This window comes from Dreissena polymorpha, unplaced genomic scaffold (genome assembly GCF_020536995.1).
Source record: "Dreissena polymorpha isolate Duluth1 unplaced genomic scaffold, UMN_Dpol_1.0 chrUn002, whole genome shotgun sequence".
NCBI classification, from domain to species: domain Eukaryota; kingdom Metazoa; phylum Mollusca; class Bivalvia; order Myida; family Dreissenidae; genus Dreissena; species Dreissena polymorpha.
The window spans coordinates 1,251,090-1,323,178 of NW_026273316.1; the positions used below are offsets into that span (position 1 = coordinate 1,251,090).

The 72,089-nt window shown below is 34.7% G+C and overlaps 2 protein-coding genes, 1 long non-coding RNA gene and 1 other non-coding gene across 6 annotated transcripts in view; 1 reads left to right on the forward strand and 3 right to left on the reverse strand.

Annotated features, from left to right (window-relative positions):
- Positions 1 to 17,672: 17,672 nt before the first annotated feature.
- Positions 17,673 to 17,754, forward strand: Trnaf-aaa (transfer RNA phenylalanine (anticodon AAA)). The gene has a single exon. It is a non-coding gene; the product is annotated as a tRNA-Phe (tRNA).
- A 2,115-nt stretch (positions 17,755 to 19,869) lies between these two features.
- On the reverse strand, positions 19,870 to 41,595 carry LOC127863222 (ankyrin repeat domain-containing protein 42-like). Its single transcript, XM_052402604.1, has 13 exons — positions 41,431 to 41,595; positions 40,227 to 40,334; positions 39,291 to 39,410; positions 36,254 to 36,389; positions 34,509 to 34,709; positions 33,556 to 33,681; positions 32,497 to 32,676; positions 31,396 to 31,521; positions 30,344 to 30,493; positions 30,010 to 30,120; positions 25,764 to 25,890; positions 23,384 to 23,522; positions 19,870 to 21,341 (listed from the first exon to the last, which is right to left on the reverse strand). The coding sequence occupies exons 1-13, from the start codon at positions 41,593 to 41,595 to the stop codon at positions 21,174 to 21,176; spliced, it is 1,857 nt and encodes a 618-aa protein (XP_052258564.1). The 3' UTR covers positions 19,870 to 21,173.
- LOC127863198 (uncharacterized) lies at positions 27,257 to 29,218 on the reverse strand. Its single transcript, XR_008040986.1, has 5 exons — positions 28,945 to 29,218; positions 28,660 to 28,773; positions 28,261 to 28,488; positions 27,919 to 28,089; positions 27,257 to 27,443 (listed from the first exon to the last, which is right to left on the reverse strand). It is a non-coding gene; the product is annotated as an uncharacterized LOC127863198 (long non-coding RNA).
- Positions 41,596 to 67,849: 26,254 nt separating the features above from the next.
- LOC127863181 (uncharacterized) overlaps positions 67,850 to 72,089 on the reverse strand; it is a 397,789-nt gene continuing 393,549 nt past the window's right edge. For all 3 annotated transcript variants that reach the window (XR_008040959.1, XR_008040957.1, XR_008040960.1), the window contains 2 exons: positions 71,865 to 71,991; positions 67,850 to 71,329 (listed from right to left, as the gene is read on the reverse strand). The gene's annotated coding sequence lies outside the window, so the exon portion shown is untranslated. The remainder of the gene's footprint in view (positions 71,330 to 71,864; positions 71,992 to 72,089) is intronic.

Consider the following 72,089-nt stretch of genomic DNA (forward strand, 5'->3'; position numbering starts at 1 on the left):
TGACCCAAATACAATCCCAAACTGGATTTCATCAAGATAAACATTTTGACCAAATTTCATCAAGATTGGATGCAAACTGTGACCTCTACTGTCTACACAAACAAATTGTTGACGGACGGACGCACGGACACACGCAGGCACGCACAACGGACGCCGGACATCACACAATCACATAAGCTCACCGTGTCACTTCATGACAGGTGACCTAAAAATATGTGTCGGAGATAAACATGAACAGTTGTGGTTAAAATCCCATAGAAACAAGGGCTGTTTGTAAAACATGCATGCCCCCCTATATGGGCTATAAGTTGTAGTAGCAGCCATTGTGTGAATACGTTTTTTGTCACTGTGGATGGTGGTGGTGGTGGTGTAGTAGTAGTAGTAGTAGTAGTAGTAGTAGTAGTAGTAGTAGTAGTAGTAGTAGTAGTAGTAATAGTAGTTGTAGTAGTAGTAGTAGTATTAGTAGTAGTAGTATAAGTAGTAGTAGTTGTAGTAGTAGAAGTAGTAGTAGTAGTAGTAGTTGTAGTACTAGTAGTAGTAGTACTAGTAGTAGTAGTAGAAGTAGTAGTAGTAGTAGTAGTGGTAGTAGTAGTAGTAGTAGTAGTAGTAGTAGTAGTAGTAGTAGTAGTAGTAGTAGTAGTAGTAGTAGTAGTAGAAGTAGTAATAGTAGTAGTAGTAGTAGTAGTAGTAGTAGTAGTAGTAGTAGTAGTAGCAGTAGCAGTAGCAGAAGCAGTAGCAGCATTACAAGACCAATACTTAAGAATGATCAAATGGGAAAAGGTAACCTAGCACTGGCAGTAAATATGGGGCTCATTTACAGGTCAGATTTGGAATCTCTGCTGTAAAATGAGATTTTGAATGAATTAAAGGGAGGCAAATCTGTAATAAAAAGAACATGCATAAACCGTAGTTGTTTCCCTTGTTTGAACCATGCTAAATCCTTACAAGTTTGGAAAGAATTGGATGAAAAATTTGGACTTAATTGCATAAACACCATTTTCTCAATTCAAGGGGAGGTAATTCTGTACTTCATGGACCAATAATGCTCATTTTTTGTAGGGTTCGTGTCCTCATTGATATAAAGACACTGTGCAAATTTGGAAAGGATCGGACAAAAAATGTGGAAGATTTTTGAAAGTTTTCACAAAATAGGCAAAAACGAATAAACATGCAAAGTTCAACGAGCTCCTGCGGCCATGTTTTTTGAGGAATCAAATTTCTTTGAACAACTTTTTCAGGGGAGCCTTCAAAGGTCATCCCTGTGAAATTTTTTGAAAATCTGATGAGCGGTTTCTGACAAGAAGATTTTTTAAGGTTTTTACCATATATGGTCATGGCGGCCATCTTGGTTATGTGATCAAATTTTTTTTAACAATTCTTTTGTCCCATGACCTAGGGATGCTCCACATGAAATTTAGTTGAAATTGGCTCAATGGTTTAGTAGAAGAAGATGTTTACAAATTGTTTACAGACGGACGGCCGGACGCTGAGTGATCACAATAGTGCACCCCGAGCTATCGCTCAGGTGAGCTAAAAATAGACATTTGTCCGAAATGGTTTAACAGGAACTATAAAGTGTATTTATATTAGCCAGTTTAATCACAACAATAAAGTGTTTAAAACGATAAATTAAAAATATTGTACACATGTACTGCTACACAATAACGTATTTAACGGGTACCTGCAAATGTAAACTCCGCTATAACGTGTAAAGATCGTGCGTTACTGCAGTGTTCGAAACATCATCATGGAAAAAAAGAAATCACGTTTGATCATTTAGGGATATAAAGACCTTGCATAAAATAAATTAAATGTATAGATTTATGGTATCATTAAATGCTAGATTTGTATCGCTCATTATCACTAGTAAAGACTTTTACATGTACATGCGAAGACAGTTCAATTAGCAAAATATGCAGGTGTTTTTTTTCCATCTGAATGCTAAAATTTATTAATATTTTCATTCAATGTAAACGAAACCAAATTTCATTCAATGTAAAAGAAAATTAAAACTACATTTAAAAATTGAAATGTATTGCGCTGTACTAGGGCTTTGTTTTATAAGGCCTAAATTAAAATTGAGTTTGTTTGCCCTTTACCGACCGACCCACTTTTTACCCCCCGACCCAAAAATTTTTATTGCGATTTCTGAAAACTTATTTTTTTTATTTTCGTTTTTTTCGACAATGACAAAAGAGCCGAAAGCAATATTTATTCATGCGCGTATTTATATCCCTGTCTATTATTATCGCCCCTGACCGATCTAGGTCGCTCCGATGGTTGGAATTTCATACGCCCCAGAATAGACAGTAATGCAAGCGTCTATAACCAGCATCGCGATCGGCGGTGTTAGTTACAATACACTTAATGATCGCTTCATGTAGGGCTGTACTCTCTAAAAAAATATCATAGTTGACAGGAAGGCATGTTTTACACTTTTTACCATTATTCGGGTGTTATCTTGCGGAGATAATGGTAGGGCATGAATAGGTGTTCACTACTGAATCCCTGAAATATGTTACACTTGAAGACTATAGTAAACCGTTGCACTAGAAAAGGTTACATTCCACTAAGAAACGGCCGAAAAAAAAGTTGCAAAAACAGTCGATTTTGATTTGTGTCAAGTTCTTTCTTGCTTTGTACATGACATATCTTTTTTATTGCATAAATCGATTCCGCTTAGAATGGCCTTTAAGAAAAAGTATGGTTATGGGGGTCTCTATGTGCAAAATGTTGCATTTATTTTCGCTCAAAGTTGTCGCTTTTACATTGAATTATATAGGGAAACTATTTAGTGTATTATGACCTAAACGCAAAACCAGGCCTAGTCACAAAGGAGCTGTATTTACAGAAAATTATCATTTTTTTAGTGGGATATGACGCGTTTTGGCAAATTTCACGGAATAATGCGTTTGTTTCACGAATTTAAGGAGCATCGTGAGTTTTTAAGAAAAAAATACGTTTTCAGAGGAAAATAAGAAAAAAAACGTACAAAAACTCGTCTTGAGCATCTCAATTCGCAACAATTTGTGCTGAAAGAGCTCATGAACACGTTTTAATAGTTGTTTACTTCTTTTTCTACATAGCTTGTAACAATATTCCAGTATTTTGACCGATTGTAATTATTTAGGGTAATCGTTTTACGCCTGAACGCCCGTTATAAATCAAAGCTCCGAACGCGAAAGTCACATGGCTTATCAGGCGTTATAATAAAATGCATTTTCAAGCATTTCTACGTGAAAGATCGGTCTGAAAATTGGCATGCACATAGAAAATAGGTTTATAAGTATCGAGAAGTGCTTATTTTTCGCGATGTTAACAGTAAACGTTGTCTTATACAGTACAGCCAAAGCGGCACAAACATAATCCGCGGCTACGCCACGGCCAGATTATTAGTCCGCGGCGGCCGAATTGTGTGTTCACGCGGCGTATCGCCGTGGCACTCGGCATCGATCCGCGCAACGACGCCGAGTCTGTATTAACCACGCGTACTTTCGCGGAGTAAATCCGCCGCATACGTACGCGGCGGATCGAGTGAAAAGATATCCACCTACATGTACATACATGTATGTGTAGCGTAGAATTAATTACGCGCAACTGTTTATGTTTCGTTCCATTATCATTATTAAATTTGTAATCCGAAACACACTTCCGAATTTTAATGCTAACGCGTCCTTTGACAAATTCTAGCGTCAAATAAACAGTGCTAAAATATCCTTTGTTTCATAAAAAGCGCGCGAAAATTATGCAGACATGTAGAACGTCGTTTGGAAAGTTTGGGTGTATTTTGTGTTGTATAAATACATGAACATCACGTCAGGCGTAAATCGCGTGTTCAGTGGAGAAAAAAAACGCCCCGATTAGACGTTATTTCATCATCTCTATAAATAGTAACAAATGCCAAAATGTATTTGATACTTAAGGAAATATCGAGAATGTTTGTGTATCGTAAATATTAACCAGCATTTGCTTTAAAACTGGAATATACGGGATTATCGGGTAATTAGTAGCGATATTAACTGTATAATATGAACAAAATAAAACTTGTTTATATACGCATATTCAAACAATAGTTATAATAAGCTGATAATTAACAAAACTACAAATACGTCGTCACCGTCTTGATTATTGATGTGGCTTCAAACTGCTAATTTTCTCAGCTTAAATATAATAGCGGAATCAACATGCAATTAATTTATAAATCCACCATATGCTGGAGCCTTGACCACTTGTATGTGCGAAAACATAATTACGTGACCTTGTTTATGTGTGAAATACATACGCTACGGGCGGGAAACAAACTTAATAATTGGCCAGACACATTAACCATGCTTACATGTATATGCTAATACAATCCGCGCACAATAAATTTATTATGATTTTAATTATTATTATAATTGTTCTTTCAAAATTTGTTAACTACATGTAACTAATAATTTAAAAAAAATAATATTTCATGATCGCATCGACTCGGCATCATGTCGCGGACCGCGGCATGCCTCGGCGGACAGATGCGAAGTTTCGCGGCGAAATGCGACTTGCCGCCGCATACTGACGCGGCTTCAACGACTGACGCGGCATCGACTCGTTTCGCCTTGCCGCCGCGGAAAGCGAAATACGTTTGTTCCGCTTTGGCTGTACTGTAGGTTACAATACACTAAATGATCGCTTCATGTAGGGCTGTACTCTCTAAAAAAATATCATAGTTGACAGGAAGGCATGTTTTACACTTTTTACCATTATTCGGGTGTTATCTTGCGGAGATAATGGTAGGGCATGAATAGGTGTTCACTACTGAATCCCTGAAATATGATACACTTGAAGACTATAGTAAACCGTTGCACTAGAAAAGGTTACATTCCACTAAGAAACGGCCGAAAAAAAAGTTGCAAAAACAGTCGATTTTGATTTGTGTCAAGTTCTTTCTTGCTTTGTACATGACATATCTTTTTTATTGCATAAATCGATTCCGCTTAGAATGGCCTTTAAGAAAAGGTATGGTTATGGGGGTCTCTATGTGCAAAATGTTGCATTTATTTTCGCTCAAAGTTGTCGCTTTTACATTGAATTATATAGGGAAACTTTTTAGTGTATTATGACCTGTTCCGTGAAAATGACCGAACGACATCATACTTTACCATTGGTTCGCGAAAGTAGTCGGACATATACGAGTTTACGTTCGTTGTACACATGTTGTTAACGTGATCCAAGATGGCCGACAATTAAAAGAAATAACGATGCTCAGCGAGAACAAATAACTATCGAATTTACGACGGACATCATATAATTAGTATCGATTAATGAAAAGAGCGTGTCATTCTACGATTGAGCATAAGTTTTAGATACAAATAAAACTCTCTTTTTTTTGCAAATGTATGAACTGAATGTCACAGAACAAGTGATAAAGTGTTTGAAAATTGGAATGCAGTCTACTCGCAAAGAAAAATACATCTTACAGTTACAGGATTTTTTTTGTCGAAAATGCAAAATAAAAGACAAACATGATTTGATTTATATGCAAGTGGATCTGTGTTTAATCAGATTCATGTGCATATTCTGCTTTATTATGTTTGCCACACTGAACAGTTTACTGTAATGGCATGTTAGTGAAATGGATATGTAAAGGTAAACTTATTTAATTTATTATTAATGTCTCTTAGCTAAATACATCGACAACACTCAAGTATATATGTTTAAAGCGTTAGTATATCCACAAACTGAAACTAACACCCACTGTCCTACAGTGGGACTAACCACCCTCTCCCCCGTTGCGCCTACACCGAAAGGTCCTGAAACGTACCTATCCAGATCCAGAATTTATTTCCCCAAATCAAGTTTTCATGCTTATGTTAGTTGCAATAATACAACTCCCAGCTATTGACCCTCTGAGCTGTACGTATGTACTCATAAAAGCTCAGAGCATTCAAGAAGAAATAATGCTTTATAATAATGTTCAGTTTGCACTTTTATGAATTTACTTTTCCATGCTGAGACTATGCACTAACCGGTCAAACACTTAAAATTGAGGCCTGTAAAAACTTCAACAGGCCTGTGAATTGTTTCTCCTGGTAGGCAAGTCTGGCCTGTAAAATGTGATGGTCTTTCGCCACGTCTGAATTTTTCCATTAAAGGCTTTGGGCTGTCTTTCTAAACTCCTTCAATGCTTGTTGCATGCTAATTAAGCCCAATTTAAGGGAAAGGTTTAAGTTAAAAATAAAAGCTGTCTGGCTGTTAAATAATTACAAATGCATTTGAGCAATTAAAATCATATAATGAACAAATATTTGATGTAATAACACACAAGCATGCATTTGATATTAATATATGCAAGAAACAGCAAACAAGATAATGTTAAGCTACATAGGGCTTCGTACACTGCAACAGTGCTTTAATAAAAGTGTTTTAAATATTCATAGACTATTAGTGTATTAAAAACATAATTTCTCAAATAAAATAAAATAATTTTCCTACCTACCTACCAACCTGTAAAATTTAGGGTCGGTAAAGGGCAAACCAACAATATTTTAATTGTGGCCTAACTGATTCAATGCATCTCTTACACTAAATTTTGATCGCTGATGAAAAATAACACTATCGCATCCACACCACTTATAATTATATTCAAATTATTATATGTTTTATTATTTTTGAAATATCATTTATTAAAGTCTAACTTTAAGAAAGAATACGGATATTTATAGTTTTGTTTTGTGAAATATTCAGTTTTTTGTCTTCCGATGACCTTAACTCTGATACAATGTAAATGGCCACAATCGAGAATGTGACGGCCAATCTATTTTTTAGTAACGGAAAACTCCTCTTGTGACGTCACGCCAAAACCTACTATAGTCTCGCCAGTATTTTTGACAAAACATTTATCCGATTTTAATGCAGTTTTTGTTGTTATGTCCAAGAATACACATAAAACTATAGATTGACGTATGAAACATATATGTTTTTCAATCTTGTCACTGACAGTCTTCACACTAAATATTTAAGCCAAATAGCCCTTCGGGCTAATAAGATGGAATTTTGAATAGCCCGAAGACATGTTCAATAGCCCAAAGAGGTCAATATAAATTAAATGACTTTATTGGCCAGGAACACCAAAATAGTTATTAACAATCAGAAAATCTACTTCCATTAGTAAAAACAGATGCATGTGATTACAGTAATAAAGGGTATTCTGTTTCCTTTTGAAATGCACCAGGTAATTATGCTGCTTATTGTTACTTTATAATTACACATGTTCTCATTCAATGATTCCATTAGTCAGTTTGAACGGTGTTTGGTTTTATTTTAAAGCAAATTCAATTATTATCATGTTTAAAAAATATCCGAAGAACTTGAAAAATACATCAACCTATTAAAATAACAGATTATTATCTTATTATTACAATGACAATCACCTGTGAATTTCTGAATTGTCGGCATGTGGCTTAAGAACAAAAGGCCACTGGGTGTGTTAATTGCCCAATCTACCAAGTGACAATGTCTGCTTCTTTAATTTACTCCCGATGTTTTGATAAGCATGTGTCAACCGTGAAAAGTATTGTACATTCGTAAACAGATTATAAGTAGCAAAGTAGGTCAGGTAGCAAAACAAGCTTACAGAATAAGCGAAAGTACTACAATTATTAATAATAAGTTGAAAAAAACGTCTTCTAATACGCAAGAATAATTGATTAAAGCACATGGAAATCTAACTGTAATAAGGATCAATTTGTTTTTAACCAAATGCGTACAATATCCCTTTACAGACTCTGTTATTTTTTTATTGAAAAATTACTTCGTCCATATTTCATGAATTATAAATACATTTTCGGAAAACGCTTCTAAAATTAAATACGCTTCTAGATTGGTCATTATTTTAAAACATTACGAAGTGTCTATGCGCGAACATCCCAGAACATGATCTACGCATGCTCACTTTGAATAACCCCATCTCAATTGGGCGTCAATTGCATCATTACTTTAAATAGCAACATACTTGGATGTTTACACGACATTTTAGAAAATGTTGGCCGCATGTGTTCATGCAATTCTTTAACACGTATAACGTCATTTTAGGCATTGAATTAGCGAATTTAATCGTGCCTCTTATAAAGGCGTATAAATCAGGTTATTGATATGATAGTAGTTTCAATTTTTCAGTTTGTTTACAATTTTACGCTCAAATATTTAATCGACCGGTCGGGCTATTCTATAAGCATTAAGGATCGACCGACCGGCCCAATAATCGACTCGGGCTTATCACTGCACTGATGTTTTCATTAACCCATTTATGCCCAGTGGACTCTCCCATCCTTGTAAATTGGATCAATTTATTTCCAAAATTAGGCATGTCTAGTATATTTATTTCTATATTTAGAATATTACTTACTACAATTCCTTTAAGCAAACAGCGTAGACCCAGATGAGACGCCACATGATGCGGCGTCTCATCTGGGTCTACGCTGTTTGCAATGTCCTTTTTTCAGGACGCCAGGCATAAATGGGTTAAGAGGGCCAATACTACGAAGACGCATGCTTCATGCCCATGTTTTGCTTTACAAATATCAAATAATAATTACCTAATAAGTATCTTAATAAAAATGTAACTGTCGTCAATAGTCGTTGTTTTTCAATTTAGTAAACATCGATCTACAAAGTGCGTTAATGATGTAATAATCTAATCCGTTTTGACCTTGTTATTCGATAATTACTTTCTAAGTATTTTTACTTGCCATATCTTCCCGCCATTTTGATTGTTGTTGTACGTGGGACGATACGGACAACGTTCCACACGGACCTGACGAAACGGTCCACATTTATGTCAGTATCGAAAACATATCATACGGATCATCATTGAATAATGTAAATTTAATGTTCATTCAATATTGTGTTAATATATATTTTTTAATCAATTTCCTGTAAAAATACAGCATATTTTTATGTTAATACATAGTTTAACCGCACAAATATGGATTACTCCGTGTTTGTAAGTTTCTGAATTGTTTGTATAATCGTATTATACGCCATTATGCTAAATAACTAAAGGCAATTCTTAGGCTTTTCGGACAAACGCTGGAGGCCGTTAACTTCCCGTGTATTTTGACAGACAACAAGACAAGACAACTCACCTGGAAACATAAGACAGAGAAAGTCGAAGGTAGAGCCAAAGCTGTGGTTAGCGCTCATGTTGAGAGATAATCGGCACAACGTGGTGGGGCGGGGTGCAGAGTCAGCAAGGTGCAGAACGATGCGACCGGAACAATCACTGGTGCCATGGGATCAAGCCATATTCAAGAGCTGAAAACCATCACTGGCCTTGAAAGACACAAGAGAAACAAACCTCCTTTCTAAGGCAGCAAGGTCCAAAAGGACTGTCAAATAATCATTCGAAAGACAGACTATTCCAACCAACTAAGAAAGAACGAAGAGAGAAAGCTGCATCAACCGGGCAAGGGTTTGAAAAGGACATTCCAAGATATCATGGATCATGTCCAAAAAAAATAATTTGTAAACAAAAAACAGGCTAGAGAAAGGCAGAAAGATTCCAGATACACAGCAGTATTCCTGGCATTGACAAGAAAGACTCGCATAGCGATGCTGAATATTAAGTTTGTTCTGTTGTACTTTGCATATGAGCGCTGTTATACAAAAATTGTCCAATTTCATATACTGCGAGCGTAGCTCAAGACCACCCTGGACATTCGTACAGTCTTGTCAAGAGCAACCCACTTACTAAAGACACACAATGTTCGTTATCTCAGAGCGAGATGATGCAGAGGAGTGTAAATAAATTAATGACCTAACATACACAAATAGAGAAATCTATATGAATATCTAAGAGAACCAAATTAAAGAAGTTAACGTTATCGTGAGAGCACTATTATGCTGGGGGACACTACTGTGCTATGTTTAAAAGTCAATCTAGCAGCTGTGCTCTCCCTTTAATTCTTAAAAAGAAGCGAACTGACCATTCTCATAAAATGATTCCAAAAACAGAAAACACTCATTACTAAGAATATTGCGATTATAAAGCGGGACACTGTTTATCTAATCTATAAATGTTCAGCAGATAACCTGTCGTGTTTTTATCATACCTGCATGCCCCCATTCTCGCTCAAATACTAAATTATAATCGAGTTTTCACTGAAAAGCATTTTTAACAGGAATGCATATGTTTATGACATTTGCCAAACAGATTATGTTTTGCAATTTTGCTGCTTTTTATTAAAATGTATATCAGCTTGCTATGAATTGGTTGTTTATTGTGTTGCATCTTGTCTTGCATACTGATTGTTAATATGATAATGATCAATCATATTAAGTTTGAACGTTGCATACTGTATGGTATATTTTCAGTTGGTACCTATTGGTAGACAGTAAGTGAGACGTTCATAATTGTATCATGTAAATTATAAATACCATAAAATATGAAAAGGTAGAACATACTTCACAATCACACACACCATATGGTAATGAGGTATGTTCACATTGTCTTTTCAATAGCCTTGGCAGCGACATACCTGGATTTTTGTCATTTTGTTATTTTGCCATGTTATGTTGCCAGCTTTCCTATGTTATTTTGTTCTCTGTTGCTCTAGTTTATAGTTCATAGATAGCTTAGCAAAGTCTAGAACGATTAGTTCATGCTTATAATAGCTTTATTAGTCTGCAATGCTTTAAATGCTTTACATGTGCTTGATTATATGTGCTAAATACTAGTCTTAATCATATGCGCTTAGTCATACTTGTACTAGCCTATGTCTATTTTGAATGTCCGGTTTTAACAATGTGCTATCCTTGCTTAAAGTGCATAAATTTAATTATATGTATACTCTGTCTTGTGAGTTACCTGCTGCTTAGTTCCTTACAAATCTAATTTGAGGGGATAGTCGATCTTTTACTAGATTTTTTACTTGTCGCACTGTTGTGTCCATATTCGTCCTTCAGTGTTTTTATTCTCTTTCTTTTATGGCGGTTTTAAGACATTTTTAGTCAAGATCAGCAGCTACATAACAAGTTTTTACTCTGTAATACCTGTATAGTGTTTGTAGGTCAGGTTTTATATGTTTAATGTATCTATATCCTACCTAGTACCTTACTCAGATGTACTACAATAGCATTATACTAACATATAGAAAAGTGAATGTGATAATACATGCATTATTTAGTTTGTTTGTCTTAACATTATCTAAACATTGATCTTAACATGCTTTATGTGTATGAATTTACATGTACCCGTAAGTCGGTTTAAAAAGCTCATTAGAGCTTATGTTACCTGTTTGTGTGTCCGACTTTGTAAATAAAATTTACTTGACTTGTCTTCACATATTAATTCAGACCTTGATGATTTTATTGCCATTTTATCACATCACATTTATAAAAGCTACACAATATCCAAAGTTACTAAACAGGTTTGCCTTGAAATCTTGACAGCTTACAATCTCGTTTGGCTTATCTGCAGACTTTCACGGAGAGATGATTTTGTAATAAATTCTTAACTTCTAGCTATGTTTGTAAAATAAATGATATGGCAACTTGAGCAAATAGTACAAATTTAAAATCATATATATCCAGAATTTATAGAAAAGTAATGGCATAGTTGAAACACAATTGTTAAGGCACAATATTATCTTTTGATGATTCCATCTTTTATTTGTTAAAATACAAGTAAACAAGCATTTTTTTCGTCATATTGTTATTCTTGTTTTCCCAAAACAATATATCAACACCAAATGCAAATTCAAAATGCAAGCTAAAAAACTAAACAATTATATATTAATTAGAAATGTTATTGCCTTATACTTATGCTATTTTTAACAATTTCATATAAAATAAATTTACATGTATGTATGTGTATTCTTTAGAGCATTTAAGATATTTAATGAATTTTGATTGAATTAAAAATACACAACTTGATATAACATTGAACATATTAAATAACAAATAATGGTCTCTGTTAATATATTTGTATTACTAGTCAAGTATAACCAACTTTATTTTATATGTTAAGTGACTTTTATGTACGGAATTTATTGTATACTCGTACGTCTTCCATAGGAATGTGCCCCATCGTTTTGTAGGCCAGGAATAAAATAACATCAAGACTTTCTGAGCAATTATATATTTATTCGTGCTGAACCTTATATATTTAAAATGTTAAGCATTCACCTGTCGTGTTTTCATCATACCTGCATTCCCCCATTCTCGCTCAAATACTAAATTATAATGCAGTTATCACTGAAACGCATTTTTAACAGGAATGCATATGTGTATGAAATTTGCCATGTAAATCATGAGCACTTTCACTTTATATATAAAAATATGGTGTTTTGCAGTTGTGTTGCTTTTTATTAAACTTATTTCAGCTTGCTATAAATTTGTCGTTTATTGTGTTGCATCTTCATGCTTTCCAGCAGCACCTTTGAAAAATCTAGGAGAAAACTAGGAACATTATTTACCAAAAAAAAACTAGGAAAAAACTAGGAAAATGTAGGAAAATTGAAACAAAAACTAGGAGTTACAACTAAGAAATTTATTACCTTTTCGACTTTTCCCTACCTGATTACCAAAGTAACTGTACACATTTCATACAACAGGACGGTTAAGCTGACTAATGGCTATATTCAAGAACGTCACTCAACCTCAACCTTGACTCGACCTTAACTAAGAAAAACATACAGATTTATACAAGTCTTATTGTAAGTTTATGAACTTGGTTCAAAAAGAGGTGAAAAGAGCTTAATCTGAATATATCACTAATCAAATTGAATAGAATAAAAACGACTCAAAATCGCTATGGAAACATTTAAAAGATCTAGGCTATAGCTCCAAATCTCAGTCTTCTGCAAAAGTTGTTTTAAACATAGATGATAAAATCTGTTTTGATGACAAAAAGATTACAAATTATTTTAATGACTTCTTTACCAATGTAGCATCAATGCCTACATTTGGACTCAAATCGTACATCAAATCATTTCTGTCTTCAGTTGTCAAAACACCTATATACTGTTTGATTCCAATAATGTCGCTTTAATGGAATTACCATTTTTATTCATTTGCTTCTTAATAGTAAATCACCTAAACTTGTTTTATTAGTAGCACAGCCCCATTAATATTTTTATTTAGTACTTCCCCTTGAATTTGTTCACGTCATTATGTCATTATGGATTTTTGTGACGTCATACGACCGACTTTCCCAGTTGTAATCTACATGCATAGGTCATTGGGTTTATAACGTTCCATTTTATTTATATTTTCTCTCTGATAGGCGTTTCTTGTTTGATTTAATTATTTTTTTTTTTTTTTAGCAGTCACATAAACAACCAAGCTATGTAATATGGAATTTTTACACCCATTATTGCTGCTTCTTCCTGTATTTGCGCGATGATTATCTGAGATATTAACTCCATGATATTATATTCTCAAATCTTTTATATAAAGAAGGAATGTAGTTGACAATTGTTAATAGTTTTATTTGATCGTTCGTCAAAAAGTTGTAACTCTGTTACTCTTGTATCTTCAATGCAATTGAGTAATTAAATAGTAATTAAATTGAATGCGTTTTAATTCCCTTTTATTATTGTTTAATTTGAGTTACAATGCTATGACGTTAAATTTTATTTACACTTAAATGTATTATGAATATTGCTGGGCCAAGTGTGAGGTTGAGCGCTCTATAAGCAGGTTTAAACCCCCAATGCTTTGCATTGACCGTTCCAAGGCGGTGACCCCAGCTTTATTCATATTTTGTGTCTATGTTGGTTTGTATTGTGCTGTATTGTGCTGTTTTGTACTGTTTGGGCAATCGGTCACTGGCCTTAAATAAAGGACCAACTAATTGTTTTTAATGAAAATTCAATACTGCTCCAGCAGCTGGAGTTTCACTTCTTTATATTGTTAGCAAACTACCGGCATTCCCAAATATATTTAAAACCTCATCTAGTATCTTTTATTTTGTACTATAGTAACAAAGTTCCATCAGAGAAAAAATTCTATATTAAAACAGTCAGTGAAGAGTATGTTTATAAAGAACTATGTTCATTAAACCCTATGAAAAGTACTGGGTTAGACAACATTCCAGAACGGTTTATTAAGGATGGGGCAAATTTTTCTAAAAATACCTATTACCTTTATTATAAATAAATCAATAGTTGATAAAGAAGTTCCAACAGAGCTAAAAGCTGCTAGAGTAAAACCTCTTTTTAAGAAAAATATCCAAACTGATGTAGGTAACTATAGACCTGTCAGTATTTTATGTATTGTTAGTAAGGTACTAGAAAGGTGTGTATATAACCAACTTGAATCTTTTTTAGCGAAAAATAATATAATTTATCAGTTTCAATCAGGTTTTAGAACAAATTTCTCAACTGAATCATGTTTGGTACATTTAACAGATTTCGTCAAATCACAAACTGCTAAATGGTTATACACAGGCATGATCATGCTCGATTTACAAAAAGCATTCGACACAGTAGATCACACTATACTGTGTGAAAAACTTAAGACCATGTGGGTTCAATCTGTAAAATGGTTTCACTCATACTTAACGGGGAGAAAGCAAACAATGCATGTAAATGATACTTTTTCAGACTCGGAAACAGTACCATGTGGTGTCCCTCAGGGTAGTATTTTAGGACCTCTTCTTTGTCTATGCTATGTAAATGATATGGAAATAAGTATAAGCAAAGATTGCAAACTACTGTTATATGCTGATGATAGCGCCATAATTTTCTCACATCAAGATCCAAATGTCATAAGTAAAAAAATAGGATGTGAATTAGCAAACTGCAATAACTGGCTAGTTGACAACAAGTTGTCTCTTCATATAGGTAAAACAGAATGTATACTTTTGGGAAATAAGCGGAAAATTAAAAAGATAAAAAATTTCTCAGTAATATGTAATAATCAAACTATAAAGTCTCAAAAATCGGTGAAATATTTAGGTCATGTTCTAGATAACACCCTGTCAGGTAATAAATGTGCAAAAGACATCATCAGTAAGGTCAACTCGAGACTTAAGTTCATGTATAGACACAACAGTGTACTGGATTTTAACACTAGGAAAACCCTCTGTAATTCACTAATTCAATGCTTATTTGACTACGCTTGTTCCGCCTGGTATAATAACTTGGGCAAAACTCTTAAGTCTAAATTACAAATTACACAAAACAAGGTTGTGCGATTCATTTTAAATGTTCCACCAAGAACCACACTGACCTGCTCAGATTTTCACAAACTAGGAATATTAAAACTTAATGATAGAGTGAAACAACTGAGTCTAAATCATGTACATAATTTTTTTTATGACAAATGTCCAGTGTATATGAAAGAAAACTTTATTAAGAAATCTGATGTTCATAGCTACTGCACACGAAACAGCAAATGTAATTTCTTTGTTCCTGTCATAAAATCAGCGACAGCTTCAACTTTTTATTATAATGGTGTGTTAACCTGGAATGCTCTTCCAGAATCTATTCAATGTATAAATAGTCACTTCAAATTAAAAAAAGAAGTCAAAAAACATTTTCTTAACAAGTACCTTTAGGGATTGAGCATAGCAGACGGTGTTGTTTATTTTAAGTATCTAGATATCCCATGTCTTTGTTAAGTAACGAGTTTATATAATCATGTGCTCGCTCAAATTGTTGAACGCATATATACATTTTGTAAATTTTAGATATGCTAACTAAAGTACAAAATAATTCAATAACCATTTAACATAGTATGACTATAGCTAGTTGCTATATAGTTTATGTGCTGTATGAAGCAGTAATGTAAAGGACCCCTTTAGAAATAGGTCGAAAGACTTTCAAGGGCTTTCCTGGCAGTACATGTCCTTATATCAGACTAAAATAAACTATAAGTAAACAGTCTAATGTAAATGTACCTATAATTGTATACCATATGAAGTCAATTTAATCTGTGATATTTTTGTGTTCAATGTATTTGATTGTCTTAAGCTGAATTTGGTTTAAACTTCTTTGTGAAAATTGTAAATTTTATTAAGGTATGTAAATGTATCTCAAATGTTTACCTCATTGAGTCAATTTTAATTCTGTGATGCTAAATATATGTGTTTGTTCTAATCTAACTATCTATCCATCCATCCATCCATCCATCCATCCATCCATCCATCCATCCATCCATCCATCCATCCATCCATCCATCCATCCATCCATCCATCCATCCATCCATCCATCCATCCATCTATCTATCTAACTAACTAAAGAAGGCTCGAGGGCGCCTTTGGTTACTTTGAGTCAAGGAAGAGACTGGTATTGACAGTGTTTACTTAGTCGAGGAGAGCTGGAGGAGTCGACAGAGTGTGAATGTGTGTGAATATGTATTGTTGGGCACCTATTGTATACAATCGGTTCAATAGCAAAACGTCAAAATAATTGGTTTATTACAATATAAATGTGTAATTTACATATTCATATGTGTGAAAAAATGTGCATTTTTTATAACCCGAGCAACCCTATCTTTTTGTTGCGACCCTTAAATTTGTTTTGCTATTTCGAATCAAATTTGTAGCAGAAGATTGTTTGGGGGCATTTTCTTATGTCCAACTTTACATACTTTGAAAGGATGTTGCATAGACATCATGATTATTTCTGTCTATGGATATTGTTGGTGCATTATGAAGTAGCTTGTTTTTAAGTAAAAAGGTTCCATGAAAAACAAACGCTTATCTATACCTACCCTTATTTTTTTTTGGCGAATTTAGTGGAAACAATCACCTTTTTATCATATACTAGATATATATTACAATCAAATATTGCTATATGAACACAATTTCATTAATGGTTTTGTTCAATATGGTATGTGACGAGTGTTAATGCTATGTTATAATAACACTGCTTGTTTTGTGACTGCTCGCGCTGACAAAAAAACTTTGTATATTTCAGTGATTCTATATGTATTTTTTTATTCTGTACATATACAACTTGATAAAAAAAATCAAAAGGCAAATGCGTACGAATATAACAAGGGAATGGGTAGCATATTCGAAGCGCGACTTTATCAGAAACATTATTACTAGTAGTATCATCATTATTTGTTTTGTAGATTCAAAGTCTTTAGTGTGTTGCCTCAGTATGTAGGCACAATATCTGCACGGTCTGTAATACAATTAAACTATGGTATGCTATTAATACTTGCAATCTTAAATATAAGCATTCTATCTTCTATGTGGCAAATAATAAATTTTCTAAACACTTACGAAACCACATCAAAAACTAAAAAGCCATAGATGCGAACTTACATCACACCATAAGCATATACAAAATATCCTTTTCAAATGTAAATATGTGATGTGATGTGATTTAACTATCAGACTAACAAATGTATATTTATTACAGGTTAGAGGTTATGTGCAGCTGTTGGCTATATAACATTGATTAAGGTAGCGCACCTCTAATGACTCCTGCGATTTATTTAATGATCATTGCCGATCTTAAATGATTGGTTATTTCCGAGAGATGCATTATATTTTTTTCAAACTTCGAATTTTGAAATGTGTTTACCTAATTTATTTAGAATACATTATTTTCGCTATAAATATTGACTTTGATCCAATTATCATCTGAAAAATACGATTTCGCGATTTCTTCAAAGATCGTCGAGCCTTTTTACCTGTTTACTTATGGATATCTAATTTAAGGCTGCGCTGATGTGAAGTTGTCGTGGCCGAGTGGTTAAGGCGACGGACTAAAATTCATTTGTGATCTTCCTGCGCAGGTTCGAATCCTGCCGACATCGCATACTTTTTGCGACGCGTTTTATTTCTTTTCTAACGTAATTTGGTTTACTATAGCATATAAGCTATGTTTATTGTCAAATATGTTGAAAATTGTAAGAACATCCTTCAATTTTTTAAAATTAAAACAACGTTATGACTAAATTGATTAATTTACTGCTGAAAATACGAATGATGCATGTTGCATTTTTATTTTTATTTCAAAAAGTAAACGGTCCTAATAACCGATCATTAAAGATCGGCAATGATCGTAAAATAAATCGCGGGAAATCATTAGGGGTGCGCTACCTTAACTGTGAACGTTGTCGAATACATGGCCATTGTTGTAAATATGCATCATTATACTATCATAAGTAAATGAAGGCTATATAACATTAAATGCAATTAATTTTAAACGACACTAATTGATAGGCAACAATCCTCGCATTAAAATATTATCATTCGAAACACTAATTAAAAATCTCACCTGAAAAAATGTCACAAAAAGCGATTTTTAGTACTGACATAAAAGGGTTTCCTCAAATTAAATGTTGTTTACTATCTTATACTTAATGCGCACAAGATTAAAGTGGTATATAAACTCTAAAAAAGAGCCATCACCAAAATGCTCCAGAGTAAATATTATATCCATTAATACAAGATTTTGTGGTTCCAAATCCACGATAAAGTGTATTTTTCAGATTACCCACACGTTGAAATAACAAAAACTAACAAAATTAACATAAAGTTGTACGAGCTGCTGTTTCGGTATTCATAAAAAAAACACTTTGAGTGAGGCTCAAAGAACAACTTCGCTACCTCACCATATCCTCCCTCAGGCGAGGAACCTCGAGCTGTCCTAACGTTTGTGAATACCAATGTGAGTGAAAGAGAGGAACGTGAGATAAAATCATGTGCGTAGTTATACTGATTGGATTTAACTGAGGTTGGGTTGAGTGGAGGAACGTTTCAGAATATAGCCATAAGTTTTCATGTGTAGTCATCACAGAGCTCAGTCCAACTTTCAGGTATCACCTGTGAAGGGTAGACTATGTAATCAGTGACACCAGACCCCACAAAGACTACCAAATATTGTCAGCTCAATAACCTGAAGGTCCTATTTTGAAACAAAATCTCTAAAACACATTAAAAGACAGTTTTATCTTATCCAAAGAAGTGCCAAATAAATGAAAAACTAGGAATACAAGGAGGTTTTTGACAAAACTAAAAAAAACTAGGAGCATATTTTTTTTTAAACTAGAAAATACTAGGAACGCTGGAAAGCCTGCATCTTGATTTGTTTTCACCGACAAAGGTGACTATAGTTGGTTCAGAATAATAAGATGAACCACTTATCATTGACTGTTATAAACGCCTGTTAAACAGATATAATCTACATATCAGACACATTTGTAGCAGGTCGATATCAACGTAGAGGTTAAATTAATGGGAAATTATTAAAAATTAAATTATTAAAATTTTAATATTTAATAAGTGCGTATTCTGCAATAATGTTTTATACCAAGAAAGAAATAACTTGCTACTACTTGCTTTCATGAATCAAACAATAAACACAGGTTAATATTTATTACTACATTATGATAATTTATATGCTAAGGATCAATGACAATACAAGCAAGTTTGCGCGTTGAATACTGTATGATATATTTTTAGTTGGTGTCCATTGGAAAAAATCAGTGAGACGTACATAATTGTATCATGTAAATAATACCATAAAATATGAAAAGGTTGAATATAATTCACAATCACATACACCATATGGTTATAAGGTGTGTTCATATATTACCGTAATTCAGACCTTGGGGATTTTATTGACATATTATCACATCACATCAAAGCTACAAAATATCCAAAGTTACTTAATAGCATTGCCTTGAAATTGTGACAGCTTACAATCTCGTTTGGCTTATCTGCTGACTGTCACGGAGAAATGGTTTTGTAATAAAAATTCACTTTTATGTTTGTAAAAAAATGCTATGGCAGCTTAAGCAAATGGTACACATTTACAAGAGATGTGTTTGTCAGAAACACAATGCCCCCTACTGCGCCGCTTTGATTTATTTTATTTTTTTGATTATACCCCTTTTATAAATATAACTTCCCTTGTGAAAATGATCTGAACCTGCCAAATGATAAATATAAATGATCTCCCTTTAAAGCTCGTTACTTCCCTTGGATTTGTTTTTTTTACCTTTGACCTTGAAGGAAGGCCTTGACCTTGACCTTTCATCACTCAAAAGGTGCAGCTCCATGAGATACACATGCATGCCAAATATCAAGTTGCTATATTCAATATTGCAAAAGTTATGGCCAATGTTAAAGTTTTCGGACGGACAGACAGACGGACGGACAGACAGACGGACTGACGAACAGTTCAACTGCTATATGCGCCCCTACCGGGGGCTAAAAAATCATAAATGTCCAGAATTGATAGAAAACTAATGCCATATTTGGAACATAATTATTTGGGAACAATATTATCTTTTGACGATTACCTCTTATATTTGATGAAATTTAAGTAAACAAGCATTTTTTCCATCATAATATTATTCTTGTTTTCCCAAAAAACACATCAACACCAAATGTAGATTCAAAATGCAAGCTTAAAAAAACAACAATTAGATATTAATTTGCAATGTTATTGCCTAATACGAATTGATATTTTTACCCATTTTCATATAAAATAAATGCATGTTTGTGTTTTCTTTGAAGCATTTAAGATATTTTATACATTATGAATTAATTAAAAATACACACCTTGATACGATATTGAAAACAAATTTAAACATACATTTAAAACACCAAAAAACTGCAAATAATGGTTTCTGGCAGTATGAGTAACCAACGCATACAATGCAAAATGTTTTTTAATATGTATTAACACATAAATACTGAAGCAATATATTCACCATATAGGTAGAAAAAGATATAAAATATAAATAGAGTATCTTGAATAAATCGTTTCAGAAAATGAAAACAACATTAAAATGCACTACATTAACATTAACAAAAATACAGCTATGTATACCTTCTTCATCAAATGAGACTGAGTGTTACGCGAAAGCAAAAGAAACAACCTGGCAGACTATGATGTTACCTAAGTTTAACCCTTTCCCACTCAGAAGCAAAGTGAAAATTGCTATATGCAAACAGTATAAAACCAGAACAACCTGCGAGTAACTCACAGTCTGTTCAGGCTTTATGCTGTTTGCTGCTCATCAGTATCTTATGGTTGGAAATGAAGCCTGTAAAACTTGAAGAAAGTAAGAAAGGTCTTTAATTAAATTTAGCCTTCTCAGGGACTACGAATGAGTCAAAATATGTATTAGAGTGGTAAAGGGTTAAGCAAACAGACTTAAAACTTCAACAGCTTTACCCAGATCTTAAAAAATGTCCCGCCTATAAAAAAAACATTTATCTCTCATACAACTTTCTGATATCTTGCCCCTCGTTTCTCTTTGGACACATTTCTTTTGATGAACACTCCTCCCTCGTCTTGTGATCTCTTCTTCAAGCCAGAGCGCTTCTTCACAACTCGTTGTTTTGAAGACTGTCTTGATTGGTGCCCGTATCCAGCATCAGATTCCGACTAAAAATGAATCAATCACAAGGCCCAATTAAAGGGAGGACATTTTATATGATTGCCATGAATTTAAATAGGATAGGATATTGTCAATGATCATAAAAGTGACATAAAAACAATATTATATGTGTTGTCAATAATCGAAAATCTAAAAACAGCTTTTAATAATGTGTCATACCCAGAAAGATATTTATACAAATAAAGAATAATTTATGTGGCGTCAGAAAAATATTGCATTTTTTGCTTAGGAATAACGATAATTAATATGTTAACATGCATAAACAGTAAACAGGAAAATAAATTGTCAGAACACAATATCCTATCGACATAAAGGCACATAAAAGTATTCTAATTGAACTAGTGTTCTGATATTGTCTAGATACAATTCTAATTTACAAATGACTTCTACTTTGCTTTATGCATATAGTTTTTTATGGACGACATGGACGGGGTATTTTGTCTTCAAAAATATTTAACATCACAAACAATATTTTGAGTATACTTGTGTGGTTGAATAAATTGTTGAACATTTCAACGTTTGATCTGTGAACTGTGTTACTAATTTTTAGACTGTTTAAGTGCGTTTCAAAAGAGTTTGCTGATGACCAGTGTTGGATAGAATATAGAAACAAGGGCTGTTTGTAAAACATGCATGCCCCCCAAATGTGCTGTCAGTTGTATTGGCAGCCATAGTGTGAATACGTTTTTTGTCACTGTGACCTTGACCTTTGACCTAGTGACCTGAAAATCCATAGGGGTCATCTGCCAGTCATGATCAATGTACCTATGAAGTTTCATGATCCTAGGCCTAAGCATTCTTGACTTATCATGCGAAAACCATTTAACTGTTTCGAGTCACTGTGACCATGACCTTTGACCTAGTGACCTGAAAATCAATAGGTGTCATCTGCCAGTCATTTTCAATGTACCTATGAAGTTTCATGATCCTAAGCCTAAGCATTCTTGAGCTATCATTCGGAAACTATTTTACTGTTTCGAGTCACTGTGATCTTGACCTTTGGCCTAGTGACCTGAAATCAATAGGGGTCATCTGCAAGTCATGATCAATGTACCTATGAAGTTTCATGATCCTAGGCATATGCATTATTGAGTTATCATCCGGAAACCATTCTACTGTTTCGAGTCACTGTGACCTTGACCTTAGACCTAGTGACCTGAAAATCAATAGGGGTCATCTGCGAGTCATGATCAATGTACCTATGAAGTTTCATGATCCTAGGCCTAAGCATTCTGAGTTTTCATCCGGAAACCATTTTACTGTTTCGAGTCACTGTGACCTTGACCTTTGACCAAGTGACCTGAAAATCAATAAGGGTCATCTGCTAGTCATGATCAATGTACCTATGAAGTTTCATGATCCTAGGCGTATGCATTCTTGAGTTATCATCCGGAAATCATTATACTGTTTCGAGTCACTGTGACCTTGACTTTTGCCCTAGTGACCTGAAAATCAATAGGGGTCATCTGCCAGTCATGATCAATGTACCTATGAAGTTTCATGATCCTAGGCCTAAGCGTTCTTGAGTTATCATCCGGAAACTATTTGGTGGACGGACCGACAGACCGACAAACAGACGGACCTACATGTGCAAAACAATATACCCCCTCTTCTTCCAAGGGGGGCATAATAACACAGACCATAATTTTATTATTCTATGAAATGTGTTCCAAAGGGAAAAGCAAGTTTTGCACCACAATTGCATACATATTTGGATAGAATCATGTTTGTTAAACCCTAGTTTAATATTTTAGCATTTATAAAAACTGAAGTATATAATGATTCTATGCTGGTATTTTTCTAATGATTTTGTATAATCTCTGATTAATATTTGAACATTTTAAATTTTAAATACGAAGTAAATTGATACATTTTCTGAGTGTATGATGTAAAACATTGATGGTGCATTTTAACACATAATATCGAGTACGCTTAATTTTGTAAGTATATTGATTATTTATCCCTGGCACACCAAAATGTGCATATTTACAAACGTAAAAGACATGATTCCACGTATAGTTCCACGTACATCACTGTCATCCCCTAGTTTTGCCTGCAGACGGTAGCTCAAGTCAGCCATGTCTCGTCTGTACTGGTCGAGCTGGGCCTCCAGTTTCTCACGACGTAATCGCTCGTAGTCCAGCTGAGCTTCTAGTTCATTGATTGTTCTATAAAAAGACAGGTGCATGGTTTATTTCCGTGACAGTTATTTAGTTACTTAACACATAAGAGCTTGTAGTCGAGCTGAGCTTCTAGTTCATTGATAATTTTATAAATATATAGCTGCCAGTTTTATATGTGTGAGAATTACTTAGTTTCTAACGATGTAATATCTTGCAGTCAAGTTGTGTCTCTTATTCATAGATTTGTCAATCAGAAGACATCGGCATAGATACTATTGATTAGAATTACTTAGCTACTCAAGAGATTCACACTCAAAACAAGTATACAAGTGCCTCCATGTCGTTCCTAGTTTTATAATGAAACAGATTGAAGATTGATCTTGCAAACATTGTATCTTTTGTGCCAAGTCAAATAACACTTCCTAGCTAAAACCTCAAGGTACATGTTATATTTCGATTAGAATAACTCAATGCTTTGGTAATGTTACTTGAAAAAAGTAATAATGCTGAAATCTTTTAAAGAAATTTCCTCTGCATTACAGGCCTTTTCCGCCCTATGCCACAGGTCCAAATATCTGCCCCATTCCCAATGCAAATCTGGTTGTTTTTTTCCCAAATAAAAAAAACAAAAACAATTCAAACAAAGAATTTTTTTTTTGTTTTTTGTTTTTTAAACCTTTAAATATATAAGTTAACCTAATCCAGTGTAGAAAATATAAAAATATTGCATAACTAAATTATCTGTTGCCTTGAATTTGTTTTAAACAAGAATATCAGTGAAACTGATGGATGCTCCCCGATGATGCGCTTTGTCAATGTATGTGTTAATTAACACCTAAAAAATCTATAATAAGCCTCGGTGACCTTGACCCAGTGACCTCAAACCTCATCAAAAGGTAGAGGTCCATGCAAGGTACCTACATGCCAAATATGAAAGCGATTGGTATCGTTTTGAAGGCGCTATGAGAAACGGTAGCAAAAGTGTGACAGAAGGAAGTCTATTATTAGCCTTGGTGACCTTGACCCAGTGACCTCAAATCTCATCAAAAGGTAGAGGTCCATGCAAGGTACCTACATGCCAAATATGAAAGCGATTGGTAAAGTATTGAAGGCGCTATGAGAAACGGTCACAAAAGTGTGACGAAAGGAAGTCTATTATTAGCCTCGGTGACCTTGACCTTGACCCCAGTGACCTCAAACCTCATCAAAAGGTAGAGGTACATGCAAGGTACCTACATGCCAAGTATGAAAGCGATTGGTAAAGTATTGAAGGCTCTATGAGAAACGGTAGCAAAAGTGTGACGGAAGGAAGTCTATTATTAGCATCGGTGACCTTGACCTTGACCCCAGTGACCTCAAACCTCATCAAAAGGTAGAGATCCATGTAAGGTACCTACATGCCAAATATGAAAGCGATTGGTTAAGTATTGAAGGCGCTATGAGAAACGGTGGCAAAAGTGTGACGGAAGTAAGGAAGTAAGTAAGTAAGTAAGGAAGGAAGGACAAACTGGCAACTATATGCTCCGCCAAAATTTATTTCGGGGAGCATAAAAGTAAAATATGTTAAATTGATTATTTAAGACTTTCCTTATTTTCCCCAAAATCCGGCGTTTCACGCGATTTTTTCCCCTAAAAAAAGGCTAGGCTCTTTCCCCAAAATCAGATAAAAAACCCTGCACGTATCACACATGTTCATAATATTTTGTAAAATTTTAATAATATGTTATCAAAATAGTCGTTATTTACCAGTTAACGGCTTCTTTGAAATATAAGAAACACTATTTACATGCGATTATTTTTCCCACTTGAGCCACTTTTGCAATTATTTTTTTTCCCAAAATGGGGATTTTCATGACGCGAAATTCCCAAAATTCCAGTGTGTCGTTTTCCCAAAATGGAGCGGAAAAGGCCTGCATTATTTACAAGTTTTGGATTAAGCCATTTTCTTTTTATTGCCAATACAAATATCAACACACAACTGGTGAAACAAAGGATTCATTGACAGATATTCACTGCACATTTCCTGCAGGTTTGAACATGGTCACGAATTCAAATTTACGACTTCAATCACAAAGGCAAAGTTACAACTGCATTCACAAAGGCAAAGTTACGACTGTATTCACAAAGGCAAAGTTACGACTGCATTCACAAAGGTTAAGTTATGACTGCATTTACAAAGGTAAAGCTACGACTGCATTCACAAAGGCTAAGTTACGATTGCATTCACAAAGGCAAAGTTACGACTGCATTCACAAATGCAAGTCTATGACAGCATTCATCACTCACTTGTCCTTGTCTTTGATGGTCTGTAGCCTCTTGCGATCCTCTGGCAGTGACCCGCCAAGCTGGGTGTAATTCTTCTTGGCAATCTCCAGCAGTCGCTCCAAGTCCTCGACTTTACGTCGGGCCCGACCTGATAATTGATTGGATACTGTGAAACCATTATTAATCGTCAGGCATTAATTTTCATAAATTTCGTCAGTCGACCGATCGGCGAATTTAAGATCCTTACGAACAATCATGCTCTATGTTTGAACAAAAACAAACACTAAGTTGAACAATATTTTAAAACTTTACCGTAGACATGAGGCATTAAATTCCAACATAATCCATGCACACATTCACTGCTGTTTCGTAATCAAGATTAATCCGGTTTTAACACAAAGTGATGTAGATTACACAAGGTACTTAACTGACACGTAACACTTCTTTAAAACGCGTGTGCAGTACAGCTGTATCGAATGCGTTGACTTCGTTTATGTAGAATAGTTATGAATTAGCGCTAATTGTTTATAACTTTTATTACCCATTAGGTGCATTGTGTTTTTCAGAGGTGTTTCATATTAGCCATCACGCAGCGAATGCCGATAAAAGACAATAAACCAAATGAAAAGATGACGGTGTGTTATCAACATGCGTATTTATCACAAATTAATAAAGAATATTTTAATTGCTGTTTGTTGTTTGATTGTTTGCGTTTAACCACACTTATTACTATTTTATATGTATCAATTTATTTATTTTTAAATTATTGACATTATTGATTTATATACCGGTAGTTTACTTTTTAAGAACAAACACACACATAGAGTTTATCATTTTAATGTTGATATCAGAATAAAAAAGCATTTTATTTGAAATAAAAAAGCATTTTATTTGAAAAAAAACACTTAACAATCTGGAACCTCTTTCGTATAACACAAACAGTTTTAAAACGGTATTGACAGCATTTTAATAAAAATCATACCAACTAGAACACATACCCAAGAAAATAAACAAATTGGCAATTGGCTTCGTTGTTACAAACACTCGTTAACGGTTATTTGATCCTACTTGTCCGCTAATCATAACAATGAACGTGTGAATGGCATACATTAAGAGGGTCCATTACTGTCACTTGATAACAAAAGACTAGTTAATTGGCATTCGACAAACAGGCCCACCTCCTGCAGTGATTCTCAAGTGTGTTTCCGCATTCGTACCACGATTTTTCGCAACTGCGATTGATCGCGAATATGTATTACACACAAATCGGATATTGACTGACGCATTTTTTAAAAATTCAAAATCAGAAATCGGCGAATTTAAGTGCTGACGAAATCGTCATTTTTATAAAAATGACGAAATTTTGTGCTGTCGAAAATAAATGGTTTCACAGTATGTGGAATACAGTGTCAATGTTTGTTATTCTAGTAAATAGACTATGTAAAAGGTATTATCGTCGAGCAATTGACGATAAGCTGATTATGATTTATAGCCATTTATAAGTATAGGCTGTATCTTGTTGCATGTGTTATTCAATCAAACGGAATGTCACAGGAGAAAAAAGACAAGGTTTGCAGTGGACACTGACCCCAGTCTGAAAAAACTGGACTACTCAGATGACATTGATCTCCTTGCTACACTGACCTCAGTCTAAGAGAAGCTGGACTACTCAGATGACATTGATCTCCTTGCTACACTGACCTCAGTCTAAGAGAAGCTGGACTACTTAGATGACATTGATCTCCTTGATGGCATTGATCTCCTTGTTACACTGACCTCAGTCTAAGAGAAGCTGGACTACTCAGATGGCATTGATCTCCTCGCTACACTGACCTCAGTCTAAGAGAAGCTGGACTTCTCAGATGACATTGATCTCCTTGCTACAATGACCTCAGTCTAAGAGAAGCTGGACTACTCAGATGACATTGATCTCCTTGCTACAATGACCTCAGTCTAAGAGAAGCTGGACTACTCAGATGACATTGATCTCCTTGTTACACTGACCTCAGTCTAAGAGAAGCTGGACTACTCAGATGACATTGATCTCCTTGCTACACTCACCTCAGTCTAAGAGAAAACTGGACTACTCAGATGACATTGATCTCCTTGTTACACTGACCTCAGTCTAAGAGAAGCTGGACTACTCAGATGACATTGATCTCCTTGCTACACTCACCTCAGTCTAAGAGAAGCTGGACTACTCAGATGACATTGATCTCCTTGCTACACTGACCTCAGTCTAAGAGAAGCTGGACTACTCAGATGACATTGATCTCCTTGCTACACTGACCTCAGTCTAAGAGAAGCTGGACTACTCAGATGACATTGATCTCCTTGCTACACTGACCTCAGTCTAAGAGAAGCTGGACTACTTAGATGACATTGATTTCATTGCTACACTGACCTCAGTCTAAGAGAAGCTGGACTACTCAGATGACATTGATCCCCTTGCTACACTGACCTCAGTTTAAGAGAAGCTGGACTACTCAGATGACATTCATCTCCTGGCTACACTGACCTCAGTCTAAGAGAAGCTGGACTACTCAGATGACATTCATCTCCTTGCTACACTGACCTCAGTCTAAGAGAAGCTGGACTACTCAGATGACATTCATCTCCTTGCTACACTGACCTCAGTCTAAGAGAAGCTGGACTACTCAGATGACATTGATCTCCTTGCTACACTGACCTCAGTCTAAGAGAAGCTGGACTACTCAGATGACATTGATCTCCTTGCTACACTGACCTCAGTCTAAGAGAAGCTGGACTACTTAGATGACATTGATTTCCTTGCTACACTGACCTCAGTCTAAGAGAAGCTGGACTACTCAGATGACATTGATCCCCTTGCTACACTGACCTCAGTTTAAGAGAAGCTGGACTACTCAGATGACATTCATCTCCTGGCTACACTGACCTCAGTCTAAGAGAAGCTGGACTACTCAGATGACATTCATCTCCTTGCTACACTGACCTCAGTCTAAGAGAAGCTGGACTACTCAGATGACATTCATCTCCTTGCTACACTGACCTCAGTCTAAGAGAAGCTGGACTACTCAGATGACATTGATCTCCTTGCTACACTGACCTCAGTCTAAGAGAAGCTGGACTACTCAGATGACATTCATCTCCTTGCTTCACTGACCTCAGTCTAAGAGAAGCTGGACTACTCAGATTACATTCATCTCCTTGCTACACTGACCTCAGTCTAAGAGAAGCTGGACTACTCAGATGAGATTGATCTCCTTGCTACACTTACCTCAGTCTAAGAGAAGCTGGACTACTCAGATGGCATTGATCTCCTTGCTACACTGACCTCAGTCTAAGAGAAGCTGGACTACTCAGATGACATTGATCTCCTTGCTACACTGACCTCAGTCTAAGAGAAGCTGGACTACTCAGATGACATTGATCTCCTTGCTACACTGACCTCAGTCTAAGAGAAGCTGGACTACTCAGATGACATTGATCTCCTTGCTAACAGGTACCAAGACATCAAAAAACTTAAATGCCTCTACACTAAAGCAATGAGGATTTGACTGATGATCAACCCCCAGCAGATGTAGGTCTTGAGAATAAATGCCAATGAAAATAAAAACCCAATGCTGAGCATGGTTAACCATTAAAAAGGCCCATTTCGCACTTTGTAATAAAGGCCCTTTTGGAGATCCACAGAATTATGCACTCATATGACGATCGGGATTTTCATCAGTAATGTTCTACAATATTGATTCCGAAGCTGAATGACCTCTTTTATTATTTAGAAGCAATAAGAAGTCTTCCAGAATAAATGTCTCTAACAGACTTTCCAGATTGTCAGTGCAAACGCCATCTGAAATTGAAGACCTACACACAAGAATAGGATATCAACTATAGCTGAAACATTCCATACAAGAAAATGGAATGACCAATATCCTGCCCACTACTCCCAATTGCTTTATGATGTACACCACACTAGAAATAAAACCCAGGACAATGGCAGGAGAAAAGACATTTAGGCTAAATATTCAGAAGGACTTAACGAGTCTTAATATTTTAATAGAGTTGACTCATCACAAATGCCTCAAGCCCCAGACTATACTAGAAGACATGACTGAGTGAGTGAGTTTATTGCTCAATAGAGTCAGGTTGCAAAAAGATAGGCTGATAAGTACTAAACTTAGTGTGTGAATTTTAGAGTTTATTTAAAGGTCAGATGTGTCTTTGCCACTACATGGGCAGACCTGATTAAACCTGAAAAGAACAAATTAGACAGATTTTCCCTTACCTCGGGATTCTTTCTTCTGTTTATCGCTGACAGAGATGGAGGCCCCGTCTGTGTTTCCCTCTGTCCCTCCTGCTTCCTCATCCGACCACTCCTCCAGGTGTTGTAAATCATCTGTAAAGGGTTAGAAGATCTGAGACGCGTAACTCAAACTCGCCGCATTAATAATGGACAATATTATCTAAATGCCCCAAACCTATTACCGTATATTCCACAACACATGCAACAGAACATTGAAGAACAAAATATATAATTTAAAGATTCTCACAGAACAAAAATGACAAAGCAAAGTCTAATAATTTACTAAAACTGACCCATTTCATTCACATATTGTTACCTGGGTTTCCGCCAAGAATTTTCACACATGTTTTGTTGCCATATCTGCGTGCCACATCTAGCGGTGTACGACCCTGAGTGTTGCGTAGCGACATGTCCGCATTCTTTTCTAGCAGCCATTTTAGAATGTGGGCATGACCTTGGGCTGCAGCTGTAACATATATATAATATACATATTTGCTAATACAAAACTTGAAACACTTTAAGATAATGTTAACTGTATTTTAATATGTTCTTGTTATGTTTGTTCATATTTGGGTCCGCAATTCTGCTCGATTTTTCCATCTCACATTGTATTAATTTTTCCAAATGATTGCCAAAAATTCCCAATTGAAGATTTCCAAAAATAAATTTAATTCTTCCACGGCATGTGACTTGTTATCTATATACAAAGAAAAAAAACTACTGTTGGTTATTACCCCGATATACCAACGGTTGTTTAAAGTGAGGTCACTTTGATTGTCCGCGCACATTTTATGAATGAAGACGACCTCATTTGATTGTACTTGTTGTGGTGACGTCACGTTTTCGCGGAAAAGTGGAGGACGTTCGGTTATTATAATTCTCATTTATAACCTTTAAATCGCGGATAACTTATTAATGAAATCGTGTTAGAATCGAAATAATCCACGGGTAACCGTTGGTTATTGCGGTAATAACCAAGGTATGTTGTTCCGATGCTTGTTATCAAACCACTCGGGCTACGCCCTCGTGGTTAAATTCCTACGCATCAAAACTCCATACCGTTGGTTATTACCGCAATAACCAACGGTTACCCGTTGATTATTTCTTAAATATATTTCAACCATTATATCCCTATCAGGTCTCTAAGATGAACCTTAGTAAATATAATATTGAAAACTCTTTTATTCTCAATTTTAAAGTAATTGTTAGAAGAAAAAGCAACATCTACTTCCGAATTTTAGTCGAAACGACGCATTTTTTCCCAATCAAAAGTGCATCAGCTCCATTCCCAAAATTGTAAAAACACTATTCATGCATCAATTTCAACTCATGTTTAATAACAATTATACGCTATTGTGGCCTTCTTACCTTTATGTGCAGCAGTAGACCCTTTCTCATCCTGCTCGTTGATATTACTGACGCCTTTCTCTATAAGGGATGCCAGGTGTTCCAGGTCTCCAGAAAATGCTGCAAGGTGTGCGGGATATCCAAGATCTGCAAATGAAATCAGGACCAATAAGGAAGAAAAATCTTGATAAGTATTTTAGTCCTGATCTTAAACATTTGTCCCATCCTAAATACATACTTTATGTGTGAGGCATGATGATCTTTCACTTCATAAAGCTTCACAACATAATAAGTGAACAAAAGCTGAGTATATGATCCCTGAAAAAAAGGTATCAGGACCCAAGAGACAATATAAATGTCCATATTTAACTAACCTGATACATTCAGCTGACGCAACAACGACAGTGCATATAACATTATGACTTAGGTCAAGTGATCTAGACCGTAAAATTATGCTGTAGTAAGTTTAAGCCAATACTGTCAAGCAGTCAAAGAGGTTCTGCTAAACAAGATACAGTACAAATTAATGTATTTTTGATTGTCTAAACATTAAAAACATATATTGATTCATGCTGAAAGCCAGTTTTAGTTTACAACTATCCTGCTAAAATATTGGTCATATTAAAACCAATTTAACCTTTTCTCACTCAGAGGCGAAGTGGAAATGGTTTATGCAACCAGCATAGAATCAGAAATGCCTGTGAGTTAATTGCAGTCTCTTCAGGTTTTATGCTGTTTGTGGCTCATCAGTATCGAATGGTTGGAAAAGAAGAATCTATTTATGAAGGTCTTTAATTTAATTTGATTTTCTAAGGGTCTTCAGACACGTCAAAATGCATATCTGAGTAATAAATGGTTAAGCAACATTACCTACTGTTACAAACAATCTACTTTAAATAAAGCAACCTTAACTATTTTTACAAAGCAACTGCTTCCTCTAAGTAGTGGATCACTACCTACCAGCTTGACACATGCAAGTTTGTTAGTCTAAAATATCTTGTTCATTATAATATTTTGTGGACTGGAAAGCGTCGTGTTTAATAGCTAAATTGATCTCTATGATATGTTACTTAAGTTGTGTGTTATTATTCCATCAAATTATTCGACAGTACTGTTACAAACCTTCGGCCTCCTCTTGTTCCCCCCTGAGTAGTGGATCTCGACCAAGCAGCTTGACACACGCCAGTTTGGAGAATCTCCGGGCCACGTCACGCGGGGTCTCGCCTGATTGGTTTGTAATTGACAGGTTTGCGCCCATCTCTATAAGCCACTGTAGCACGTGCACATGGCCCTGCCCAGCAGCTGAGAAAACAATGTATGTTCAAATAATTGATCATTTTGACTCTGTCATTGTTCTGGGTCAATATCTCTTATTTATTGTGCAATTTTCACCGATCATGAATATTGGGAGTTGAAAAATGGAAAATTATGCAAACACGTTTTTTAAAGTTACCCCTGTTATTAACAACAATTAGTCTATCTATAAGTCATCATTCCAATATTCATGACATGGATACTGCAAGTTTTGAGTCAATATCTCATAGTTATTGTTACATTTTACAGAACTCGAATATTGTCAATAATGCATACACAACTGTGGACTGAGTTACCCTATGTTGTCAACAACAATTCTTGATTTTTCGCTTCAGGTCAAGTTTATACCATATGGATAATTGAAACATGATGCCATTTTACCCATTATGAAATCCATTAAAAATATTGACTGCAATACAATTTGACAGCACAGTTATATTTCCTAAGTCAACACCAACTTTTTTAATTACCTCCATAAAAACATTTATTTGTTCAACTATGCTTTAGTCACTTGACCAACCTTAGCATGATTGATGAGTAAAGTATTGGTGATATTTCCAAGGACGCATGGATTATTTAATCATTGAAAAAATACATTTTTTATACGAAATAATATTAAGGAGCTGTCTGTGCTGATCACATCTGGAGTATTTTGTTTCCTATACAAGGCATATTAAATGTGAGTTTTACGTACATTTATTTGTATTGATAAAACATAGATTATTTACTGTGAAAAGAAACTTTAGGCAGCACAAATTTTCTTTGTATATAATATTGTAATGGTAGAACAAACCATTTGTTCACTGTATATAATGTTGTTATGGTAGAACAAACTGCTGCCTTCTAAGAGCCTAACAGATATCGCACCTTTATGCGCGGGTGTTGAGCCCTTGTCATCACGTTCATTGATGTTCACTACTCCATTCTCCACCAGCATTCTCAGGTGGTCAAGGTCACCGTTGAATGCAGCCACATGGGCAGGGAATGCCAGATCTGAAAAATTATCACAAAAAATGCAGTCATTCTTTAGTAATAAACAATCATCTTTCCAGATATGTTACGAAAACAACATTCACTATTGCAAAAAGATTTCAATTAACATTTTTACACATGATCAGTCATGTAATGATAAAGTCTTTAACATACAAAAGTACTGAATAAAAGAAACAATTACTTCAAATCACCATGAAGTCATAAACAGCATCTACTACACTTCACTAAAATCCCTGTCAGATAAAGAAAATTCCAGCAATGAAACGTGCACTTTCACACTCACAAGAAAAGTAAAAATGGCTATATGCAACCTGAACCAGCATAACACCAGAACAGCATTCACAGGCTAATCAGGTACGACACTTTTATGGTATTTTTCATTTGAAGGAAGTCTCTTTACACCAAAAACCAGATCAGGTGGGAAGTGTTGTTTAGGGTTAAACGAATACAACCATAACGTAATAGACTCAAATTTAATTACTTTTTCTAAGGGAATACAAAAAGGTTAAAATGCATCTGAATGGTGGTGGGTTAAACAAATACAACAATAAAGTCATAGGTTTGTATTCACCAAAAGAATTTTCTTTAAATTGGAATATTTTCAATAATTGCTTCAATTCTGGGTAAAACTTGCAATATATGGTTAGTAGAAGACTTATCCTCCTTAAACTACACCATTCTTCATAAAAACAACAATAGTTTCTTCATGACATAGTCACAAGGGGTAGCATGTATATATTCAAACCCTGCATGTACTTTTCTGGGTTGTAAGTCTATTCTTAATTCTTAAATCTAAAAATGGGTTGATGAATACATCCTAGACTAACTCTCAGCCTGTTCCGGGTGATCCCGTTCCCACTCGATGCCGTTGATGTATTCAATGATGGCGTCCTTGTAGAACTGCTGGGCAAGGTCCTTAGGTGTCTCCCCCTGGTCGTTACGGGCGCCCAGCACGTGTGTTGGGCTGATACCCGTGCTGACGAGGAATTTCAGGCAGGGCAGGTGACCCTCGGCTGCTGCGTAGTGTGCTGAAATCAACAGTGTGGACCAGTTTATTTATTATCTAATGAAACCAACAAAAAACGTCTATATCACACTGAATTTTTTTCTGAATTCACCACTTAGCATCAATTTTCTCAATACACTGTAACTCCAATATAGCGCGATCAATGGGGTCCAAGTCGCGAAACAGCGTTATAAACGGATCGGCATTATATTAGTTTGGTGCTCATAATTGCAGGGGACAGTAAAAACAGGTATAGTATAGCCTATAATATAGGTCCTGTGTATTGCCATGCTGTGTTGTCATCCGCAAAAACATGCATATAAACCGAATCTAACGATAACAGTATACATACCACTTTTCTAATGTGCACATGTATCTGATAATCCAATATTATTACAACATCACTAACGAAAAAATACTCTTGAACATTTTTGACGAGAAATATGTTTATGAATTTCATAAACACAATCATATGCCTACATGATTTTTCAGAAAAAGAGTACAGTGCATTATGGGACAAAGCTTTCATTGGACGAGCTAATTTAAATTAAGATTGAATACAATACGATACATGTACAAATAAATGTTTTATTGTGTCATACGCGTCATGCAAAAAACGTCCTTCCCGGGAATTTCTGATAACGGGCAAGAATTGAAGTGAATCTCTGTTAACAAGTATATTGTGTTAGCATGCAAATAAATGGTCAGGATTATTTAATTCATTTTTTGTACACGTACTGAAACATTAAACATACACAAGGATCTTTTTATTTATCAAGCATGTATAGCATATAATAAATGATAACACAGCCGGAGTTTATACAATGAACCGCTCTGATAGGAAATACATGTAATAAACACTAACTAGCGCGTTTTTAACATCTTTTTTGACATTACACAACAGATTAACACAAATTAGCTGTCGAGTTTCGTTTAACCTCTAATCTATTAAAATCAGTTTAACGGACAGATAAAGAAATCAAGCTGTGATCACCGCCATCTTTGAATTTTCTGAAAATACATGAAGTCGCATAACATGGATTTAGATCAGAAATGGAAGGTTGGAGAAAAAACGGGATCCAAGCACCGCCCGCGTTATATTGGATTCAGCGTTATATATAACGGAGAGCGTTATATTGGAGTTACAGTGTATTGTTTGTAAAATTTAAGTTATATCAATCACAAAAATACATTTTGTATGATAATTTGATAGATAGAATTCTTGTTTTTTTCTAATGAAAGGAATACCATAAATAAAATATATACATTAGAAATTAAAATAAATTTAAATTTAAAATTAATCTCAATACAAATATAAAGGTTATCAACACGATTGTTCATGTTAAAAAAATGCCCCAAAAAACAAGCCATTTTAAGGTTAACCTATCTGTTTGATAACAACAAAGTTAAGATTGTTAATTTGTTCACTGGGTTAAATCAGTGTTTCATTTATTTTAGAATCAGAAAGATGATCAGAACACCTCATGCATAATTGCAAAAGAATATATCTAACCTATTATCACACTGCGGCCTTTTAAATTGTTTAAGAAAACACCAACAAATTACCTGGGGTATTCCCGATATTATCGCATTCGTCAATACTGGCGCCCCACTTGTTGAGTAGTTGTAGACAGCCCAGTCTCCCATGGTAACAGGCAGCATGTACCGGCGTCCAGCCATTCTTGTCTGTTGTGTTTATGTCCTGAGAAAACATATGACAGTCACTGCAAAAGTCTATAAGTGACCTCAGACAAAGCTAGTTACAGGGACCATTTTTTACACAACCAACTTAGCCAGATGTTCTGATTTCTGACAGAGGAAGTGCCCTTGCTATTTAATTCAAGGGACCTGTTTACCTGTTTGATGATAAAATTATGCTTTTCAAAGTAATTGTTAGAAATTCAACAATAAATGAAATAGATTCATAAAAGAATATACATACTATGTTTGAACAAGTAAAATAACACTCTTTACTAAGAAACATGTTTACAATATTGATTGATTAATAGAAGATAATCATTTAAAAACGGTAAAATAACAAAGCTTTTACTAAATAATTGGATAAATACAATGAGTACTAAAATAGCGTTAATGTTTACATGATCAACACTAAAGTTTGTGTAGTGCAGTGGAAGCACACTAGAGTGTGTTCGAATCCCAGGGTAGGCAATAATTTTTATGAATTTTTATTGCTATTTTAATAAATGACCATTCAAAACACAAAAGACTTGTTATTAAGCATATTTAATGAAATTCTCCAAAAAATTAAAGTTTATTATTAAATCCCTTAAAAAAGTATGAGGTCAATGAGAAATTCTAGACTACTGGTCTTTGTGGCAGGCAAAATTTCTGGTTAAGTATATTTGATTCAATTGGCCAGTAAAAATGCATTTGTGCCAGTAATCATTAAGATCACCACACCTGGTGACTAGCTAGAGGAATTACAACTTTATTGAAACTGATTTGAGTAACAGGTACAGTGATTTTTTTGCTCAAAATTACAGCCCATTTTCGGCTGCTTCCAAATTGCAAAATTGCACGTTTTTCCCCAAAAATCTGACCAAAATTTCCCCCAAAAAAGAACAATTTTTTTTTTTTTTAAGAAACAAGTCTCCTATGACTTAATTATGATTTCTTAACTCTATATTTCAACTTTATTTCTTTAACATCCAACAAAATATATAACTTTAATGTAGTCATTTTTGTCGATAAATAATTCTCAAATTCGCCTTTTTAATTGATTGAAAAAAATCCCAATTTGACCAGACTTTTTTTTCTCAAAATGGCTAGAAAACCCCCTGAACATGCATTTAAAAACAATAATAATTCTGTTACTTATAATCATATTTGTAATGCTTAATTTTTTCCAATTTCATGGTTTATCGCGCTATTTTTCCCAATTTCACGGTTTATTGCGCTAATTTTCCCAATTCAAATGGCACAGGCTGTAACAAATAAAAGCAAAAAAAATCACTGAGGTATAGTTGTGTCCATGCTTATGTCCAGTCTCAATGAACAAGTAAAGATGAAACTTACTTAGTTATTTAAATTTCTGACTCAAGCCAAAGCCTCAATTAGGAACACAGCTTTAGATCCTTTCCAGCATTATAAAAAATCCTTTTTTTACAGACGTGACGTCATTAGATGTTTAGCATAATTAGAATCTGAGTTACTGACATCCAGGACTGACCCAGTATTTCATGCATACTTTATTGATATTTAATACTGGAATGAACTTGTAAAAGCCATTTAATTCATCGTCACTTTTGCTGTTTTATAAATGCATGCAGACTTAATATGTTCTTGTTAAAATACTACAATCAAATTTTGTTCAATACATTTGATGTTGAAAATAAGAGTTAATAAATAACACAATTACTATTTTATAATACAAGTGCACACAAATGCCTAAACCATGCAGCTTTGAACACAATGCTTGACACAGAGTTAAAATCACTAAAATTGACGAAATATATTATATTGAATAAACTATAAAGAACATGTATACATTACATTGATTATATGTATCTGTTAAGTTTTTTTATGGTTTGTTTAAACAGAAACAAAGTAGATTGTTGTGCTTATTTTTTTCAATATATTTAATTTAAAAATGTTTTTTTTTTAAACATGCTTAATTTAGTGTAGCATTTAAGTGTAAAACGCACACAAAACCCACATTGAGACTCCGGTATTAATAGAAGCTATTAGTACATAAACAAACCAAGTCTGATAAGCCATCCTGGCTTTCAGAACAAGTACCTTTAGTCCTTGTTGGTTCAAAAATCCCTTTAACAAATTCAAATAAAAGCAACTCAATGCACAAAATACGTTGTCAGGAAATAAAGCAATGCTGAATTGTAAATATATCCCTTTTACATGTAACTCCTGGATAATTTTGGTAAACTCATAAATTCTTATAATACAAAATGTTTGTTTGAAAATCATTTAAAAGTTTAAAATAAAAGCACAAAGAATGACAAGAATTTAGAAAATATAAGAACAACACAAAGTTTGAGTAATGTTTATCTTATTATGAACCAACATTAAACACCGATAATGAAAGCTGGCCATCACTGGATTGATAATATTATAAACTTGTTTTCACTACTCACAAAATAAACATGCTTTGTAAATTGTAAAGCTCTACAAGTATTCCTCGGGAAACATGGGGTCTGCAGTAATAATGTACAACTGTTATTGTTAGTCACTGTGCCACGTGGGAGAATACGGCTGTGGGGAAGAGTTACGTCTCTGGTATTTATTTGGATATATGAATGCAGTATTATTATCTCTTTACCCTTTACTACTTAGAAACTAAGTGAAAATCATTTAAATGCCCATGTGCAAACAGCTATTCAGCTATGAGCATATGCTATGTGCTATGTGCAAACAGCATTAAACCAGAACATTCTGCGAGTAACTCACAGTCTGTTCAGGTTTTATGCTGTTTGCTCCTCATCAGGATCTAAGGGTTGAAATGTAAGAAAGTAAGAAAGGTCTTTAAATTCAGTTAACTTTCTATATGACTACAAATGACTCAAAATACGCATCTAAGTGGTAAAGGGTTCAACAGTAATATCTTGCGCATGTTCACGTTACTCACTGTGCCAGATCTGAGGATGGTGTTCAGGGTGAAGGAGTTCCCGTGTGCAGCGGCCAGGTGGCCTGGTGTGCTGCCTCTATGGTCCTTGGCACTCAGGTTCACGTTGTTGTTAGCAAGACCCTGAGGAGAAGAATATACAACGTTGGAGTGAGTGCACTTATATATATTTCAAATCACAAATAAATAATTTAAATTCAGAATACTTATATTTTTATGCTGTCATGCTATGGAAACATAACTAACAACTTGTGTACACATGCACAATGGAACTTTCTGCCATTTTTCAAATATAGAGAACACAATATTTCAAAGTGTATTCATAGGGTGGACTTGCCCCTGTGACCTTTCAGGGAAAACACATTGATTTGGAGCAATAGTGGGTCCATTTTACCCTGGTTACCCAGGTATTTGCCAAACATATAATTTTGATCCAAATCAACCAGTCTTAATCAATTGCTTCTTATCATGACTTAAATAAACATGTCTTATAATTCTGGGATAATCGCTCCCAAATCCAAAGTTAATTTTTAACAAAACCAAACAATTTTATAGCCAATTATCAAAACATATCATTACTAGTTTATTGCTTTCTTTATTAAAAAGTGTTTAATTCCAGTCATGAGTGTGGCATTTTGTTCCAATCAAGATGGCGTAAATTCAGTATGCCAAGTGCTATAAAAACATTTAGTTTAATCAATTTACGCATTTTAAGAAACAAGTATCAGGTTAACATTTAATAGAAAATATAAAGTATTGCATCCCTTTTTCAACCATAGTCTTTTCATTTGCTTTAAAAATCAGCACACACAAAATCTACAGATTTACAGTTTTTGTGTTAATTTACAAATCTAGACGTGCAGCAAAGGGGGAGGGGGATGTTACGGCTGCAGCGCCCTGCTATTGTATTCTTTCCAAGTTCCTTTAAAAAACATCTACCTGTAGGCATGCGTCTTGACCCCGTATTGCGGCTATGTGTGCAGGGGTCCAACCCTTAGGAGTGGTAACCGTGGTGTCAGCGCCGTGCCATAGCAACCAGTGAAGACACTGAAATCATAAAGTTAAAAATATACATAGATTTCTGATTTAAGAAAGAATTTACAATTGTATGCATTTTAGTGATGAAATAATCACATGCCTGGTCGAACACTGATTAATATTAATTAAATCATCCACAGATTGATCATTCTAAGTAAAAATATGGGATTGGTTTTTTTATTCATATATGGGGTTTGCATTTTTATTGGTTCATTGCAGTATATAGATAATACGGTAAACACTAAATTGAGTTATATGTAAATAAGACAAAGTTTTTAATTGAGTTTGTCGGTTATCATAGGGTCACTATAAGTTTCCATTTTGATTTCTCAAAAATCCAATACTCTTCAGAACTTTTTCTGACCTCTTGTATCTTTATCAGAGTGTGATGGTGGGAGGGTGGTGGTGCAGGAACTAAACATTACATTTGGCATTTTGATGAAACATTTACATAGCAACGGAATATGAAAATATTAGCGAAAGATCAGTTTTGAAGAAAAACTGCATGATTCGAAATTTTTAGAGGCGGTAACTGCTTCTACTCTATAAGATCAACAATAAACATGGCAACGCCACAAAACCAGGCTTTAAACTTTTAAGATAATTGTGCAATCCTCATTTGCGTGCATTTTTTTTAAATTTTAGTTACAGTGATGATCATTGGCACCAAATGCTCCCGAGCTTGGTCTGCATGTAATTTACCTGCATACAAAATTGCAATAAAATAACTCCATCCGACCACAAGTTATTGAATGAAAGCCAGTTTTCTTTTTTAGGAACAGTGACCTCACCTAGTCAAATTATATATTGAGCAAAAACTGTTTTTCCATTTTAAGTAACAGTGAGCTCAACCTTGACCAGGCTGACATGCCTCAAGCTGGGTCTGCATACAAGTATACAATATTGAATACTACAAACTGAAGTTATTGAGCAAAAACCACCTTCTTGAAACCGGCTGCCAAGTGCCTCAGCAATACGCCCGTGAATACTCGACAAGCAATATTGCCAGTAAATGTTTTCAACGATAAGCGAGGAGGATTTGAAGGCATTGGATCATGACAAGGGCTCTAAAAACACTAAACGTGTATTTAAACATGATGTGAACTTGTTCAACGAGTTTCTTCTTTCCAATGACATGGATCTTGGTGATCTCGTGGAAAATCCAGCGGAAATAAACAACCAGCACATCAGAAAACGGCGAGGAACTAAAGAAAAAATCTTTGGACAGTATGAAGTATTGAATTTCCAAGCATCTCTTAAGCACGTACATGTATAACATTAATTTGAAAGACCAAAAATTTTCATCAAGTAAATAAACCTACATGTACAAGTCAAAACTTAAGCAGCTTAAGGCTTAAGCGAAGTGGACATGGGAGTGTCGACCACAAACCTGTAATATCTGACAGTGATCTGGAAAAATTAAGTGGCAACAGTGTACCGTTTAATATTAACACTCCATGTGGTTTTCAAAACAGGGTATGGTTTAACTTAATGTACTATATCTTCTGCGGAGATGTCAAGAGAATTTACATTCCATGACGAAGTCAAAATTTGCTATAGCAACTGATTCAACCGAGAAATTTCATACCCCAGGTCATTGCAGATCAACAAAAAATCATGGGTTTGTTCAATTAAAAAAAAATATGGCAATATACATGACCTATATTATAGGCTATTCTATACCTGTTTTTTTATAGCGCCCTGCAGTAAATGAGCTCAAAACCTATAACGCGGATCCGTTATAACGCTGTTTCGCGGCTTGGACCCCATTGACCGCGCTATATTGGAGTTACAGTGTATATAGTACTTGAATATAAATTTGAACAAAATCTATTTGTTGTAAAAAAATCAGCAAAACTGCAGCAACATCAGGGCTAAACACTAAGGCACGTCGGAAAGACATTCACTGCCTGTACCTAGGTCCGGGATAGCCAAGGTCCCAAGAACATGCCCGACCGGTCGTGTGTATTTTGGGAGGGATTATGTGTTCTTTATCAATAAACTGCATTTTAAATAAGCATTTCAAAGATGCAAATATCTTAATACAGTACGATCAGATGACAATTAAATCCCAGAGTGAAGTCGGAGACAACAAACGGATTGTATCTAAAAATAGATTTGGAACCCCCTGATTGCAATCAAAAAGAGGCTGATAATTCAGAAAATCCCCGGCAGTTTTCCTGGTGAAACACGTCAGCACCTATTTTTAAATGGAATTCCGCTAGATACGGTTTTTGATTGGTTTCCTCGTAGTGACGTGTTTTTACGATAAAAATACATTCTAATCTAAAAGCCGGGATCGCCCAGGATTGTCCGGGGTGGATGAAGGCAACTCGACATTAACACGAAGTTACTATAAAATTATTAGTTATTTATCAATTTTAAATAATTGTAATTTGTTTGATCGATTAGAAGTGTTTTGACAATCTTTTTTACGCAATCCAATTAGCAAAACTAATATTAATGGTTGATCCCGGCTTTTAGTAGAGAGTTAACCCTGTACAATTGTTACGACTACCGTAACACGTTATTTTGCAAAACCTAAGATTCACTTACCATTTATTGTCAGACGGTAACCACGGCAATCTATGTAACAAAGGTTTGGCTTTACGGGTGGGGATGGGGGTTCCTCAGATAAGAAAAGAAAAGGGAAGGAGGAACGTAAGAGACAGTATGAGGGAAAAAAAGGAAATTTCTCCCGAAATGGCGTGAAGATTACAAATAGATGTCTAAAGTAGATGAATATTGAATTCATTAGCATTAGTAAGGCAAGCTAATAAGAATTATTGAATCATAATTGCACATCTCTACGCACAAGAAAATACAAGTTGAATGATAAATATAAAGGTTTTGATATACTTGGGTCAGGGCACATGAAAGATTGGTGAGGGCTAATAGGTTCTGCATTCACAAGCCCGAGTTGAAAAAAAGTAAGTGTTAAGCCCTGAACCCATAAAGTATGATAAGTTCTCGTACCGGTACATTCGTGCCCCTTAACTATGTATTTCGCGCATGCGCATACAATGACAAGTATTTTTAGCATTGTATAACTTTTATATCCTCAATAAAATACTATTTCAGAATTAAACCATCTGAAAATCGTCTTTGTTTACATATTTACTATTTTTTTCAACTCGTGAAGGTGAAGGCTAATGATCTGCATCATCAAGAAGATTATTCTCATTGGATTCGTGCTCCTAGCTTGACCACGTTCTAAATGGGGCTCCCAGTGGGGAAGTTATTTTTTAGGTAACGGACTGCAATGTCCATTTTCTAAGACACAATTGAATGTGTATTTAATGATGGAAGCGATTTATTTTCAAATATAAAATTCCAAATAAGAGCAGGGATGTAAAAAAATGTAACCATGGTTACTTTCAACAAAACAATGCAAACATGTTAATTGAAATATAATTGTCTCGCGCGTCTTGCATATTGAGTTACAATACCCTGTTGGGTACCTCTCAGTGCTCCGAATTAAATAGAGTGTGGCCTTCCTTAGAAATGCTTCTGCCACTTGCACAGAATCTCTAAACTTTTTTGTTTTAAGTGCTGGCGATTTATAATGCAATAATACTCTGCAATGGTATTTTTTACCACAATTTAAGCAATATCTATCTCTGTGTGGAACATTTCTTGTTTAAAACTCATTTTCTCGGCAAAATAGTCAGCAGTTGTAAACGCTCAATCTACTTGAATAGAATCCTGACACGCGAAGTATTTGGCGAGAGCGATAATGACGTATTAAATAGAGCACGAATCCAATGAGAAGACACGAAAGTATGAGAACGAGGCTAGTCTTATTTATAAGACGCGCAAAGAATTTAGAGATACTTTTTATATGGGCTAAATTCTTTGACACGTCTTATCGGGGAAAAGTTAAAATTTTTTCGGAAACCAGAAAGTTTAAATTTTCATCGATTTGCGTAAAATTGCAAGATATGATTACCAACTCATTCAGTTTTAGTTCAGACGTCCATTTTTACCTCAAATATTGCGAATAGAAGTTGGAAAGGCATTAATTCTTCAGTTAAACTTCTGCTTAAATCGCAAACCAATCACTGACCTGAAGCCATGTCATGAAACTGATTTGAATATGAACCAATCAGAAGAAGGCATTACGGTGTAACGTGTACGCGTAATTTTATTTAACATGAGCTTTTAACACTGACCTTTACCTCACTAGATCTAGTATGCTAATCTTTGTCGATTTAATAAGCATATGTTCAAAACAGATATGGTGCAGTTTCTATTCACTGTTCTAAGTTTTAGCAAGTTTTTATGCATGTCTTTTTCGCACCTCTGTCTGTGTTGTTTCATTTACTTACATCCTACGTTACATAGGAGGACGGTATACTGTACGATCTGTATCAAAATTATTTGTGCACAGTATAAAAATAAAAGATGTAATTTATTTCAGAACTTTTTAATTGTCAATTTAGAAAAAAAAACAATGCTTAATTAATCCAGAAAAAAATAACATCCATTTACTATGTAACGCTCTGCACCACAACAGACGAACGCAAACTGTATTTTACGCTCTTTATTCTCCCACTTTAAACCAGATGCTTTACATCGAGGTCGTGTTATCAATTTATATCTACACAGCGAGCGAATCAAGAGATATTGAACAAGGGCTGTTTGTAAAACATGCATGCCCCCCATATGGGCTCTCAGTTGTAGTGAGTCATTTTGTAAATATGTTTTTTGTCACTGTGACCTTGACCTTTGACCTAGTGACCTCAAAATCAATAGGGGTCATCTGCCAGTCATGATCAATGTACCTATGAAGTTTCATGATCCTAGGCATAAGCGTTCTTGAGTTATCATTCGGAAACCATTTTACTATTTCGGGTCACCGTGACCTTGACCTTTGACCTAGTGACCTGAAAATCAATAGAGGTCATCTGCTAGTCATGATCAAACTACCTATCAAGTTTCATGATCCTAGGCATAAGCGTTCTTGAGTTATCATCCGAAAACCATTTTACTATTTCGGGTCACCGTGACCTTGACCTTTGACCTTGTGACCTGAAAATCAATAGGGGTCATCTGCAAGTCATGATCAATCTACCTATCAAGTTTCATGATCCTAGGCATAAGCGTTCTTGAGTAATCATCCGGAAACCATTTTAATATTTCGGGTCACCGTGACCTTGACCTTTGACCTAGTGACCTCAAAATCAATAGGGGTCATCTGCGAGTCATGGTCAATTTACCCATCAAGTTTCATGATCCTAGGCATAAGCGTTCTTGAGTTATCATCCAGAAACCATTTTACTATTTCGGGTCACTGTGACCTTGACCTTTGACCTAGAAACCTGAAAATCAATAGGGGTCATCTGCGAGTCATGATCAATCTACCTATTAAGTTTCATGATCATAGGCATAAGCGTTCTTGAATTATCATCCGGAAACCATTTTACTATTTTGGGTCACAGTGACCTTGACCTTTGACCTAGTGACCTCAAAATCAATAGGGGTCATCTGCGAGTCATGATCAATGTACCTATGAAGTATGAAGTTTCATGATCCTAGGCCTAAGTGTTTTTGAGTTATCATCCGGAAACCACCTGGTGGACGGACCGACCGACCGACCGACCGACAGACCGACCAACCGACCGACCGACATGTGCAAAGCAATATATCCCCTCTTCTTCGAAGGGGGGCATAAAAATTGAATAGTGGTTGGATTTAAATTGATCAGGCGTGCAAAATTCAAAGTGTCATTACATAATTTCTTCGGAACATTATCGAGAAATGAATTATCTACACAGGTATGTAAATATTATTGCAATCCGTTGATATTAAGTGTCTTATATCGGGGCTTGAATGTTGCGCACAAAATCCTTGCGCAACAATATAGGCAAAGAACCCATTAATCACAGGCAGCAGTATCATAAATTTGCCCCCCCCCCCCCCCCCCCCGGGACCTTACCCCCCCCCCTCCCCCGAGCTTACCCAGGGATTCCAGAATGTTAAATGTCCACCTATTCTGTATAATTGACTTTTCAACAACGAATATTGACAAAAATACACAGTTTGAAAAAATAACCCTCGTATATGTATTATATATACACAAGGTATGAAACGCACTATATGCCTATAGCTGAAAGATTGTGGAACACTGGACGTGACCTTTTTCATCGAAAACACACATGTTCCCATGCAGTTGCCGACAAAATGCAACTGGATTCGTTAAAACACAGTAAAAGCAATGTGATTACACAACTAACCGATCTCCTGCTCGGCTAATAACTTTAATATTCAATTAAATTTGACTTTCTCGCTATACTGCTGCCTGTTCCATTAATTTGGTCTTTCCCCGTTTGTACACTCCAAATATTACCCATATAAAAAGTAGCTTAATATTTGAGAGCGTCAAAAATTTGGACTAAGAACGAGGCATACTGTGCTTTTGTTGAAATCTCAATGTACTCCTATAAATATGAAATAAATAAAAATAAATATCGTTTAACGTTATTTTGCAATAGCATCGTTCCGACATGAATTCATGTCGGAAGCTTTTACGGCATCAAATTCATATAACAGCACAGAATAATCATGCAATAAATTATTAAACATAAAATATAAACATTATTTTACTAATTGCATTAGAAGAATGTTTATACAAACTTACAAGTAATGATAGTCCAGACCTTAAAACACTACCACTGTTCAAATTCCATATTGTTGCCATATAGCACTGTTGCATAATGTTACCTCATTGGTCGGTTATAAATACATTGTTTCTCTATATATAGTATTTGATTTAGACGAAAATAATAATTAACGTGGAATGTCATTTTAGTTTTCCATTAAAACTTTGATCTTGCCGTGTGTGTTTATGGACGTTTTTAATTATGTTATACTTATTTTTGTATTTCATTAAGAATTAGAACATATAGCCCTTTTTGTTAACTGTTTTTAGCAAACGATTCGCGGCTTATTAAGTTAAGACACCGAAAATAGTTAAAGCGACACTTTCATTTAAAGGTTTAATGTGAACAATATTAAATGAAACCTTTTTTGGTATTAATATATTTTATTGACATGTTAAATTCGATACTTGAAAAGGTGTTTAGTCTTTAAAAAGCTGTCGCTGATATTGTTAATTTCAATAACTGTTAATATTCTCAATGTTGTATAAGAAATTGAACAGTTTCACTGAGTTGTATTCCCGCCTAAAATCCGATATCGTAAAACGCGCAACGGTTAAGAATAAGGTTTGAATAAGTTTAAGTATTCAGATCCGAATATCAGCAGCTGTGCCAGCTGGGAAGCCCCGTTTTGGCTTTAACAACCGCAAGCGAAACAACATACTTTTTTAAGTCTTGCACTTAGACTCCATGATCAATGAAATAACATTGAAATCCCCAAACCAAGATAATATTTGCATTTAGAGTAAGGAGTATGCACAAGAGTTAAATTGGTTGATAGAACAAGAAAGGGTAAATGATCTAAAGGATTTAAGTATAGTGTATGTCCATTTATACAGTGTCGGAGACTTTTTTCGCTTTTAAATAACTATTCGATTATCAGTATTATGTTTCGATGATTATTATGTCTCACTCATAATGAGCTTCTCCACCTTCATTCATGATTTAAATTTTGTTCATGTACGTTTATGTATGTTTTGTTTACTTGTGAGTGTGTGCGTGTGAGCATAGGGCTGGTGCGTATTTCTGCATTTTTGTTTTCTTTTTGTTGACTTCTTATGAAAATGTTGTTCTCGTGGGCCTCATATGGCATATTAGATCGAAATAAACACCTACCATATAATCTTTAGAAAAATGTTTTATTAAAGGGACCTTTTCACAGATTTTTGGCGTGTTTTGAAGTTTGTCATTAAATGCTTTATATTGATGAATATAAACATTGGATCTAAAATGCTCCAGTAAACAATCAAGAATAAAATTTTAAAAAAGGGAAAAAAAGTAGCCCGCATCAGGGCTCGAACCAGTGACCCCCGGAGTCCTGTAGTAAAAACAATTAGACCGCTCGGCCATCCTGCTAAGTATGTATTTTAAACTTTATATAAGCAATCTTCTTAGTTTCACAAAATTAAACGACAAACACAGATTTCTCCAAATTATTCAATCGTTTCGCATTGCAACGCTTTATAATTTTCAGGTTTTTAAATCGCCAAAAGATGCGTATAATGGCTATATTAGACCATGGTAAATGTTCAGTAATACTGTTTCCTCACAAAAATCATAACTAAAACGAAAATTTGAGAATCTGAAACAACTTTTTTTCAATTTTGTCAATTTACCAAAACGTGAAAAGATCCCTTTAAGTATTATTCCGTGTTTGCTGTCAAACACATTTTTTTTTAAAGAATACATTTTATAACGTTGCGCAACAATTAATGATGCATACAACAGGTAGTTTTAACACACACATATAGGTTTCATTTAATTAAAGAGTACAGAAAGCTAAAAAGTGGTGGTTTGTTGTACAACAACAATTGGTTAAGTGTAACCTATTCAAAAAATAATTTTGTTCAAGATAATTCAATGAAATTCTATAAACGACAAACACACTTTGTGTGTTGTGTATGTTTATTTTTAAAATGTACAAACGTGGTTTAAAAGCACAATTTTTACACGTTTAAGAGGTAATCGCTCACATTTATGTCTAATTAATGATAATTTTATGCATTAGCAAAGATTAAACGAGAAAAACTGAAGTTTAAGTTGAAATCAATTTGCTATAGGAAAACGACGTTAGGCGTTTAGACGTAATCAGTAGATTACGGCTAATTATTTGGACTAATCTCACTGAAAAACCTGGTGGTGCTTGCGTTTGGGTAAATGAGATTTTCTTAGAAGTTGCAAGACATATATTTTTAATTTCAATGTCCAAAAGAAGCCATGTTCATATTTAAATTAAGGCTTGCACAATCTAAAATAAAGCAAAGACGGGAAAAATGCTATAACATTTAGCGGCTTCATTATGGGTCTCTATGGCAGCATTGGCATTTGATTTAGTGTAAAATAACCTCAAACATAAATTGAACGTATACGAAGCCGTCAGTCAATTGAACGCGTATTTGTGTACCGAAGCAATCAACTAGTAGTTTTATCAATTAGAAAAGTAAGAGAATGTTACCTTTTCATCTGGAGACTGTTTATTTGCGTGTTATATTGGTAGACGATTTCCCGCAAAAGGTTATAAATTAACCTCCTTTTGAAGAATGTAGCTTACATCTTTAACAAGTAATAATATTTAAGTCGAGACGGCAAGTTGAGTCGGTCTCAACTGAAATGAGATTTAAAGGGATCTTATCACAGATTTTGGCATGTGTTAAAGTTCATCATTAAATGCCTTTTATTGATCAATTTAAACATTGGATCTAAAAAGCTGCAATAAAAAAACAAGAATAAAATTAAAAAAAAAAAAAGTAACCCTCAACAGGGCTCGAACCACTGACACCAGGAGTAAAAGTCTAAGGCTTAGACCACTCGGCCATCCGTGCTCATAAAATGAATCATGTATTTTATACTTCATATAGCAATCCTCGTAGTGTCACACAATATAACGACAACAACAGAACTATCCAAATTAGTAAATCGATTCGCGTTGCAACGCTTTATTATTTTCAGGTTTGTAAATCGTCAAAAGATGCAAATACTGGATTTTAAGAGCCTGTTAAATGTTCAGTATTACCGTTTCCTCACAAATATCATAACTACAACGAACATTTGCGTATCTGAAACCATTTTTTTAATTGGTCACATTACCAAAACGTGAAAAGGCCCCTTTAATATGATAATGCTGTGAAATATTTATTGTTGATGAATGTTGAAGAGAATTACTAAGTGATATATAATTTTGCAATATTTACCACAAAACAAACCCTATGAATCAAGTGAGACTTTTTGAGAACGAAACATTAATGTTCTAGCGTTTTAAAAACTACATGTATATGTATGTTTAATATTATGGTGACTGCAAAATTGCTAACAACCCTATTATTTTAGTGTTTTCGCTAATAATTAATAGTGCAATATTTATGAAATAAAAACGCCATCATTTCGAAGAACCGGTACTAAAATTAATTTTACGAGGATTAATCAAAACGGACAATTCCGTTCACTTAATGTGTATAAACAGGTCACTTGAAGAGATAAATGTGACTAATAGATGGAATTGCTCTACTTACTAATCGAATGTGGTAAGAGAAATAAAAAACACACATTGTTTTAATTTTGTTTAATGTATCAATTTGGATAAATAATTAGGACATTAATTTTATCGACCCGATTTCGTGGACGCAGCCTTACAATTAAGCATCTCAGTCGAGCTACGAAGAGGGCCGCACCAGTCTGAACGATTTCAAGTTTGAGAACGATTGTTGAATACAAAAATCGCACTGATAGCTGTGAGCGCTCCGCGAGATTTCGCAACGGGTGGCAAAAAACGCGAACCGTCTGTTGTTTTTTTGATGGGAAGGTTTTATTACGCCATATTTGTCATGTAGCCAGAAACGTTTCCACAATACAATCCCGCTAAACTAGAAATTCAGTTCACATGCCAAGCGATCCTTATGCACCAATCAATATGCCGTACACCGCGTGGTCGAACAATTTTGTGTTGATCAGCCTTTACAAGACATTTCAGCTCTCTCTTTTACGAGCTAGTGAATGAAACGGTGCCAGATAGAAACGTGCCCGAGTTAGGGGGAGCGTACTAATCAGCGGTAGTGTGGGTCGATTCGTAAGTTTGCGTCGAATTGAAAGGACTGAAACAATACGTGCTTTCGAATGACAATGTCGTTCCTTTCTCGGCTATAACGGAAACTGACGATTTGGATATCGAGCTATGCTCGGAACCAGTCAAATCTCTGCGCGGATGTTGTGAATCTGGAAGAGGCATTTTCGAATTTCGAACGAGCCACGCATGCGCCTATGATGATTCACATCGCAGGCCTCACCAACTACGGACTCATTGGTTGTAGAATTCGTTGACGCAAGAAGCTCGTGTACCAACCACTGTGTTAACCGGACAGACAGACACCAAAAGACGATAAACATCACTATATATATTTGTTATATGTTATTTCCCCTATGTTCTCATACCAACATACATACCAATGGCCATGTTCTACACCCACTTCCAATCACCGGGTGATCTTATATAATTACAGAAAAACAAGAAAACATATGTGACGTTATATTTGCTCTCAGGTCAGATACAATTGAAAAAAATATACAAACTGATTCAATTTAACATATGACATGTAATAACTTTGAATGTCAATAAGTGAAAAAATGCGAAATCTCATATATAAATAAATGATTCAATAGTGCCACTTTGCTTCGTTAATCGTAGTGATTTCTCGCCAAGGCCAAGCTTTATGGTAACTATAGGTTAAACGATCTGCACATGCTTATCTGGGAAGAAACTTAACCCACATGTGCATGTATAAAGCCCAGTTTTCTCAGAACGAGTCCATTTAATCAGCGTTACAACATTCAATTCCTTGTACATAATTGTACACTGGGCTTTCGCTAATTTAAATGCAGCTAAGGCAAAAATTCATTTCGACATACTTTTTTTAATGTAGCTGTTCGAGTAATTATGGACTTGTAAAAGGGTTCTGCAAGTAACGTTATAGTGTCTAATAGTGTCTGGTTGATGAAAGTTATTTACTTTAGGCAATCGGATAAAAGTTTCCAGACTGACACTGTCAATTAAAACCACACATGACCCAATTCATAGCATTTAAAATAGGCAATAGTTGGTGAACGTTGCTTAAGTTACATCGTCGATACTCACGTTCGGTGATACCTGCTATTCATCTTGAAATTGGTTTATGTTGAATAACTGTGAAAATTCATGTGCGTAAAACGACGTCTCAGATTAGCCTGTGCAGTCGGTATGTGATTAGCCTGTGCGGGATTACCTAGAACGACATTTTACGCACATGCATTAAGCCCCGTTTTCCCACAGCGCGGCGCAATTTTAATTGCCGTTTTCAAAAAAGTTTGGGACGTGCGAAATACGCAACATACCGATTAAATGCAAAGAATATATGCTACAACGGCATTATGAGGTAAGTACTACAAAGAATATATGCCACAACGGCATTATGAAGTAAGTACTACAAAGGATATATGCTACAACGGCATTATGAAGTAAGTACTACAAGGGATATATGCTACAACGGCATTATGAGGTAAGTACTACAAAGGATATATGCTAAAACGGCAATATGAGGTAAGTACTACAATGGATATATGCTACAACGGCATTATGAGGTAAGTACTACAAAGGATATATGCTACAACGGCATTATGAGGTAAGTTCTACAAAGGATATATGCTACAACGGCATTATGAGGTAAGTACTACAAAGGATATATGCTACAACGGCATTATGAGGTAAGTACTAAAAAGGATATATGCTACAACCGCATTATGAGGTAAGTACTACACAGGATATTTGCTACAACGGCATTATGAGGTAAGTACTACAAAGGATATATGCTACAACGGCATTATGAGGTAAGTACTGCAAAGGATATATGCTACCACGGCATTATGAGGTAAGTACTACAAAGGATATGTGCTACAACCGCGTTATGAGGTAAGTACTCAAAGGATATATGCTACAACGTCATTATGAGGTAAGTACTACAAAAGATATATGCTACAAATACACAACTATACCAAATCGTTATTTATTTTCCGATTTCCTATGCGAATTGTTCGCAGTTTGTTCCATTAACAAGTTCTTTTTCAAAGTTTATGTTTAGTGCGTTTACGAGCTGATGCTTTATGTAAACCGAATCTTAACAAAAAAAAACAACAACATAAACAACTGAGAAAACTGGTCTTAATGCACGTGCTTCCAGTATTAGTACGTGCAGCCTTCCGTTTAAATGGTATTTTTCGTTTTTAATGAAGTCTCATTTCAGCAACAATCAAATTAAGGGGCAAAGTTAGCCTCAGAACGAAGCTCAAATATATCCCCAATCGACTCTGTCTTATACAAAACATAACGGCTAATATGAGGTGCAATTTAATATTAAGCCCACAACATAACGTCACTTAGAATGAATACTTTCTTTAATAACGTACACGTGAGATATTGTTTTAATTCTTATTGAATTCCTGAAATAACATAATCATTTAGGTTTAGAATAAGTCTAAAACAACGTCGCATTGGCATGTTGTGATACATGTAGCGATACATATCTTATGCAAACGCACTGAAAAAGGTAGACATAAAACCTTATAGCTACAGACACCAACTCAGACAAATTTCAATTACGTATCAAATATGTTTTGGACACGACATTTATAGGAAAAAAAGCTAGATGGTTTAATATGGACTTGGAAGCTGCCATCGTTGGGAAAATCAAGAGTGGAGTACAATTATATAATCTAGTAAACAAATGGTTAAAAAGTTATATTTGAAATTTCCGTTGTTAAACAAGTCTGTCATACAGTCTGAAGCCATTATCTGATCGAGCTGTTATTGTGGTAACAATCAGAAAATTGTATTGGTTTGACTGTTCATTTATTTGTCAAGATTTGGCAATACAACACTTAAGCCCCCCGCCAGAGGTGTGAATACATACTGAATGAACACAATGGGCTCACTCCGTGTGCATATCCACCCCTCTGGCGGGGGCTAAAGTGGTATTTTGCCCAAGATGTTATTATGTTTAGACTAAACTTCGATAATTGACGATTTCAACAGTGTAAGAATCAGTTTCCAATATTATATCTCAGTTCAGCATGTATAAAACAAATAAAAACTTCAAATTATCTCTTGTTTAACAAAGTTGACTCAGTGAAACAAATTGTATGATCTTAACATAATAGATATATACCAGTGTTATATAATGTATGTTCATCAGAGATCAGGCAAGATGTGCATCAGCAGATACAGATGAACACCCAAGTTGCAACAGTAACAAGAAAGAGCCTCAGACTAAGTATGTATATATGTATGTATATAACTATTCGTGGACCTTGTTCCATTTATATAAGCTAAACAATCAACTTTAAACTATATAATGACAATGTCATATTCTTTAAATTGAAATTATTTGCTAACAATGAAACGGACATACTGAACCAATAGAATCAGATCAGTGTTTAACAATAACCATAATAAATTAGCTGATGGCTATCAATAATCAAAATCATTCAGAACAATGCTTATCAATTTTGTAAGTAGTTAATAGAGTCAACCAAGAAAAACAAAAATATGTAAACATATACAGGTCACTGAGCGAGATGCAGATGTACTATGCGAAACAGAACAGCTTGGCAGACAAATACGAAAAGTTCTACGTAAGAATTCAGAGTACAGACTGATACTCTCATTTTAAAAAATCCAAAAATGAGTACGTACAAATGAGGATTTTAACTTAACATTGTTTCAAAATTATAGGCATTGCAATAATATATTTTGTTCACTTTTTGAATGGTTGTTCCAATGCTGTTAAATCCACATAAACAAACAAGAAACCAAACTATCAGTGTATGACTCCGACATATACAAGCACAAATATAATGAAAAAAATAAATATTTAATCTGTTAATTTCCTAAGTAAAGTAATTTGCGACAATGGTATCTCTAACTCTTCTCCCATCCGATACAGACTGAAACATATTTCCCTTGGCACCCTCTTCTAAAGGTTCCGGATCCACTGCTGGTTCCCCCACATCAACCACAGATTATGAAGAACAGCACAGGCAATGATGATGCGGCTGACCTTGGCAGGCTGCATTCTAATCTGTTATAAACAGAAATTGGAGGAATAACATTGAAAAAAATGTTACATCAAAAGTCATTGTTAAAAATGTTGTCAAATTTGTCCCCAATGCTTGATGCAGAGTAAATAGTAACAACTCTTTTTTTCCCCGAGTGTAACAATTTACTAATATCTTCTGTATTTCTTATGAGCTCTAACAGATACACAAAAACATATCTAAAAATGTTTTAATTGTTTTAGCTGGCATTCAGTAATGTATCAGTACTTTATAGTAATACTAGAAAGTTGTGTATAATACTGTTACATTGACTTGTTCAATTTGTCAAAATCAGTTACATTTATTCATATTTAGAATATTCAGCATATTTTTCCGTCTATGAGTAAGTTGAATTTAAGAACTGAAGTGTGTCTATGGCATGCACAAATAATGTTAAGTTATTTATAACTTTTTTCCAACTCTTAGACTTGATTTGCCTAGAAATATATGATGATGTCAATTTCGATTAACAATCTTTGTTGATTAAATACATTTTATTTTATAATCTTCAATAAATTTTATCATTAATACTTCAAACAATTTCCTTACATACCTCACCATGAAGGCCCTTTCAATACTGTTTGGTGCCTATATGAGCAGTATTGTACTTATCCTGAGCTTCTGACTCTGTGAAAACAGTTATAAATATGTTGATAGTTTTAATACTGAACTATTTTATTGGAAAAGTGTTAGTACTTAGAGAATCAAGGAAAATCTATTTCATAATTATATGCGTTGGTTATATGCTTAGCATACATGAAAGTTGTTTTGTGTGTTTCGTTTTGTTTTGCAGTTTATGAAGAAAAAAATCATGTCATTATAATATTTCCATTAAAAGAAACATGACAATTTTTAACCAAAATGTGTGTTTTGCTGGACACATAAGATATGTATCGCCACATGTACCAGAACATGCCAATGCGACGTTGTTTTAAAATTATTCGGCGGAGAAAACTGTATTCCCTGACATGTGCGTGCTCAACAACAGTTGTTCTAGAAGTTGTCCGTGTATAACAGCCATGTGCGTGCTCAACAGCAATCGTCAAAACCAATCAAAACTCAACTTTACCTTGAAAGTAACGCCATTAGCAATCGATGTATCCATTTTTTGCCAGTTTCAATGCGTCCGCATGAACAACTGGTGCCAATACAGTGCTAATTAGTGTGAAAACAGAAATATTATTGCTAGTCCGTGTACAACAGCAATTGGCGGTTCAGGAAATCGCAAAATATTCCATGAGTAATCTCCACACTCAGACCAACCAGAGGGAAACGATTGATACTCGATGAAACCGCGACCGGCTGGCACTATGATAGGCGTCATCCGATTAAAAACAAGTAGGTAATAAGGCAGATGTACCTGTTTAAACACTCAATTTTCCATCTTATCGAGACATCGGCGGCCATGTTTTCTCAATTCTGCCCACGTGATTCCCCGCATTGTCAATGCGGTGGTATGATAAACAAGAAATATCTTTAAAAAAGATATACGGCGTTGATAGTTCAATGAATGAGATCAAGGATAGCGAATGTCTTTTTTCTGTGCAGTTCTTAGCTGCATCACACGCAGTACGGGATGTTACGCGGAGTTTTCGCGGCTTATTTTACATTTTTACATATTGCTGGTCATAAACCTATAGATACAAAACAAAAAACCAAAAGAAGAATGGAAGTGAAATTAAAACATACTAGTCAACCGGCCACACGAGAAGTATCCGTATTTATAGGCGCGTTCTTCGAACAAACCTGTTTTAGTGGTTTGATTCGATTATTAACAGTATCGATAATCATCGCGCTCATGCTTAATACATTGGTCAATATGGTGGAATACTTATTGTTAAATTAATCAAAAATAATATTTATCATTGTTTTGTTGAAAACACATTAAGAATCTACATATTTCTGGTCTAAAGAAAATTCCAGGTCACCTAGTTCACGGATAGCGTATTTATTATATAACTATTATTTTACTGGCCGCGAACTCCGGAGATGACCTGTATATAAACTCTGACATTCATACACTGGCCGCGAATTGACCCGGGTTGAAATGCAATGTATTAAAGTGAGGCCTCGCTTCCACTGCTCTTTATACTTTTAGATGTTAACATGTTGACAAGAATATGGAAGTAAGTACTAAATATGAGAACATAGCCTTTAAATATAAACGCGTTGCGCTGGTAATTCTCTGAAAATAAAAGGTGTACGCACAAACTGTATTTATGTCGAGAATTGAGTGTAAAACTGTTCTATCTATTAAGCCTTTTCATTAGAAATAAAATTGTTTCATGCAGTAAAACAGTGTTACAAAGACGCGGATATGTTACCAATGTTCTGGTGGAATACTCAAATCAGCCAATGGAATAAATGAAGTGTATTCATTCGTACCTAGCCGCGGGAAATTTTATTTGAATTTTATTGGACACTTACAAAGGTCAGGAGAGGTGAAAAGCTGGCTTAATTCAGCTTACGCCGAAAAATCAATATTGGTTCAGGTCTTTTGTCATTTAATACCTTCATTAATGACTGAATCAGGTCGATGCTGGATACGTAAATCGTTGTTTTATGCATCGTGAACAAATCGTGAACATATGTTCATTACTTTCATAAGACACTAATTAGTCTGCGAAACGTTGGTTTGGCTCGATTGGTCATGGAAGGCTCGGGTACTACTTACATGTAACCCGGGTACGGTAAATATACTAAAACGTACCCGGGAATGTTAACGCTAAATCGGTCGTTGCCGGCTATTTTTTTTTCATTTTGCTCACATTGATGTCAATTGTCTGTTAAATGGCCTCTAAATTATCGGAACTCGTACTCAAAAAGCATGTTGATGCAGTTTGCTTTTTAAAAGAAAAGTTTGTTTAAGATAAACAATATCGTTTTACGGTAATCGGTAGCACGTGTTACGACATCGGAATTTGGGCGGGAATACAACTCGGGTACAGTCTAATATCGACCGGGTACATTTAAGCATATTTACCTTACCCGGGGTAAATGTTAATATACTTAATAGTACCCGGGGTACACGTTGTTAGTACCCGAGTCGACAATTACCAATCGATCGTTAGTTTGTGTTTTGTTCGAAGAATTTCTTAAAAAAGAACGTAGCTTATAAGTGAAATTATTTTCCAAATATTATAAAAAAAATCTACATTTAATTTTTATGAAAGTTTCATTGATTTTTATTTCATGAAACAATTACTTTATTGTCGTTACCGTGTTGATCATCAATGTAAGACACAGTTGTTGTTTTTTTAATGACACAATACATAAATCGGAACGTTACTCAGTTTGAATACTATAAATTGAACCATTTAGACAATGCTTTATCATTTGAAAACATCTGTGCATCTAAAACTGTTGCGAAACCCTGCAAGAAGTCTTCAGTTTTATCTCAAATGGGGAACATCGGTTTTTCGTTAAGAATGCGATCCAAACAAATCAGACAATGACATTTCCAAAGTGAATACATCTTGTACAAATACAGTTACTGTTATGTGAATTACAAGGCACTTCAACCATAAACTTTCAAATATTATCACATCAGGATGAAATAAATTGATGATATGAGCAATTTATTTACATACCCCGCAAACAGATATCACTTTGTGTCTAAAACTACAAGCTAAAGTCAAACGAAACAGTTTTCAAGTGTGTACCTATTCACAAAAGTTTATTTTGTATTTTAACAAAAAATATTGTATGAATACATTTGTTTACCGAGTCCACCTATTTTTGTTATACATCTTCTAAAAATGATATTAATTGCGAAATGCACAATATCTACTAAGTTTAGCAGCATTGACGGTATATATACTCTATCGTACTGGACTATTTATTGAAATTAGCAAAGTTCATTTTAATAAAGTATTATTACAAAATGTTTTATTGCATGCATACCTGTGGAAGATAGCACGAATACTATTATATACGATTTTCAAAGTCTTAAAACTACTGCATGCGAATGTTATTTTTACGAAAAGATACACACTATATAAAAAAAACATAATGCATTAATTTTTGAAAAAGTGCACACTATTCATAAAATGGCTAAGTCAACATTGCAAAGGATACTTATTTATAAACATTTTTAAAAAGACATTCGGTCATTCGAAACGGGGAAGTTGTCGAGTTAAAGCTAAGATGTATGAATACATAATTATCCGTTGAGGATTTTAAAACTCACCAGTGGATTTCAAAAAGGCAGTTTTGAAAAATAAAAATTTAATCGGCCACTTGCATTGCATCGAGTATTGTGATCACATTGCGCATGCGCGTGTCCGTAACTTTGACAGCAAATATTCTGAGAGGTCTTTACAATATGTGCAGACAGAATTAAAAATATTTTTATCATAATTTAAGATAATTTCGTTAAAAACCAACACATTTAAAGCTTCATAATATTAACACTATTATTTAAATAAAAGACTGAATCAATTGTTTTCCCTAATGTATATTGAGTATAAATAGATATTATTTCCATATACGATTGAAACTCTCCATGTTGATTTAAAACACGTCGAAAACCAAAAGTCGCAGTGCTGTAGTGGATATGTTGTCCGCCTAGCGATCGGGAGGTCACGGATTCGATCCACACAGTGGGAGCGTTCATTAGATTCCCCCAATATACACCAAGTACTGGTTCTAGTCAAAGGAAACGGACTCGAGAGCGTTTCAAATAATAAGCCTTAGGCTTTCTATGCAATCGAGATCAAATGAATAGGTTTATATTAAATTAAAAGTTTGCAAAATACACAGGTTCCAATATCAATGTCATACCTCTGTCATTGGTGTTTAAGCTATAAACAAATACTAATAATGAGAATGCATGCACAATTATCCTACTTAGTGTTTCTCCAGGAATAAATTGAACATTACTGTTGTAAACTCAGTGAACACCCTAAATGCTGAACATGTTTTATGTTATATTGGTCTTTCTTTTGATATACAAATTATGTTAAGTTTTCTTGTGTATATGTTAATAGCGTATTCAAAAAGGTTATTTGTCATACAAAAATAAAAAGGTTATTCCCACGGTAACTTGATGATACAAGCATAACAAATATAATCTCTCAGTAATTTGTTTAGGAACTGTCCATGTCATGTAACGATTAGATAATATATAAAAAGGAAAAACATTTTTTGTGTGAATATGATACAACGATGTGGAGTTTTTTTATGAATTGTTGGAGAGGTGTGACACATCGTTATTTACGTTTCACGGAGCTCAGGTGTTCAGTAGCCTTAACCATACTATACTAGACATATCAAAAGGTCTTGTGAAAAGTAACTGATCATACAGAATTTAGTAATGTTCATACTAAAAAACATAATACATGACAGTAGTGAGAAAATACCGGTAATCGCATTGTTTACAAAGTATTTATGCGACAGGGTCGCAATCAGCTATTATGCTGTTAACATTTATGGGAAATGAACTAAATATACATTGGTTATTTGGTCATAACACACAGTATGCCACCAGCGTTTGCGCTGCACAATGCTCCGGTGGCCATCCCTCGTAAAGCAAACATTTGCTGTTAACCCTTCACCACTTAGATACGTATTTTGACGTGTTTGTAGTCCCTTAGAAAGTTCTTTTTAATTTCAGATCTGTCTCACTAGATTCAAGTTTTTAAGGTTTCATTTCCATCCCATAGATACTGATAAGCAGCAAACAGTATAAAACCTTAACAGACTGCCAGTTTCTCGCAGGCTGTTCTGGTTATATGCTATTTTCACATTTTCACATTGCCTTTGAGTGGAAAAGGGTTAAGAGTCTAACGGTGGTTTCTGATATTTAAATAATGTAGCAGATAAAACAGCTCTACCCTCAAGTCTTAATATTCATTTATGATGCTGATTTAATTGCTGTTTGTAATTTGATGTCCAATTGATTCTAAACAAGCAGATTCAATTATAGCGGGTATACCATGTATTATAAGCGTTCTTCAGTGCTCTACATTATTAACCCATTAAAGCCGAGTGGACTGTCCCATTCTTCTAAATTGGATCAATTTATTTGCAAAATTAGGGATGTCAAGTATATTTATTTCTATATTTAGAATATTTCTTACAGAAATTCCTTAAAGCAATCAGCGCAGACCCTGATGAGACGCTGCATCATGCTGGGTCTACGCTGTTTGCGAATGCCTTTTTTCTAGATGTTAGGCATAAATGGTTTAATAAAACGGTACAGAAATTTGATATCAAAAATTTCTTTGTTTAAAAGATATTTCAAGTCTTAATACTATTAATATAAAGTGCAGAACAACTAAAGCATGTGCCATTGTATGTAAGCTATAACTATAATACAAATTAAAGTCGTTATGTGGCGAACTGCATTAACAAAAATTTTGGATTTTTATTTAGAACGTTGTAGATTATAACATCGGTGATGTATATTACGTTAAACCACATGTAACGCATTACAGGTTGCGAATCGCATTGAGTTCAATAGTTGAGTATAACAAAGTGATGCTATTCAGCAGATACGAATGTCAGTAGGGCATTCTCAAATGTTGTTGTTGACATCAAATATGCTGGAAACTATGAAAGTTTCTGAAAATCTCCATTTTCGTCTTATCGTTATGTGTCGCATGTCATTACTGTCCCCCTGTTTGTGACATGATATCGATGGATACCTACACCTCAGATGTCACTTCACACGTCGTTGTCGATCATGATTTCAAATTACCTTTGCCATTCAAACGTGCAGTTGGCAGGTTAGATGTAACCGGATTCTCTTCACTACAGTACCCAATCCAATCGTGATACATCGGCTATCTCGGATTCCTCCGTAAAATAAATGAAATAAATCGTCTGCTGTTTTAGAGTGTACAGTACCAAGCTGGCAGGGTTACATGACACTTTTAGCTGCATATTGCTGGACCACTCTTTAAGGTTGCATGTAAGAATGTGTCACAAACTGTCGTCTAAGCTTGAATCCATAATTATGATGGACATGATTTACATCAATACCGCGATGTTTCGTTCAGATATGCAAACATTACGTAAATTCATATTGTATAAGAGTCGCGTTCTGGGAAAACCGGGCTAAATGCTTGTGCGTAAAGTGTCGTGTCATATTAGCCTGTGCAATCCGCACAGACTAATCTGGAGCAAAACTTGCCGCTTTAACTGGATTTTTGCAAAGAAGAAACTTCCTTGAAACGAAAAATACCATGAAAGCAGAAAGTATCGTTCCAGTTTAGACCGTTTGTATTGCACAGGACGACACTAAACGCTCATATGAGTCGCGTTCTGAGAAAACTGTGCATAATGCATGTGCGTAAAGTGTCATCCAAGATAAGCCGGAATAGTCCGCACAGGCTAATCAGGGACGACTCTTTCCGCCTAAATTGGATGTTTGCTTTGAAGAGACTTCATTTAAACGAAAAATGTCATCAAAGCGGAAAGTTTCGTTCCTGATTAGCCTGTGCGGACTGCACAGGCTAATCTGGGACGACACTTCACGCATAAGCATTATGCCTAGTTTTCTCAGGACGCGACTTATATATTTAGCCCTTTTTTCCGAAAGCGAGACTCATATCTTTTATTTGTAGGCCTTCCAAGCTATAAAAATCCTAAAAGATACAACTATTTTCCATTAAGATCAATTATGTCAAGAATGTGTTTGTATCAAAATAAAATCGCGATGTAATTGGCAATTAAATTAATAATATTATATTTATATCACAAACACGTATTCCAGTTTTATTTACATTTGACTTATTTTATTTATTATCAATTTCATTTTAAACGGAATGTTAATCGTTTCACCAACGAATAAATAATAAAATATATCATTTATTCCCGCCATATAAGCTTACAAACGGCTGTAATTGCTGTCGCGTTTTACAGCATTTTTTGTTCATTTTTGTAACACGTGGTGGTATCGCATAGTTATTTTTGTAACAAAAAATGCAACAACAATAACAAAAACATAAAAACACAAAATACTCCGGAGTCCCATTATTGGACCGGTAAATCGGCGAGCCCTGGCAGAAACGACTTCCATGTTGAGTAAGATTACATTAGAACAGACAGATTCTGTCTCTGCATCAGCAACCCTCGTTGGACTCTTGTTCGCATAACAAGATTCTTCGTGTAACGCATTTGAGTGAACAGTTTACAATGCCATTGCATCACGCACCACATGGAAGTGTAAATATTTTGGTTTATTTAATATATTCAATAGACCTACAGTCCATGTGAACACATGATCAAAACAAGGTAACATATATAAAGACATGGCATGTGATCAGTATTGAATTTCATTAGTTGTTAAATAAAGTATCAATACATGAAAAGGTCTAGGTCATGTTTTGTTTTGGATTACAGCATTTAGAATCTAGTTAACAATAAATGCTATAACGATAGCATCAAAAACAACAAAGCATAGCATAATGTCTGTGGTCATGTGTAAGAAATTTACTCATGTTGCTACAACCATTGTAAAGTTGCACAATTGGTGTGGCCGCGCCCAAGTTACAGGCGAAAAATGTCTTCTCGGATGTTTTGTAATCAACCGTAAAAAGTTAGGCTACAAGTTGACTACCGGTATTGAAATGGCAAGGGTACGAGATGGTCTTTAACTACTAAATGCATAATTTCATTATCAATGTTATGTACTATCTGTGATGAACGCGCTAAGATTGTATTTCAAATTCATGCGGTATCTGTCACAATCTTGATACTGTTGTCAAATGGACAAGATAACCACTGGGTTTACTAATTGCTTCATCTGTTGTATCTATTCCACGGTCTACATCAGAGAGAGGTCAAACAGTTGTATCTATTCCACGGTCTACATCAGAGAGAGGTCGAACAGTTGTATCTATTCCACGGTCTACATCAGAGAGGAGCAGTTGTATCTATTCCACGGTCTACATCAGAGAGGGGCAGTTGTATCTATTCCACGGTCTACATCAGAGAGGGGCAGTTGTATCTATTCCACGGTCTACATCAGAGAGGGGTTCGATATCGCACTAATGTCAAATCAATTAAATCGTAGATAAAAAATCAAAGCCACGAGTTTTAGGGAAGCCAAACCATGTACGTTTGAGGACGACCGCAAGTAATGAAGCGGCGGAGGTAAAATCATCTTCAATTTAATAATGGCTCCACTTTGAACTTCGATGACTCCGATGCCCTTTTTTATTGCTGTTTCGATACTGAAGCGGGAGTTCGATTAATAAATCACACAAACATTTTTTTCAATAAGAGACACTTGATTAGTTATTCATAATACTAGTATTCAATCAAAGGGACATGTATTTTCTTAACATCGATGGTTGTAAGACTACCTCCACATCCGAGAGATACTAAATTCAGTGCGTATTTACACAAAGAGATTGTGTTGAAATCATTGTTGCGGCGCAAATGTACACGACACACAGATAGCATGAGCTTAACTTTGGGAAAACGGGACTAAATGCATGTGCGTAAAGTGTCGTCCCTGATCAGTATGTTCCATTTGCGCAGACTAATCAAATACGAACATTTTCGCCTAATGGAGTTTCGCTAAGAAGAGGAAAAACACGCACATTAATTCATTCCGCTTCCCCAGAGCTGTGATCACATTAATAATAATATGTGTCGCGTTCTGAGAAAACTGGGCATATTGCATGTGCGTAAAGTGTCGTCCTGGATTAGCCTGTGCGGACGACACGTTACGCGTTTATGGTATTTTTAGTTTCAATGAAGTCTCTCCTTGCCGAAAATCAAGTTTAGGCGGAAAGTGTCGTCCCTGATTAGCCTGTGCGGACTGCACAGTCTAATCTGGGATGACACTTAACGCACATGCCTTAAACCCAATTGTTTCAGAACAAGGCTCACATATCTTTGAAATCGATGTACACGTTGACGTTCTAGATTAAGCATTCACTGGTTTTGATTTCAACAATAAAAATAATAAAACATGTCACTTTTCATTGAAATGTTGGCGATGAAATTACCTTGATTTCTTAAAACTTTCAAAAACTATTGATTGTCATGATTCGCTTGTTCAGAAAATAGAAGCGTAACTGCGCCTTGATGATCTTTGATGCATGCGGCAGTTTAATATGTTTCACTATTTACTTGACAATAAGAACTAATGTTATTGCACGCTTAAAAAGTGGGAAAGATTTACTATCTGTTATAATGATGTATTTACTAGTTTCGAAAGAGTTAATGACGATCTAATCATAGTTTACGTATCGAGACACGTGTTCGGCTGTAGATCGTTGAAGCTTTTCATGTGGTTATTGACCTATTACTGAATTCCGCAATAATAAAAACGCAAAAATACTAAGACACACAACATGTTTCTTTAAAACAACCGATTTCCATCTATTTTGCATAATACTTGATAACAGGCTAAGTGTCGAAGTCTTAGTTTTAATTGTCAACATTAACCAAGAGATGTCGCATAGGTTTCACATTATAAGAATGACGAGCAAGCGTGTACACACACAACAAAAACAAACCAACTTTTATTTCAACGACAAATCAGGTGAATATCATATACATCTACATGTCATTGATACTTTAGCTATCCGTTTCCGACAGACTAAAGTACATACGTTAATGCGATGAAGAGAGGACAAGCGGAGTAAACGGGCTTGATAATGATTACTCTTAATTTATCAATTGCGTGGTATTTACAAAAGTAGATTAAAGCGTATGTCTGATATAATTTCCCGCCATAAACATATTTTGCTTGGCATTTAAGCGTGATGTTGTTTACTCACTACGTGTTAAACTTCGTGTTAAAATTGCGAGCGTGACGATTGATTGTATCGCTTCCGAATTGTTGCATTAACATTCCATATCCAGATATGGCATGCTGCATTCATAAATACAATTGAGCCGCGCTCTGTGAAAACGAGGCTAAATAAGTGTGCGTTAAGTGTCGTTCCCGTTTAGCCGTGCAGTCCGCACAGACGTTATACGACGCTTACAACGTAAACTAGATTTTCGCTAAAATGAGACTTCCTTTAATCTCAAATATAACATCAGAGCGGAAAGTGTCGTCCCTGATTAGCGAGCGCGGACTGCACTGGTTAATCTGTGACGGCGCTTTACGCACATGCATTAAAGCCCGTTTTATCAGAGACTGGCTTAATTGAACTAATGGCATAATAAACATAACCAGTGGGTGACCCGTTTTTTTGGCATTCCCGGACATTCGGCACCCCGCAAATGGGTCGGACAGGACATTGGCACCCGATTACATTGCACATTTGTATGGTCGGCAAATTTATGAGGTGCCGATCGTTGGGTAATGCAAAAAACCGCATTGAGGCGATTGTCCGGCTGCCGTTGTTCCGGATACCTTTATAGGCTTAATACTTAAGTGTTCTGTGTGTCACACATTTCTACTTTAAATTATGAAAACACGATAAGTGACACATTTGCTTCTTAGCTAAATATTTTCACTTCTGTAACAAGTTTTGAACTTTAGAATCACATTTGCAACTTTTAATAAACTACCTATGCGCGTGAAAACTGAATCTTAACTCGAGCGCTTGTAATCACGCATATCTATCATTCACGAAAGGTCGCTGGATTGATGTCACATAGCTTTATGCTTCACATTTTATTTTAATAGCAGTCAAGTTTAATTCTTTAGTTTTAATTTGTCAGTGTAATTTGACTTTTTTTCTTAAAAAGTTAATGCTTATGTCAGAGATAATATCAGAGAATGTTCGCTCAGTTGCTGCCATGAAAAGTTCAAATTGCCAACATGCTATAGAAGAAAAACAGTGGAATAAAATAGACATAGGGTTTGATTAATAATTTGCAAATACGATCGCATCAGTCGAGCGATCGCGTAGCCGAAGCCAAAGGCGTTGTGTTGCTGACTTCCTCTTGAGTTCTGATGCATTCAGGTGGCCGCAAGAATTATGATAATTATTTTCATAACGAGACCCTCGGTTCTTTCATGATTTTGTTTATGTATATGACACCTAAATGCTTATTAGATACACAAGATTCGTCGCTTGATATGTATGACACGTCGCTATCCAGGGGCAATACTATTTACTTGTTTGGGTTTGTATCCCTTTTCTAGCTATGAAAATGCCTAAATTCGGATGTTTTTAAAGATAAAACGATGTTATTTGATGCGTTAGTATGATATGGATGCTCAATAGTGAATACTAAGATAAAGTTTGCATAAAGACACCTCCTGCATCTCAGTAGATCTAGTTTCACTAAACAAAAGTGCACAAAAAACATTGATGCTACCTGGTTGCAAACGATAGTATCGTAGACAACTTCGAAATCCGACAATGAAGTTATACATTTTGTGTTTTGCTTGCAATAACGTACTAAATGACCAAATTATGTGCATCCTTCACGATTGGAGCCGAGTCATGCGAAACTGTGCATTGTTTGATATGCGCCAAGCGTAGCCCAAGACCAGTCTGAGCATTCGCGCCATGTAATCAAGTGCCTTAAAGGGACATGTTCACATATTTTGGCATGTATTGAAGTCTGTCATTAAATGCTTTATATTGATAAATGTAGAAATTGGATCTAAACAAGCTCTTGTAAAAAAAAAACAAGAATAAAATTAAAATTATAATATATATATATATATATATATATATATATATATATATATATATATATATATATATATATATATATATATATATATATATATAGATATATATATATATATATAAGGCGACTCAATACTCTTCAGCCCCATGGAATAAATAAAAACGATATATAAAAAATAAAACAACTTCATGCTAACTTCTAACTTCCATTTTAATCATTTAAACGTTAAATCGATATTATAAACATTTTAAGCGCCATTTTATAACACACAATTTTAATAAGTGTATGTACATAATCATAAAACGAAAAAAAAATATGACACAACTGAATGCAAAACTTTCACTGCAAATTATAATATTTTTCATTATTACATCGATATAATTTATATTACGGGCGTCAGTCTATAACACAATTTTAATATGCATAAATAAATAAATACAACAATAAAACGACACATAACTAAAAAAAACAAGACTGAAAGCCAATAAGTTAACCTCTATTGTGCATTCGTACTGGGGAATCGTTAACTCATATCTGTATACACCCCTGAAGAAGACGTGTAGTCGAAAGCGCTAGGGTATAAGATACACATTTTTTACACTGTTTGAAAAATTTCTTTCTATATATTTATATTGGCAGTCAACATAAAACAAAATGAGCTCACGGTCACGTTTTTACCCAGGTTCAATAGGGGAAAGCTATATATAATTGATACGACCATCCTTGCGGATTTTATTTGTAAAGACAACATATTGTCACTTAGCAATACTATTCCACGTGTATGGCTATGTACTTTATTGAGAATGCAACATTACATTTAGATTGGGAAATACATATCACCAAAATAAACATGTTTAATTATTTACATATAACATAAAACAAAAACAACAGCATTAGTGATATGCGCTTTGTCTTAACAAAACAACCACAATAAAATTAGGCACGAATATAGACAATATTAAACTCCGTAAGCCAAACAATATAAACACGTAAAAATAAATGCAAAAGATGCCCGGTTAAAGTTTAGATGCTAGTTTATCTTTAAATATTAAAATCCTTTTAACAAATATCTTTGAAGATATTTACACAATCAGACATAGGCATTAACAATCATGCAATCATTTAGAAAGACCCTGATCCATATGAGGTACACAAGCAATTGAAACGTGCCTACGGGTACTTTCCATAGACATTATTACCCTATATTTACTTATTTAAAATGATTATTTGGAGTAGACGAACATATCAACACATTATAATTAAATTTGCATTTCATACAGTATTACGAATATAGCACAATCCTTATATATTTATACCAAATACTTAAATTTGTATTTGGTAACATGTGTTGTTTAGATACAAATACAAATTAATGCAAAATGTGTTTTTTTCTATGTATCAATTTGATCAACATGTCACACAATTTACAAACATCAAGCTATTTTCAGCTATTCAAAAACAGAACAAACATGTTTCATGCATTCAATAAAAGTTAAATATAAACATTCCCAAATATGAGGAAATCTGGTCATAAAACATTTGCTGAACCTGTAGTGGAAGATTTACAGAAACTGGCCCCACTGAAAGCAAATGTGGGATTGTGGGATGGTCAATGTGAAAGGTCAAACACGCTGTTACAAAACTAATAAAATGTTAAACTTTATCGTTAGCAATATGTCAATACTGTTCACGTTTAATATAAGCACATTTATAAGTGTCTATTTAAAAAAAAAAGTGCAAAGCAGACATCTTAGTTTTTATTTTTAGCTCGGTATTTTCGGAGAAAACCCGAGGTATTGTCATAGCCAATTTGTTGTGTTGTCCGATGTCCGCGTCGTGCTTAAACCTTAACATTGGCTCTAAAATCAAAGTGCTTCCAACTACAACTTTCAAAATTCATATGTAGATACACATTGATGAGTTCTACACACCGCACCCATTCTGGAGTCACTAGATCAATGGTCAAGTCAATGTGACCTCTCAAATAAATTCTGACAAGCTTTCATTTATTCAAAACTGCACCCGTAGCCGAGCATGGCACCCTTTATGTGGTGCTCTTGTTTAAGCAAATTGTATTACTCTGTTGTATTACTTATAGAGACAATTGCATTTCTTGACTATTGTTAGCATATGGCAACACTCCCTTAATTTTTCATTGACTGATTTCAAATTACAAGGTACTATTTTTTCTTCAGATAATGTAAAACAAAATTAAACACATTTTAAGTAGGTGTTCTTAATAAAAAGCATTTCATATAACAATGTGTTTCTATTGCCTTAAGTATATTTTTCTCTTCAGAAGTTGTTACTGTGCATTATTTTAACAGTTTAATACATATTTTAGCATTGACACAAGAAATGTTTTTTAAACAATGGTTTGTACAAATTAATGTTAACAGTGAGTTTATCTTATAAAAATGGCAACAATACATTGATACATTACATTTAAAATACAATTGTTTTACAGTTGCTCTATGTATAAATGGCAACATATACACTTGATACAGTGATCAAGAAATCTTGATTAAGTTACTCACTGATTAAAGAGGATACAATCTTGTCATCTTTATGTACATATACAAATATAAAGCATAATAAACTATTATGTCCGAAAACAAATGTTAACACTTATGACCATTTTAGTATATGATATAACAACAGAATTAACAATCTTTTGCCATTTTTCATAAAACTCTAAGACAAATTAAATATTTATTTTTTAATTCACAGTTTCATTTAAAGCTTTTTAAGAGTCATACTCTAATCATTGAACAAACAATATCCATTGAAATCAACAAAGTATTAGTAGTAAATACAGAATCGATTATTTTAGGTAGATTAAATAATTTTGCCCAAAATTTATTTATATTCCCATGAAATACATAGTATGCTACTAAAAAAGATTCATTATCGAATACCGACCCGAATGAGCCAATTGACTAGTATTGTTTTCAGAAGGTTGATAGACAAAAATCTGAAGCGTAAACATTTTACACCTTTCTGAATAAATATGTTTTCTAGCTTATCTATATTTACGGGTAAAAAACAGAAAACTGAAACATGTCTTATAACAAATACTACAATATTTTTTCAATTTTGTCCAAGTTACCAGCATCATTTAAACAGCTTTGACAATCTTAAAAAATCTTTGGTAATATTTCCCATTTATTACCATTATCAGGATCGAAATCTGTAGTTAAAGTTTCCTGATACAGACAAATACATTAGATAGACATTTAATATGCGTGCTTTTAAAATACTTAACATGCATCATAATTTCCAAAATACATTAACTACTGTTATTATTGGAATTGAACTTGGTTGGTAACATAAAAAATAAAACGTAAACTATTGTTTTTCGTTGAATACAACTTGGCTGGTCACATACAAAATGTGGCTGTTGATATGACTTTCTGGCTTTCCACTTGAATTTTTGTGATGTGTCATTCGGCCATTTTGATCTAAACAAGGTCATTCATGTCCACCCGTCATAAAAGTCAAAGGTCAAAGAGTCAAAGTAAGTGCTGAACAAACCAGGAGGTATGTAGAGACTAGCACATCCAAAACAGTATTCATCTTTGAGCTTCTTAGGTTTGACTGGGATCAATATGGTAACAACTGCTGCAACAGGCTGTGTTTCTGATTGGATGGTTTGATTTCGTCAAACGGCATCTGAAAAAAGAAACACTCGTTACTGAAAATGTCAGTTTTTCATTTAATTTTTTATACCGATGAAAAAGCAAGAAACAGCACAGCACTTGGTATTTCAGAATGTTATTTATATGATTTGAAGCTATACAGATCATGATGGTCCTGAAACTATTCATACAATAATAATTAATATTTAAATTGAAGTGTAACCTTTTATTACCAAACAATTTGGATAGGGATTTGATGGTGCAGATACATTTTGCCATTGGACTCAAATGTCTTTTGCCAAGTAGGAAAAATGGTTTGCCAACATACATCCACATTTGGCTTTTGTCTCAAAATTCAACTTATGTTAAGAAACAAAATACAGAAGTAGGCAAGTTTACAGTCTGGAAAGTATGTTTTGTTTAGTCACACTAGAATCAATACTTTTTGAGTTAAGACTAGACATTAACATCCAACAGCAGGATGAACGTATGGGCAGACAAAGGTAAATCTACATGCACCCACACATCTCTGAACGTGCAATAAACATACACATGACTTGAACACTCACCTGAGGTTCGCTCTGCATGATCACAGACTGAGGGTCCTTCACAATGGAGATGCCAGAATCTCAAGATGATGATTGCTGCTGCTGCAAATGCTTCAAGAACAAACTCTACGCTTTGCTATCCAGGTTTCTGCAATTAAGTATGTCATGTCTCAGTTAAGACAAAAATAATTAAGACTGTTTTAGCATTTCATAAAAAATTCAAGTAACAAAATGCGGGTTCAACCC

What these genes read in the sequence shown, in the direction of transcription:
- LOC127863222 (XM_052402604.1), bottom strand. Translation starts at nt 41,595, where the DNA reads ATGTACGTGCTTAAGAGATGCTTGGAAATTCAATACTTCATACTGTCC. An exon ending in TCACCCGGAACAGGCTGAGA is followed by an intron (nt 33,682 to 34,508) that starts GTTAGTCTAGGA and finishes ATAATTTTTCAG; the next exon opens with ATCTGGCATTCCCTGCCCAT. An exon ending in ACCATCAAAGACAAGGACAA is followed by an intron (nt 23,523 to 25,763) that starts GTGAGTGATGAA and finishes GTCTTTTTATAG; the next exon opens with AACAATCAATGAACTAGAAG.